This window comes from Pelecanus crispus, chromosome 13, assembly GCF_030463565.1.
Source record: "Pelecanus crispus isolate bPelCri1 chromosome 13, bPelCri1.pri, whole genome shotgun sequence".
In the NCBI taxonomy this organism is placed as follows: Eukaryota; Metazoa; Chordata; class Aves; order Pelecaniformes; family Pelecanidae; genus Pelecanus; species Pelecanus crispus.
Window position 1 is genome coordinate 13,484,802 of NC_134655.1, and position 65,316 is coordinate 13,550,117.

General features: G+C 50.0%; 1 protein-coding gene across 1 annotated transcript; it reads right to left on the reverse strand.

Annotated features, from left to right (window-relative positions):
- Positions 1-22,295: 22,295 nt before the first annotated feature.
- Positions 22,296-60,712, reverse strand: MED12 (mediator complex subunit 12). The gene is made up of 44 exons (XM_075720379.1): positions 60,614-60,712; positions 60,121-60,225; positions 59,080-59,271; positions 56,619-56,778; positions 55,104-55,279; positions 54,711-54,821; positions 54,002-54,256; positions 51,685-51,831; positions 51,293-51,392; positions 50,703-50,839; positions 49,213-49,344; positions 48,683-48,809; positions 47,825-48,054; positions 47,301-47,381; positions 46,215-46,388; positions 45,792-45,936; positions 44,725-44,843; positions 44,432-44,575; positions 43,470-43,633; positions 43,080-43,211; positions 40,594-40,821; positions 40,251-40,395; positions 39,840-39,960; positions 39,042-39,143; positions 38,223-38,336; positions 37,779-37,942; positions 34,649-34,828; positions 34,392-34,463; positions 33,936-34,096; positions 33,683-33,844; positions 33,490-33,601; positions 33,109-33,198; positions 32,560-32,669; positions 31,922-32,057; positions 31,488-31,649; positions 30,558-30,935; positions 30,073-30,223; positions 29,678-29,874; positions 29,129-29,209; positions 28,674-28,891; positions 27,903-28,065; positions 24,975-25,108; positions 24,685-24,770; positions 22,296-22,709 (listed from the first exon to the last, which is right to left on the reverse strand). Exons 1-44 carry the CDS (start codon positions 60,710-60,712, stop codon positions 22,666-22,668), a joined length of 6,441 nt encoding a protein of 2,146 aa, XP_075576494.1. The 3' UTR covers positions 22,296-22,665.
- Positions 60,713-65,316: the final 4,604 nt, after the last annotated feature.

Consider the following 65,316-nt stretch of genomic DNA (forward strand, 5'->3'; position numbering starts at 1 on the left):
TGCCCCCGGTTGACCTGGGCAAGGGGAGCCGCAGAGGCTGTGCTCACCCTCGCCCCAGCCGGGCGAGAGCAGCGTCAGCCGGAGGCCAGCTCTGCACCTCGGCAGGTGGCTTTGCAGCCTGGTGCCTGCTAGAAGGCACTGCTTGGTGGCGGGCCAGAAGACATTCGTCCTGTCTCAGCCACATGTCCTTACCCTGGGAGAGATGCCAGCAGTGTCAGGGCACCTCCATTTTGCCCCAGAGCATCCTTACGTGCCCACCCAGTAAATGTCTCCCAAGCTGAGAGGGGAGCAGAGTTGTCTTGGAATTATTGGAGCACAAAATAAGGGCTGTATGCAGATGGGAGGATGCAGCTCTGGTGGAGGCTCAGCTGGGCAGGGACTCCACGAATGGAGAACATCTTGTCCAATGAGGAAAATCCGCAGGAAAAAAAAAACAAACCCAACAAAAAAACCCCACAGAGGACATCTTAAATTTGCACTGCATATGTGCAGGCAATTCATTGCTGGTCATTAAGGAAATGGGCCCATGCTGTGCCTGCCCTCCTGATATGCCCAGGGAACACAGCAGGCTCAGAAATCACGGTATGACAGGCATAATAAGAAACACTCATCCCAGAATGTTACTGCATCCAGCCTACCCGAGCAGCAAGGCCTCGCAGGGCTGGGCATGCAGGCACCTTTCCAGAGCCCATGGAGGGACCTCAGGTAATGCCAGACAAGAAAGGCGGTACAAATGATGGGAAGAAGCAGCCACACCTACTCCCCATCCACGGCACAGGGACGACCTGAAGGCTGAGCTATCACGACTGGGGCTGATCCTGCTCTACCCCTGACCCCCATCATCTGTGCGCATCATTCCCTTCCACCTCCTCCTGCCCTACCAGGCAGTGACAGAAACACAACTGGCAGGAGCACGACACTGCTGCATTATCCCCCAAACAGCTGCCAAAGCCTAAGAAACAAAAGGTGTATCGAGGGACAGAAATACAGCTGATGCACCCAAAGACTCTAAGCTCTGCTCTGCCCCATCACCTGCCTCTGCAGCACAGTGCCTCGGCTGACCTGCTCTGCCTCCAGCTCCTGAAGAAAACCATCATTCATCTAATATTCCTTAAAGCAATGCTCCTCCTTCAGCAGAGAACTGACCTTTGCCTAGCAGTGACATCCCAGGGGTGCGATGATGGCCCAGGCCCCCCCAAAGCTGCATTCCCAAGTGGGATTGCAAAGGCACTTCAGACCCACTGCTCTGTCTGACATTGCTGGAAAGCAGAACACCCAGTGTAAATCTTCTGCTCAGGTTTCTTCAGGTACCATGGGTTACAATAAAGCCAAATTATTAATGACTGTCATATCTAATTTGTATGACTGGAAGCTACAGGCAGCTTCCAGTCTTTATGATAGTGCCCACAACTCCCCACAGAGCCATTTCAACTGACCCATCATCATTTCCCCTCTGCAGGAATACCACAGCCCTGCCAACGGTGGCTTACCAGCTATTTCCCAACTCGAGAGCTTCCTCGGGGCTGCGGCTGCATGCTGCCGTGGGCTTTGCTGCTCCACCAGCTCCTCCAGCCAAGCAATTTCACAGCACCAGGCAGTGCTGCTCTGTGGCCCGCAGCTACCTGTATTTAGGGCTGAATTCACCACCCACTTTGCATCCTTGGAGCAACTGCACACCCAGCATAACCACCCCGTCCTGGAACAATGAGGAATCTCTTCTTACAAAACACAGCCAAAAATCAGCTTCTTGCCACAGCTCCTCAGAATTATTTTATGATGATATTCCTTTGGGGTTTTGTTTAATCTTCATCCATGGTTCTTTTAACAGCTTTTAAAAACCATGGAAATCTGAAGACAAAATACATAAGCTAAGATAGAATTAAAGTTCCAACTACACATCCTTAACTTCAATAAAATTATGCTACAGGACTTGCAACTGTCTCCAATTACGAGTTTTGTGAAGCTTCAGGCACAGAGATGAGTTACGTTAGCGATAGCCAAATATGTCCAGATACAGAGATGCACAGTTAAGACCCAGCAGCCCTAACGTTACCCTGGAGAGCCACAATGCCTTAACACTCAAATCCAGATCACAGTATTTTAACATTTTAACATTTGTAACTCCACATTTGGTTCTATCATTTTTTAAAGACTTTTTCCCCCCCATCTGCCCCCGCAGCACAGAATAAAGGCACCCAAACAATCTCAGCAACATGTTCCTAACCTTCCTATGTTTGGATTGTTTTTCAATTACAAACCCTAAAACCAATGCAAACCCTAAATCTGGAATTCCCTGGGTTTCAAATGCCTCATTTGGGATGATTACAATACCCCTGTAAACACATCTTATACCCTCATATTGCTGCTCTGTGCTTTCTGCTGTAACTTCATGTTAACATAACATTTAGGATGGGAATTTAGCCTTAATTTACTATTGACGGACTGCCATGAAAACCCGAGCTCAGCCCCCTTCACCAGGGGCTGTTGCATGTGCCTTACATCGCTGCCTGCTGCCTCAACAGCTCTTAAGCTTCCCCTTGGTCTTTCAAAACAGGCAAAATAACTGGGAGATCCGAGAAAGGACATTTTGTTCAGGGAAGTGATTCCCCTCGCATCCCACAGGAGGTGGGAGCAAAACTTCCCCAGTTTTGCCGCCTACAGCGCTCCCATTCTTCCCTCCAGCAGCAAAGCCAAATGCATCCCCCAGCGAAGGTGGCTGCTGCTTCCCCGCAGCCCTGTGCCGGGAGGAGCCGTGCCTGCCAACTGGAAGGGAAACCAGGCCGGGCTGGGCTGATACAGCCAAACTGGGGAAGCTCAGACAAGCGTGCAGCGAGGAGCCAGGAGGATAAAGACACCACAAGCATCCCAGGTCACTCTGCCAGACCGCTGGTGGGGTGAGCGGAGGAAGTGAGGCTGCTAGCTCTTAGGGATGTTATTCATGTGCTTTCAAAAACAAATGCTCTATCGGTATTTCCACGGCCGTACCGTCTGCCAGACGGCTCCCTCCTCAACAAGGAGACACTCTCCATGGAAACCTGGGCAGGCGGGATCCTCTGGAAGCCTCCCTCACAGATGCACAGTCAGGCGTCTCAACACCAGCCAGACGAGCCGGATCCACACCTTCCCTGGCAGGCAGCCGACGAGATGCGAGCAGGCAGCCTGCCCTCATATTGGACCCTTCATTGGGGTCCAGCCTCCTGCCCCTGAGCACTCAGGCTGATCCAACCCCGAGCTCATCACATTGATGCTCTGGTGTTATGTCCTGTGTGGTCCAGAGCCAAGACAGACTGGGACTTCAAGCTGCCCTGCTGGCACGGATGGATGATGTCCTTCCCAACAGCAAGCGGATGGGATGTGCCATTGCACCCTCCAGCCACTCTGCCTTGTGCTGCTCTGCTCACCATCTGACCTCATTGTATCATGGTGAGAGGTAGCTGGTGCCCACACACCCCAGCACAGACATGCACCCAGTAAGCAGCATGCGAAACCTTTGCCTCCTCTTCCCCAGGGCGAGCAAGCTCCAAACTTTTCCACCAGGCTATGCTCCAGGACCTCAGGCTGATGCTCAGCTCTCAGGCAGCAGCACCTGCCAGGCATGCTCCCCACCCTGCTGGCTGCTCTCCTCCACTGGGAAACGACCCTGGCTCTCACCAACTGCCGGTCCTATCCCACCTGGCCTGTGACACTGCAGAAACCCCATAGGAAACCCTGGGGAGCACAGAAGCTGCAGCACAACTGGACTGCCGTGCTTGTGTCCATGTGTTCTGGTGGTTCCTAAAGAGCATCCCTCTGCCAACAGGTTTCGGCTCGCACCCTCTGATGCTTGTGGCCTGGGTTGATGCTTGAGGATAATACTACAGAGCAAAATTGGTGGTTATGTGCTATGGATTGTGCTCAGTGGGTCTTTCTGACCAGGTTACCCACAGGCAGATGTTTCCTGGTCCCACAGCACTGCCGGAGAAATTCCCAGGACTTCAGGTCCATCACAGAGCTGGTCCACAGTAATAGATGGTTACCAGTGGCTCGCAGTTACACTGAAAGGGGACAAGCAGGATTTCAGAAAGGTCTGCCCTACTGCTGCTACTGCTCTGCTTTTCCACAAATGACCTAAATGACAGAACAGAGTGTATTTTAAAATAATCTGCACATGACACCCAGTGCTTTGGAGGCCAGGACAGGAATTTGACACACTCCCAACAAACTGGGGAAATGGCTGAGAGATGATGGGCAGGGCTGTAAGTCATTGGGAGGCAAAAAACTGCACAAACAGACCACGGAAGAAAAGACAGCAACGTTTCTGCCAGAAGGGTCATAAGGGCTACAGGGGAGTACAAACTGAACATGAGCCAGCATGTCATTGCCACAAAAAAAGGCAAATACAGTAGGATGTGCAAAGGGCCAGCTTATAAAGACATGTAAAGTAATTACTCTACTCTCAGCTCATAAAGGCACATCAAGTAATTATACTGTTCTCCTCCAGAGAACCAGTTTATTCCCCAAAAGATTTGGACCAACTGAGAGAGACCACAGGAGAACAGCAAGACCACCAAAAAGCCTTGGACAAAAGCCTAGAAGAGTGGGGCTAGTCTAGACAAGACAAATCAGAGGATGCAGTTTTGTAACATGTAAAGGCCACTGCAAAACAGGTTGGAACAGTCTGCCATTGAACTTTGTGCTAGGTAGGAGACACATTCATATTGAGAGTCGAGTGTACACCAGGAAAAGTTAAAGCGCCACATGCATATCTGCAAAGGGTGCTACATGGCAGATGGATGGACCAAGTGACCACTTGGCATCCCCTCCAGCCCAGTCTCCTACACTTCTCATCACCCTAGCTGGCAGCTCTGTCCCTGCCCTCATTTGTTCAGCATTTGTCACCATCTGGGCAAACTACAGCCATCTTGGCCACGAAGGCTTCAGCATTTAGGACGCTCTGACAGAGCAGAACACCTCCCAGCTTGATGGAGCTGGTCACATCTGTTCTCCACTCTGCAGAGGTCTCCCCCAGAGTCTGGTGCCCCCATCTCACTCTCCTCCTAGAGGCACATCTGCAGCACCTCCAATATCTAGGCACCACAGCCACTCTGATGGGACAGAAGGAAAAACAGTCACAAACCTCACCCTCGTTTGCTTCAAGTGCAAGATATGTCCCTGTGACTTGCCTTTCCTAACTTCTACCCACAGTACCACCAATATTTAAAGCAAGCTGAACATCAGAAGCCTATGAGACACTCCGCTGCACATCCTTTGCCCTGGGGAGAGGATGAGAGACTGCATGAGAAGTGTCAGTTAAGTTCCTTAATGCTGCAAGAACATATGTGGGACAGAAGCTCTTTGACAACTCCCAGACACGTGCCAAGATCCTCAAGAGCTCCCATTCAGAACAGAAGAATGTTACACAAAATCCCTAGAAACAGACAATTTCAAGTGCCACTTCTGCTGTGGTGCCAGTGGCCTCCTGCTGCAACATGGCCTGTCCATATTTGCTCCATGGCCTTTAACCAGTCCTTCATGAAGGAGCCTAGCTTGCCTTAGGAAGGACACCAGGGGCAAAGCAGACCTTTCCCTTGCCCACACTTCAGCATTTCCAGACATTTTTGGTGTTGAATGCCAGCACACTGTTTGATGCCTGGCTCCAGAAGGCACACTACACAGCAGGTGAGATAGCCTGGCTCATTTCCAACTCCTGTTCAGCATGAAAAGCTCCAAAAATGCAGGAGGTTTCTCAGTGTCACTGAGCTGGGTCTGGCAATGCTGCTGAAGGACAGCCAGTGAAGCACTGCAGCAAGGACGGTGTTGGGGGTCAGCACCCAGTACTGCTGGTGCAAGCAGATGGTGGCCTCTATAGAGGACCCAAGGACAACTGTGCTTGAAAACCTGGGCTCTTTTGGAGTGGGCTACATGCTCACCTTGAGCTGGTCTGGCTTTTGACTGACATTTCCACTCAGTGCTTCCCAAGAGCCTGGTGGAAAGCCGAGGCAGGGCCACATGGCACAGCCAGCAGCTGCTGTGTGAGCAAGAGGCTCTGCCGGGACAGATCACTGGCTGTGAAGAGGGCAGCAGCAGCAGCCTCTTGGTGGGCTGCTGGACTTCCACATGGCTCAGGGATAGCTGCTAGAAGTAGGCCATTTAGTGCCACATTCTGGATAGAAATAATCTGGATTATCTCATGTTACAGCTTCCCTGACCCCAGCATGAAGAAATGGCAGCAGCTATTCTCTCCCTCACCTTGCTGCTTGTACAATTTCAGTTTACAAAGGCTTCCCTACAGGGGCAGAGGTTAATGAGAACCACTGCCTAAACAGCAAACACTGCCCCAGCCTTGTCACAGATATACATGCACTTGCTCCCCAGCCAGAACAACTGGCAGCAAAGGAAGAGAGCCTGACCCAGCCTGGAAGATCAAAGAGCCCCGGAGGAGACCCCAGCAGCCCCTGCGATGGGGTCGCTGCATGCACTGCAACAGCTGGATGTGGCATCCCTCTATCCCAGCCTGAACGCGCCTGCTCCGGCCTGGCAGGACCGACCACCGTGGGGCGGTGCTTTGTGCTCTTCCCTGAAGATCGTGTGGGGGGTGCGGGCTGCTCGGTGCCCCCCAGCCCTGCCAGCACGTTGATCCCTGCCTGCTCTGAGCCCCGGGCAGGGGAGGGCGGAGCGGCGCGTCCCCGGGGCCGGGCGGGAGCTGTCCCTTCAGCACCGCGCCGCCCCGCCGGCCTCTCCTGCTCCAGGAGAACGAGTGGTTCTTCTCCGAGCAGACCCACAGCACAGCCCTGCAGCCCAGATCATCTAAAAGGCACGGAGTACTTGCAGGAAAAGCGCTCGGTCTCTCTCGGGCTCCAGCGGGCCGTTTGTCTGGCAGCTAGAGGAAAGGCGGGACATCCAATGATACCTGCTGAGCAAGCTGCATCACCTGCACTAGATGTGAGGTGATATCATCGCTCTCTACAGCTTCCTGAGGAGATGAAGTGGAGAGGGACGTGTTGATCTCTTCGCCCTGGTATCCAGTGATAGGACACCTGGGAATGGTACAAAGCTGCACCAGGGGAGGCTTAAAGTGGACATTTGGAAGCATTTCTTTATCAAGAGTGGTGGTCAAACACTGGAACAGCCTTCCTAGAGCGGTGGTCAATGCCCCAAGCCTGTCAGTGTTTGAGAGGCATTTGGACAATGCCCTCAATAATTTGCTTTAATTTTTGGTCAGCCCTGAATTGGTCAGGCAGTTGGACTAGATGATCACTGTAAGACCCTTCCAACTGAAATATTCTATTCTATTCTGTTCTAGAGGAAACAGCACTTCGTAAATAGATGGCAGAATTACTCCAGCACTCACTTTGTGCAGGCAGGTGAGTGGCAATGCAAAAGTGCATCTGCAGAACCCTGGAATTTCCAGACATCCATTCAGGAGCTAACTGACAATCTGCTTTCAGCAAGCCCTTGGCACCAGCACAAAGTTCATGCCAAGACAACTCACTCACTCTCCAGTACATCACAAACAAGCACCAGGCACCTACTTTAAGGCAATACAAGCTCACTCACAAATCTGAGATCAACACTCTGCAGCTAGCAACTGGAGTGCAAATCTCACCCAGCAGAGAGCGAGCTGTCTGCACAAGCAGCATTCCCCTCACTTCCTTCTCCAGCTTCAGCGAGCTGTGCGTTGACATTATCCCAGCTGCTCATCACCATCCCCCTCACATCTGCCAGAGTAATGGCTCCTATGTCCTCTCCCAAACAACTGTGTCAGAAACTAATGTGGCTAGCAGGGGCCCCGGTTTTTAAGTTAACACGGATCATTATGACTGAACCATGTTAGGGAGCAATTGCACAAGCACAAGGCTCTTTTCAGAGCAACAAGCTTCTGAAAGTCTAAGTCCAAACATGTTCATATTTCTTACATTAGCAAAAGCAGGTTTGAAATTTAATAAAGAAAGGAGACTTCAGTGATCCAAAGAGGCTGGTTTGATGCAATGACAACCCCATTTCTGAAATGCCCCAAACTAAACAGCAAGTTTGGAACCCAGCTACTGATGGAATGTCCTTCCCCAAAAATCTCATACCCCAGTCCCTCAAGCTCCTTTCTGAGCACCCAGCCATGCAAAGGACATGCAGCCCTCCAACCAACTGGGCCATGGGCAATTTGCACAAAGCCCTGTCCTACCCAGACCACCACCTGTGCTAATAACCAGTCAAGACATCTCACGCATGCTCCAAGAAAAGATGAGAAAGCATCGGCGGCTGCAGGCAGGCTGACTGCGTGCACAGCCAATGCTTTCCATGGACTAGCGTGGCCTGGAGGAGGCTCTATAAATGTAAGGAGGTGGGCTGGGCAGAGAGGAACCGACTGCAGCTTAAAATACAAAGACTTCCTGCAAATGTGACTGGAGAGGGTGGGCAACAAAACCCAACCGTGCTTTGAATGGGAACAGCTACACCCAAAATAAATTGTCAATGTTTCATTTTTACTGACTCAAAGCAGGAAGCCAAAGCTACTTAATTACAGGTTGTAATCCAGACTGTGGCTGTAAGAATCTCTGGTTTCAGCTGCAGAGCTGATAAAGGACTGTTTCCTTTACTGACACCTGCCCCAACCACCTATTTCTGCCTGACATCACTGCCCACTGCTCTTCGTCACCTGAGCAAAGTTTTTCAGGGCAGAATTGTAAACCAGGTCATGGAGGTGATTCAGGCTATGAAACCCAGGGCAAAGAACAAAGATGACAAAAATAACTGGAGACAAGCAGGAACTAACTTTTTCACGGAAGCTGAAACACGACAAAATTAGTCAGTTTTCCTGTGAAGAGATAAGGTTACAAGTTATCTGGCAGCGTACAAACACCACCTTCCTGCACCACCCGTTACCACCCTGTCTTGTACCATGGGACACCAACCCAGCCACCAACTCCATGGAGCAGGGTGGCTCTATGGAGACAGCAAATCCCTGTGCAATGGGGGGCATGGGCCATCCTGACAGAGCCACCCCTCCAGGGTCTCAACGCAAGCAGCAGGGCCATGCATGCTCCCTCACGGTGCTAGAAAGCCCAAGCATTGCAGTCCAGCACCAAAACATTTCCTCGCTGCAGAGTCCTTGGTGGCAATGTTCAGGAAAGCTGTCCCAGGAGATGTATGAGCTAGCATTACCTCCCCCACCCACACCACCTCCACCTTGTTACAAGAGTCTCTACTTCCAGGTGAAACACCAGACAGGCTCCACACAGACCCATGCACCCAGAGCCCAGGATGCAGGGCTGTGCCACCCCACACCCCCAGCTTCCCACAGCTAGGAGAGCTGCAGGTCCTGTCCTGTGCTGGAGAGACACCCCGGCTGAACCCCAGCCCATCACCCTGCTCAGAGGCAAATGCCCCAGCACATCCTGCCTGACACAAGGTGCTGAGTTGTGTGTTAGTGCCAGCAGCCCTGACCAGAGACCAGACATGATTTTCTGACCATATTGCAAGACTCAAACCAGGGTCAGGGGAGCAGCACTTTCTCTGGCCAGCAAGGAACACCCAGACAGACTGATCATCCTGGCATCACCGTGCCGGTGCCCCTTCCAGGCCCGATGGCATCAGCAGTGACCTACCTCTCCATGACACTGCGGCTTGCCCTGGCAGCAGCCCCACCGAGGACCAGGACACTGCTCAGTCCCAGCTCTGCCATGTCTGGCCTGGGTGACCATGCTCCCCTCCTCACAGCAACTGGTCTCTTCATCCGCAACAGAGGGCTGCTCTCTGCAAAGCACTCAGAGGTGGGAGAACCAGAAAGCTCTGAACTGGGGCAGGAGGAGGGGAGCTGTGACCACTGGTAGCAACGCACATGGAGGACAGAGCACGGGCCAGTGCAAGCTGCATTTGCTAATGCTGTAATGCCCGTTCCCTTTGTTCCTGCCAGCAAGCAGGACTCACTGGAAATGTCAGGAAGGGAAGAGCCAAACGTGGAGGTGGGAAAACGCCATCACTTCTGGAAGCACCACGGACTCCTTCGTCCACAACACCCGTCCTCCCCGCTGCCCAGCTTGCAAGCTGCTGGTGGCAGAGAGCACCAGCTCTCTCTTGCTTCCAGCTGCACCATGCCCCTCGCCTCCACAGGGCAGGGAAGACCAGCCCCAGGGCAGCACGGCTCCTGCCGGCAGCTGGGGCTGCACACCCAGAGCCAACATGACACAGCGTCAAGCAGCCACGTCCTGCAGCAGCCACTGCTCCTCTGAGGTGACGTCAGCCTCCGCAAGAGCTGGCAGGCAGGACATGCTGTGCATGCTGGCCGCGCTGCTCCCAGACACCGCCTGGCTCCAGCAGACACTGTGGCCTGTGTTCCTTACCAGCTATGGCTTATCTACAAATTGAATTTCACACTTGCACGCTCCAGAATAAGGCACAGGTGCTGGAGAAGCCACCCTCCCCCTCCACATCTGTCTTCCCCCTCGCCCCACCCCACTGCCAAGTGCCGGCACGAAGGATAATGGCTGGCGGCTGTGGAGGAGCTCCTGGGCAAAGCTGCCGACCCCGCACAGCCAGCATCGGCTCATGGTGGAGCTGCCACAGTGCTGGCAGCGCCCTCCACACTTGGGGCAGCACCAGAGCAAGGGGAGCCCCGGGGCCCCTGGCACAACAACCACTCGCACATGCTGGTGGCGTGGCACGGCATCCAAAAATGCCGGTCTGCAGCTGAATAAGATAAAAGCCCATCCCAGAGTTACTGGTTTCCCCAGAAACCTTAAAGCCTTTCCCAGGAACTCTGGAAATGCACAGATTTGCTATGCGCTCCAGTGAGCAACCTAAAGAGTTCATCTAGGTGTCACAGCCAGAGAGCACCATCATCACAGGTCGTACATATAGCTGGCAGCTTGGACAGATGCAGTGTCAGTCACCTTGGAAGGACCTCAAGCAGTTAGATGGTCCAGCCCAAGCCCACAACAGCCTCTACTCAACTAAGACAAGCAGATTCCTCAAGCAGGGAAGCCTGCCCTCAGCAAGAGCCATCAGCTGCTCACATTCCCAAACTGAAACCAAAGCTGGCATGACCGAGCAGAAGACCATGGAAACCCCCTGGGTTGGAGGGTCAGCCTGCAGCCAGGGCAGCTCCGCAAAGTCTGACTCTTACTCAAGCAATCAGGGCTTGCTATGGACTGGAGGCCAAGCAAGCCAGCAGCTAGGAAGGAAGCCTGTTCAAATTTAATCCAAAATGTATTTTCTGTTTTCCCTTGTAGCTTTCTCCTCCCATATTTTCTATCTTCAAGCACAAAAAAGCAGAACCTCTGGCAAAAAAATCCTTTAATGTGTTTTACTGTAAAGGCTGTCTAGTGTTAAGAAATAAGCTGGACCGGAGCAAATCAGGCAGCCTGGGGATGCCCTGTCTCTCCAGAGGGAGCAGACAAGGATGAAGCAGGACATACAGTCAGGCTGCAAGGACCAGCAACGCCAAGGAAAGGCAACCCCCAGTGCCAAGAAGGCTCTCATGCTCCCTGCTGCTTCTCAGAGGTCCCCAAGCACAGCTGTGCCTCAGCAGATGCCCACTTTGAAAGCATCGCTCCCGGCGGACACAGGAGGACGCTTATGTTACAAAGAGCAGGTAACCACTTGGCTCCTCTTAAAGTCGTGAGCATCAAAGTACAGCAGCTCCCTGCCCAAGTCTGCAACCTCAGATCCTCATCAAGAGACCCCAGAGACTAAAATGACAATGAGACAGAAACAGAGATTGTTTCTGTCTTGAGGCACAGGATATGTCACCTTATGGTTGCTAGCCAAGGGCAGATTTCAGTTTTGTGGTTGCAAGGACACCATTGTGCTGGCTGGATACTTCCCTCAGCCTTCATGGATGGGGTCCTCCTGGAAGTCATGAGGATCAGAAACAGCATCCCCTTCGTGAGCTTCAGCCTTACTTGGCTTCATCCTGCTGCCCCCCCCACCCAAAGCCCACTGGGAACCACTAGATCCCCAGCTCATCCCTGCATCCTCCTCTCCAAGTCTACTTCTTCCACAAGAAGCAAACCTCTCCCAAGCTGAGCCTCACATCTCCCTGCTGTCCTTGCATGTCTCTGGACTGCTAGAGGAGCTGGGTGACAGCCTTCTGGCCCCCACATTTGCTGAGGTAAGGCTGAACTGGACCCTCACTGGTAGCAGGACATGAGTCTTTTCTCATCTGGGTATAAAACCAGGAACAAAACTGAGACTGATGTTTCCTGATGTGCTTGAGAATAGGCAGAGCCAGGGAACTGGAAGAGGGGGAGATGAAGATCAGATCCCCAGTGATCTCACAGTACCCACCATGTGCAGTGAGTACCAGGGAACTGGGACAATACCGGGATGAGACTCCAGCTCTGCTGCCAGCATGTCAGGCGGGTGCCCTGTGCCCAGGGAAGCGGAACTGCCAGGGAAAACGGGAGGGAAGGGATATTGCCAGCCATTTTCAAACCAACTGAATTAGCAACTGTTCAGTGGACAGAAGTCTGTCAGAAGTCTCCAGCAAAGGGTCCTGTGATGCCAAGGCAGAGGATTGGTGCTTAGCACAGGTCCCACCTCTCCCACCAGCTGCACCTCCATCATGTGGGGAGAGCATCCCACACTCTCAGTGAGGAAGTGGGACTGAGCAGGCATCTCACCCTGTGCCAAGCAAAGTAACACAGAGCTGGATGGGGATAAACCCATCCTTCTTTACCAAAGCCCAGTGCTCTCTCCTGGCTCCACCCTCTCTGGTAGGCACAACATAATAAAAATAACAGCTTAGACCAAGGGTCCACCTTGCCCTATGTACTTTCTTGCCAGTAGTCAGAAGCACAAGCAATTTACAGCTCAGCAGCTGCCCAAGTCAGAGGTGGATCTCAGTGTATTTACTGGTTCCGGGGGAATGTCTTGTCCTTCTTGAATTCATCACGTTTCTCCTGGAACCAGTGTAAGGTTTTGCTGTTCACGACACCTTGTTCTGAGGACTTCTGCAGTTTGATAGCGCATCTGCGAGAGGCAGTGCCCCTCCTCCTGTTTGGCACCTCCTGCTAGCTTCATTTGATGTGACCTTGTACTTGCATGGAAAGAAACAGTGAACAGTTAACCTCCATCCCTTCTCTCCTTGCCTCCTGTAGACATATCTTACCCATCTTCTGTTGTTTCTTTTCCAGTCTGATGAACCCTGCCTTATCTAGCCATTTTTTGCACAGAGGCCATCAAACCTCTGACCGTTCCTGCTGCAACTTCCAGGCATTTGACCCCACAATGATCTCAACACCCACACATCTCTCCTGAGCTCCCCTGGGCAGCTCTAGGGACAGAGCCACAGAGCAACCTCTGCCCTCTTCTCCTGCGTCACTGTCCCATGAGCCCTCAAGTTGCTCAGCAGTGCCTGGAGTCATGTAAGGGTAGAGGAAAGACATGAACAGAGCCGGACTCACAGACTCGCCTCCACAACTCCTTTAACACTGTGTGCTGGCACCAGGAGAAGGACACAGCCACCTCCATGGTGAGTAGTATACAGACACTTTGGCCACACTGCAGACTTTGGCTTCTTCTCCCACTCCTTTAGAGTAGCAGCTAATGAATGCTTGATGAAGACAAAGTCCCAGCAGCCCCCAATCACCACGCCAAAGGGCATTCCCAGCAGTCCCCTCCCCAAGCCCATCTCAAAAGCCTTCCTGACCAGCCTCTGCCAACTGTCCTCGCCCTCAGAGAGCCCCAGCAGCCCAGGCCCAGACCCAAACAAGGCTTGTGCACAGTACGAGCCCTGTAACACACTCTCTCTGCAAGCTTTCCCAAACTTTGCCACCTGCTCTGCTGGCGTGGCCAGAGCATCTGGCCACCAGGCAAAGCTTCAGCTCTGCTTGCCAGGCACCTTGCAGGATATGCTCACACTGAGATGCAGTTTGAAAATAACAGATGTTACTCCACTGTTCTGCATTTTGCAGTGTCAGGAACCAGGCTTCTTTACGAACAATCCCCGGAGCTCCTTGCCAGGGTGGTCTCAGCCCAAACAGTGCTCCCTGGCACAAAGTCTTGCTCACAGAGAACCCTCCTGCTGCGCCACATGCCTGCCCCACTGCTGGACAGACAACATGGCAAAATGAGTACATTGCAAGGGCAGAGTTTCCCCACACAACTGCAAGACTAAGCAGGAACACAGGTTTCATCATGGACTGCAATACCACATTGCTACTGAGCCCAGACAAGCTTCCAAACAAACAACACGTATCACCTTAACCAGGAAAAACTTCCAGGAGCTGCACACACCAGACAGGACCTGGCAGCTGCAGCCAGAAGCCCCCACGTCCTTCCACTGCTCCCACTTCCTCCCTGTTTCACCTCAGTCAGACTTGCTCCAGGGTCTGAATGGTGTGGGTTCAAACTGCCAGCTCTGGCAACTGCAGGACCTTTTATTCATTCCCCTCACACCCGTTGCAGAATCCTGCTGAGGCCAGCAGCACACAGCATTGGCCACAGCCTACTCCCTGCCCCCAGCTCCAGGGACCATCACATTAGGAGACCACCAGAGCAGGTAGTCCACCATGCAGCACCACTCAGCTCTGCCACAGTCCTCAAACCCAGCTCTCCTCAAGCACTCTGGTACCAGGATCCACCCTGCCTCCTTCTGCTGACATGCCCCCTACCAGCCAGCTGTGACCACCTTCCTTCCGTGTTGACCCAAGACCTGCACACACCCCTGGCTGCAGCTGTGGATACAGGTACAAATGCCAGACCCTGATTTAGAAGCATCTTCTGAAATGGTCTAGCAGCAGCAGCCAATAACCACAGGCCATCAGGGGAGGAATCTTTCTCTGGGAACCCACGGGGAGCAAATAACTGTCCCATCCCAGTGGCACTGAAAGCCCTAAGGACAGAGCCAAGCTGTCCACGCCCCATCCCTCTCCACTTGGTGCACAGCCCCAGGACAGCAGATACTCAGCCCCTCCATGCTCTGCTGTGAGATTTCACAGGTTCCTCTGTGGCTCCTCCACAACTCGTGCCCAGACACGTGCTTGGTGTCCCCATTCCCACCACTTCCCACCATCCTTTCACCCTCCTCCTGCTACTGGATTCCTCCAGCTGCCACCAGCACAGCATGGACACCCCACACCAAGGGCCACAGTTGCTCCTAGACAGCCAAGAGGGCTTCCTTTCTCCCCCGCCTGCTGCGCAGAAGCAGCTCCTAGCAGGAAGGATACGGGAAGACGGCAACATACTGCTTGGGAGGCAGCAGAACCACTGTGGGTGGGCAGGTTTAGGAGCTGGCTGAGCTGATGCTGCTCAGAAATGGTTTAGATGGAGCATAGAGACTTGATGACCTCAAGGTCCCTTCCATACCTGCTGTCCTAAAACTCCTTCTCCCTTGACGCAAAGACAGGGCCAACATGGACCTGCCAGAGGATTTTGGCAGTCGCTATCTCCTTACTGTCGCTCACGGACTCAATGTGATCCTAGTCAAAAGGTACCTGGAGCAGGTCCCTGTCTGTGCTGGACCTCAGCAGCCAGAGTGGACCCCACAGAGAGGCAGGAGACACGCAGACACCACAGCTGGAGCCTCAGCACAGTGCTCTGCCAATTCTCATGCTGCCTTCTGAAGCATTGGCAGGCCCCTGCCTGTGGGCAAGGCACTGATAGCCTGCACAGCAGCTCCACTCGTGACTCCCAGGCTCTGCCCGCACTCACTGCCCTGCTCTCGAGCACCTTCACTCTAGCCCTTTGGTAGAAGAGCATCTACACAGGGTCTGGGAAGGAGACAGACCCAGATGTAAGGTCCAGGCCAACACCCTTGGCATGGGCTCAACCTTCCTCTCCAACAACACTGCCCTAGATGCACATTGCATGTTGAATATGGACAGTTGGAGGCTGTGCAAGGCAGTAGCATGCAGACCCTGCCAAGATGGGCACTGCAACTCCATTTCCTCAGTGCATCGCTGTGCAGGGCCCACATGCCCAGGTCCGAGGGCTGCCCTGCATCTCCACAGCTTTCACTTGTGCCCTGGTGCTCCAGAGGTTGAGCGCTGCATGTTTGCAGGTGTCCAACCAAACTCCACATCCTGACTGCACATGTAACCATGGCAACTGCACATGCGAGTGGGAAAGCCTTGAGCTGGGCTAACTGCAAATGCAAATGAAGCAAACACATGCACAATGCTAAAAGTGTGACCTCTAAATATCAGCCTTTAACCATTTTGCAGACACCTGCTCTGGTGGTGGCCACCTGCAGGGTGCGGAGCAGGAGGTCTGCTCTGACAGGGGTCTTGGCGCGCCCAGCCCTGCACCAGGGATTGGCACGTGTACTCTGGTGCGGAGCAGGGAGAAAAGATGGCACACGCATTTCCCAGAGCTAAGAGTGACCCCTGCCTTGGCAACGCACATCTCCCTCTCTGGGGATACATCCACCCCTTACCCAGCTGGCAGTTGCCCCCAATTCCACAGAGCACACCAGTTTCCAGAGGAAGAAAGGTCCCACCAGGCTGACATGAAGCATGGCCAGTGCCGGGGCTCGTGGGGCGCTGGCTGTCAGCTCTCACGCTGCACCCACATGTGCCCAGCCGTGAGGGCACCCCCAGCTCCTCTGCCATCGCCTGGTGCCAAGCCGGCAGCAGCATTGGATGAGGCACCCTCAAAGGATGGAAGGAAAATCCCAGCATCGCGGGGACTTCATGCCGGAGCCACCTCCCCGAGGGAGGTCCATGGCCTTGGAAAGGGCTGCCAGCGGAGGCACCGGGAGGTGTCACCATTTGGGAGAGCGTGGTCCAGAAAGAGACTGGCTGGCCAAAGGCCTCACACCCCTCATCACTTCTCCTCTCCCTCACTGCTGACAGAGCCGGACACAGATGGGCCCCAGTGCTAACCATCACCCACCACGCCTGTCCTGCTCCGTGGCTTCGAGCATGATGGAGCCAAGCTCAGGTGAACGACACCGACTCCAGCCACAGTGTGCATCAGTGGAGCCACCGGCAACCCCTGCACCGTGTGCCTGACCCACCACCCTGCTCAGGGATGAACACGGCCAGCATGACAGAGCCCCTGTCTGACACCGAGCCTGCCTCCACCCTGGCCAAGAGAGAGACAGGGAATGCCCTTTCGCTCTGGGAGCCCAATGACTAATGTCATTCCCCATGCTATGCCAAAGAAACCGAGCCAAGGGGATCTCCTGCCTGTCCTTGACCCGGGGACGCTCACGCCAGCAGCCTCGTGCCAGGCAGCACCGGTGCATCCTTGCACCCCAAATAACCGACCGTGCCTGCACCGGCACCCCCAGCCCCGGGGAGGATCCCAGTCCCTGGGATGGGAGCGCCCAAGCCGGGACAGCCCCTGCTCCCCGCTCCGTGCTGGGCCCGACGGGCTGAGCCGAGCGGAACCGGGCCAAGCGGGCGGCCCCGGGCCGGGGATGCGGGCGGGGGCCGCGCAGCTGAGGCGGGCGCACAATCCCCCTTTCAGCGCGTCGCCATGGCAACCCGCCGGCTCGCCGCGGCCGCTCATCCGGCCCCGTTAACCCCCGCCGTTACCCGCCGCCGCGCTCGGCCCCACCCGTTAACCCACGCCGCGCCCCGCCCCGATGCCCGGGCCGGCCCCGGACGCCCTACCCCGGGACCGGGACCGGGACCGGGACCGGACCGCGGCCATCCCCGCCCCGGGAGCCCCATCACCGCCGCGGCGGCCGGCCCCAGCCCCGCGCCGTGGGGCCGGTCCCACCCGGCCGCCCTCCCCAGCCGGAGCCATCGCGGGCCGGGCCGGGCCGGGCCGGGCCGGGCGGGGCGGGGCGCACTCACCGTCGGGGGCGGTGGCGCGGCTGGGCCATGCCGGTGGCAGCAGCGGCTGCTCCGCGCCCCGCGCTCCGCTCAGTCCGGCCCGACCCCGCACCGGGAGCGCGCGGCGCGTGCACGGCGGGGGCGGGCGGGGGAGGGGCCGTACCGCAGCACCCCTTCACTGCCGTCGCCGGCACCGCCGCCCAGTACCGGTACCGGTACCGCAATGATTGGGCATCCCACGGCCCCGCCGCTGCGCCGGCCGGGTCCGGTACCGCAGGCCCCGGCATCTGCACCGCCCTGGCCGCTGCACCGAGGGGGAGTCGCACGCGCCGGGCACCGCGCAGTCCGGTGCCGCGCCCACCGGGTACCGGCACTGACCGCACCTGCACCCCCAGTATCCCCCACGGCCCCTGGAACCCTGCCCTGCGCACGGCACCGGCACTGCCCAGCTACCGGCCCTGGGGGGGGGAGGGGGTAACCCCCGCCGTTCCGCCCGGGACACCTGCACACCCTGGGGCACGCCGCACGGCCCCAGCAAACGGCCCCGTCTGTGGGGGCATCCGCGCACCGCCCCGGGCATCCCTGCACTGCCCTGGGCATCCTGCACCATCCTGGGCATCCAGAATCCTCCCCCAGCGATTCTGCATGGGTCCCCTCCATCCCCCCCCCCCCCCCCCCCCCGCATCGCCCTGGGCTGTGCTTGCCCCGGCACACCCCACAGCAGCTGGAGCACTCCACGCCCTCCAGCCCCGGCATCTTTCCCCACGGCCAGGGGAGCAGCCTCTGCCTCTCCCCACTGCCCCACAGCGCCCAGCTGGTCCAGGGAGGATTCGCCAGTTACCAGTATGGGATGCCCTATCCCAGCCTCAGCCCTGGGGCCAGGCACAGCCCTGCCACCCATCCATGCCCTGCCATGCACTGGGCTGCGGGGTCAGCAGCTACGGCCCCAGAAGCACCATGCAGCACCTCCGTTGTTCCCCTATCCTCCTGGTATGCCCCTTCCCAGCGTGGGGACATCTTCCCCTCCCACACACAGCCCCCTGGCAGGAGTTGCCTTTCCTCCAGCCTGCTTCTGCCCATGGCAGGGCTACCTCTCTGTTTCAGTCCTGCCTGATAGGATTACAGAAATCATTTGAAACAGGGCATGGATTTGGGTCCTGCTGGATGTGTCTGGTCTCTGCATCTCTGCCATAGCCAGGGCAGCGTCAGCCATGATGCTTGATCAAAGAGGACGACGTGCAGTTACCAGCGGACACCTCCATACTTGCTGATCCGGGCAAAGGGAGCTGGGCTCTGCCGCCCTCCCGCTGCCAGAGCTGCAACGCAGACCCTACCTGGGATCTGCAGAGCAGCCACCACTTCCCATTTAAGATGCTTGTGCAGCACCATGCGAAGGGCAGGCATTTATTTTGGCTTCCTGCATGCCACTGGCATGTGCACCAAGTTGGTGAACATGCAGCCACAGGGAGATCCATGCACCCTGACACGGGTTTGGCTTCACCTGCCCCAGTGCCTTCCAGCTGCCACTGCAGAGCAGGTCGGAGTTTCCTGGCCCTCCTGCCCCACTCCCTCTCCAAGGAACTGCTCGCTGGTGGTCAGCAGCTTGACTGATTTTGTTGCTGGCCTGTTATATACAGGGTGAGCTGCATACTGCCACCCAGTACTCCCTTGAGCAGACAACATGGTCCAGCACCCCGTGGGATGGATGCACAACCCTGCCCTGTGCCCACCAGGGTTCATCAGCCCTGAGAAGTATCTTGAAGGGGCCCCTGGACTGGTGCCAACCTGCCCCGCAGCAGGCAGGGCTCCAGGCATGGCTGCCTGTGTCCCACTACCCAGCAAAACCAGCCCAGGGCGGGGTCATGGTGCATGGCTGCAGCGGTGCCTTGTGGCCCACTCCCCACCACAGGCACTGCACACGGAGCGTTGGGCACTCATGGACCTGCTCCACTCCCAGCTTCAGCTGCTTGAGTGGGTAGTGATCAGTTTTCTTGCAAAACACCAGCTCTGATGGTGCCTTTGCCTGGGGCACAGTCCGTGGGCAGCACCTGTGCCAGGCTGCCAGGTGGGGTGGATGCATGGGGCACGACCTGCTCCTGCCCACTCATCACACCACCAGGCCAAGCTTTGTGCAATCTCGGACTTCTCCCCATATGCTGGGCCCACACTGTGTGGCATTGCCTGCACATGCCACCCGTGGACCCTGCCCAGGCACCCCTTGGGGCTGGCCCCAGCCTCAAGGAGCCCAGCAGCATCAAACACACACACCGCAGACTGGTGGCCACAGCAGGGCAGCCATGTGAGTTCCTCAGTGGGCAGCGTGTAATAAAATCCATCCAGTCGCCTCTGGCTCTGTCACAAGCAGCATTTAGCCACAACTTGGAGAAGGAGCAGAAGGGCTGGAAGCTGTCAAACCTGCTTAGAACCGCCGTGGCTCAGTGCTAACGTGCAGCACAGCAGCGGCAGCTGCAAGGCACGCAGCCAGGCTAGGCAGAGCGCAAGTCCCCAAGCATGCCCTGTGCCGTGACCAGGTCTTGCCCCAGTCCCCACATCCCCCCAACAGCCTCCTGTGCCCACTGGAAACCTCTGGGCAGCCAGAGGGTCTTGGACACTGGAAGCCCTGGGTGCGTCACCACACTGGAGCTCTGGAGTCCTGCTCATCCCACACAAACCCAGCCTGGCAAGCAGCTGGCACGGCTGGAGGGAGCCTTTTGCAGGAAGAAAGAGCAGGGCCATGCAATAAAGCAGGGTCCCCTGGCAGCAGGCACCTGGACCCAGGGAGGGACAAGATGTCCCCTTTCCCACAGGGAGGCAGGGCACTCCCTGGGGCACTGTCACCAGATCCCTAGGGCCCTGAAGGGGACAAAGCAGCAGGTCAGCACCCGACTCCATGCTCTTCTGCTACAGCACCCCAACCCTGCCACAGCGACTGTGCAAGCAGCTCCCCACTGCACCCCTGCTCAGAGCCGCCCATGGCCATGCTGCCTTCCAGTGCCCTGCTCTGGCGCTGGCTGCTGCCAAGAGCCGCCCTCCTCCCACCTCCGGCACAGCAGCGATGGAGAAGGCTGCATCCAAGATACTACTTGGCGCAGGCTCAGCTGCCTCCCAGGGCCAGCAGAGGAGGGGGCTGACAGCCACAGCCACACATGCCAGGAAGAGAGACTTGTTCTGCCCAGAGACAGTGCCCTGCTCCCCCAGGCTGTGGCTCCGCTGGCCCCAGGGCAGTCCCTGCCCACCCCCCAGGCAGGATAGGGGGGAGCACAGCCCTCCTCCTGCCCCAGCCATGGGTCCCTCAGAGCAGGGGCCAGCTGCCACAGCCATGGCTTCCACTGCTGGGGTCACCCAGCACAGGCTGTGGGCAAGCAGAGCCCCTGGCACTGGCCTCGCCCTGGGGCATGACGGATCAGACAGGCTGCTCTGAAGAGCCAGCTTGAGGCTGCTCCCCAGCCTGATCCTCATGGAAGGGGACAAGCAGGGACACACAGAGGAAGCAGCCCTGTACACACATCTGTCCTCATTAACAAGGGAGTCCATCTCCATGAGCCTTAGCCAGCAACACCTTCCAACCCACCTGCAAGAATATGGCAGGAGCCTGGCGCAGGTGCAAGGGCAGTGCAGTTTGAGGATGAGCAGGGCACAGGGTCTGTGTGGTGCCAGCCAGCCCACACAGCTGTTCCCCTGAGAGCAGCCACATCCCTCCTTCCTCTTGCCTTCTTGCTATGGCCTACCCTATAGAACTGTTTATTTGCCCTTAGATTAAGATCAAGTGCAGCTCTTCCATGAGTCCCTGTGAGCCTCACCATATCCCACACAGATGGGACAGAAGGAAGACATTGGTCAAGAAAAGCTATGAGAGGGACCACAGGTCAAATGGTCCACAAGCAAATTGCTGAGGAAGAACTAGAGAGAAGAATGCTGCTGGTGATGGTAGTTTCCAGGTTCAACAGACAGCAGGAAGGGAGAGCACTAAGCTAAAGCAGCCTGCTACACACGGAGATGGGACTCCATGCCAGCATGCTGCATTAGCCATGTCAAAAGTTGAGAGTGCAGCATGTTACCTGCCCAGAGAAAGCACTGTGGCTGCCGGGAAGGAGCTAGCAGATGAGCCTTGGTGCTTATCAACAAAACCATGCTGTGCTGAGTAGTGTTGTGAGTGCGCTTGGTCTGCAGCTCCTCCTAGACTGCAGAGGTACTAGCTTGAGCACCTCAGTAACTGCTGTGGCTTTGAAGCTGGGCTTGTTAGGGCTCAGAATTACCTGGCAGTATAACTCCCTCTTTGCTTTATACCTCTGTCCTGGTACAAACATGCCACAGACTACTAGTAAAGCTCTTAATCAACATACAAATCCTAGAAAGCTTGCACAAACCCTTGCAAGCATGTGAACACCAGCTTATGAAACAAACAGGGAAGAAGGGCTTTCTTTCCTAAACCAAATTGTTTAGCTGTTTGCAAAAGCTGAAAACGCAGACATTAGTTCTACTGAGAAAAGAGAGAAAGACCATGGGTAGAGCTGCTGCTGGGCTGTACTGGGAGGAGCTCTAAGGAGGAAAGGCAGGCTCTGAATACACACTCCTTTTGCAAAGTAAGCTCTCTGTATTCATCTGAGAACGTCTGCAGTACGGGGTTCATCTGGTATAAATAAAATACAAAATTTTACAAGGTCTTAATCATCATTTTAACAAAAATACTAAAAACTGAGTAAAAACTGAAACCAAAGTGGGAAGGGAGACTATCAGCCACAAGGGATCTCCATAAATGTTTGTAGAAATCAGATAGTAAAAACACTTTCTCTGTACAATAAAAGCATCCTCCTGGCATCTCTCTGTGAGATGGGCAGCAGCAGCACTGGGGGCACAGGCCCAAGGACAGAGGTTAGGGGCAGCCCCCATTTGTGGGTCAGGATGAAGGGGCTGTATCCAGTCCACAGTGACATCTCCCTCCTGGATCAGGCTGAAGTGTCACAGATCAGTAGCGTCCAAATGGGTTGTTGTTCTGCTGTGTCTGTGTATCTGTTGAGGTCAAGACAGAGTTAGGCAGTCACAAGGTCTGGTTCAGAAAAGGGATCCCTCTCCCCAGATCACCAGCACAGTGAGAAGAAAAATATAACCTTTATGGCATTCCCTGCTCTGCTCATTTGTCTGAGCCCTTAGGCAACAGCACAGTCAGGACCCCACATTCTTTGAGGAAGAGATAGACATGTGCCAGTCCTGGTCCTGAAGCTTTTCCAGAGATCCCTCCATCCCTCATGGTGGAACTGGTGCACCATAATAAAGCCCTGAAAGGTGGCAGCTAGCTGGGAGGATGAGTTTATGGATTAATTATTTCTGATTTTGAAAGAAAATCAGCCATATAAGATTGCACAACACCTGCAGCCATGCAGGCTGCTCAGACACCTAGTGTCACTCACTCATCCTGAGGCACACCCAGAAACCAGAGTTAGTGAAGGTTTCAGAGACAACTATTCTGGCTCCCTGTCAGTATCTTGGTACAAATGAAGGGCATGCCCAAAGGCCTTCCAGATGGCATGAAAAGGGGAGGAAACATGGTAAAGTTGTATTCACAAACCTCATGAACTTCCAAACTGCTGGGACTGATGCTTTGTGATGTACAGTGCTCACAGAATACTTGAGTACTGTACGATTAATGAAATTCTGTAGGGTTTTTTTTCCTGAAACATCATGAGCATGTTTGACCCTAAGTCAGACTAAGTAAAGGGAGACCAGTGTAACCTGGCTACCCCGCTCTCCTTCTCAACTATGCTGGACAATAGCACATTCAGGGATACCATGGAACCTCCTAACACAGCCTATCCTGGGCTCAAAGTATTCTTGTCCCCCTCCTACAGGCTGTTCTTGGTTTACGTCCTGCTTTCTACTCCATACCAGACACTACAAATAAGAACTCCAGATGGGTCCTGGTGGAACGGATGCAAACCCAGTGAGGGAGCATGGAAGCTGCATGCTGACACATGGCTGCATTGGACTCATGCATCTGTTCCATATAAAACATATAATACAAAAAGTATGGCTATTCTGCTATATTCAGGTTCTTATATGAGGTCTTCCTATACTTGAACGTCCTGGCTGGGATCCTTGCACAGACTTGCGCTTTGTGAATCAGGCTAGTGGGAAACTTAGCACATTAAAACTTCTGGTTTGGGAAGGTTTTTTTGGTCACAAGGACTAAGAGTTTTCCTTCAGGGAACAAGTATAAGCACAATTTCCAAGCCCACACCCCACACGTTGTTACATCTAGCACAGTCTCACACTTAATGCACTGCAAAAAAACCTATGCAGTCCATTTCTGGGCATTTTCATAGTATGTCTGCCATTTTTATGGCAGAAAAGCCAGTGAAGTGACAGTAAGACAGCAGGTTCCGTTTCTAGGTCCCCCAGCCAGGAGTTCAGTACAGATTACAGGAATACAGTGGCAGACATAACACCATCTATGCCATTACCCTGTCTGTGATAGCAGCCACAGAAGCCCACAGAACACCGCAAACACAGCAAGTGTGCAGCAACACTTCCCAGAGTACCCTCCCTCCCTCCAAGAGGTCTTGTCCTAATCTCAACACGAACACAGTATCTCTGGGTCATCCACCAAGTGACTGCCCCAGGATTACAGCCACCCTGTGCCCCTCAGAGGTCATCTGCAGCAGAGGAAATACCGCTGAATGCTTTAAAGCTGCAAACTAGATCCTTTTGGGAAAGCTGTATGGTAGCCCCTACAAAGGCTCAGCTCCCTCGTCCCTCTGCAGGCAGCAGAAGGAAGGTCTGGAAGGTTGCTCGCAAGCTGGCAAGCACTGCCTGCCCTGCTGCTGTGCGCCCTTGGGCCAGGAGCTCTAAGTCCTGATGCCACCTCCCTGCTAGCATCATTTATGGCCTCAGACAGTCTGGCTTGGCCTTGCTTCTGTACACCAGGGTACCTGCCATAGAAAACAGCAGGGAGGAGACTAGGGACATGATCAAGAACACTAAGGCTTACTGGAAAGCTGCTGTTGAAGCTGTCGAACCAGAGCAGCTGTTTGCTGCTGCTGCTGTGTCTGCTGAAGGCCCTGGCGCTGGAACTGCAAAGAGAGAAACACAGTTATAGCCACACCACCTGGCTGGCAGCCTTGGCATTCACACAAGCCCTGGGAAGCGCAGGGGAGGGAGAAGAGGGGGATGCAGGTAGAGCACTGTTGGATTTGTGCTGGACTATCACGTCCCTCTGCCTCTGAGGGAACACTCACAATGGGCTGCTGGGGGGGAAGAGCCTGCATCCCCAGCCCTGGGGGCTGGCCCTGCGCCTGTGGCTGAGGCACTGTGGAGACCTGGGGTTGCTGCTGTGGCTGTGGCTGCGGTGGCTGCGGCTGCTGCTGCTGTTGTTGCTGCTGCTGCTGTTGTTGCTGTTGCTGCTGCTGCTGCTGCTGCTGCTGCTGTGAAGACAAAAGAGAAGGAACCATCAGGGAACTGTCTGGGCAATGCACACAGCAACAGGGCATAGGAAGGGCTGAAGGAGGAAGGACATTCCATGCAGTAACATACCCTTTTATACCATTTTCCTTACAGGTACTTAAATTACCCAAATTTCACCAGGACCCTGCCCCAGGCTGAAAAATGGCAAGAAATACGGGGGCAGTAACAAGTTCTTCTGCAAGATGAGGTATTGACAGATGGCAGGAAGAGAACTACAAATCTACTGGTCAGCTGGGGAACAACTAGGAGCAAACAAGATACAAGAATAGAAAACAACTGAGAGTTACCTCAAGGTGCTGGCTGGTTCATCTCTTGCCTCCTGGTTAAGATCAGCAATACTGACTTCACTAAGTATTTGCCTAACCTATTCTCAAAATTTTTCCAGAGGTAGGAACAGAGCTCCTATAACCTCCCTATGCAATCCACTCCAGGTCACAGTTACTTACTCCTGTAAGTAAAGGAGTACTTTCCCTTTTTTAGGGAAAACTGGAGTTTTCCCTAATCTGTACCCTGAATCTCATGTTATGATTTAAGGCATTTCTTGTCCTACAGCCAAGGGACAGGAACAGACAAGGTTTTTTTGGCTTTTTTTGAAGACAAAAAATGTGGAGACTTATCTCTCCTCTTGTCTCTGCCTCTCTAACTCAATGCCCTGCTATTTCAGCCTTTCCTTCTCAGTCATGTTCCCCAACTCTCCGATCTATCTTGCTGCCCTTCTCTGCCACTCATGCCAGCTGGTGTTGTACTTCAGTAAAAGGATGCGGATAAAACTGGATGCAGTGCTCCAACCTAGGTGTTGACAGAACTAGTTACAGTGAGAAGAATATTCAGTGTGTTGAACTTGGTCAAAATATACCCACAAATCGCAAGGTTTTGCCATTTCTCCTTATTTTCAGACACTTCTCCCATCTGTCAATGTAGTTTTAAACTCTCTAGATCAACAGAAGAATGTCTAGCAGAAATAGAAAACTACTAATGCTATCATAAAAAGACAACATGGTGATGCTAGGTACAGTTCCAATCACTGGCTCAAGAGGGTAAGGTTCAAACCTTGAACAGACTCAGAAAACAGCCAAATATACAATCAGGAGAAGGGACAGTATCTTATGAGAGGAAGTTAGAAAAACCCAACCTATGGAAGATGCAAATGCTCCCTAGGAATACATTGGGTAAACATCAGAGAGAAAAAAGAGCCAGCAACAACAGGACACAGTGGACAATAATAATTGGATACAAGAACCAGTCACAAGCACATTGAGGCTTGGATCAAGGATTCAACCCAAAGGGAGTAAGTTTCTAGAACAGCCTCCTAACTTCCATCTTAAACCAGTCTGGCCACTTAGGTTCTTGAAACATTTAGTCAGTCATCTGCTTTCTTGTATACCCAGGTTATGACCTAGGTATACAAGAAAGCAGATGACTGACTAAATGAGCCAGGATATCGCTCCCGATTTCATGTCCTACCTTCTTGCAACAGCCGACTACCAACCCATGCAAGAAAAACCAAAAGGCCATCCATCCTTTCTACAAGCCACTGCATCATGACAAGTCAACTCAAGCACCAGGAGTCTGTTCCGCAGTCTGATAACGCAGCAGGAGTCACAGTAACGGGGAGATTTTGGGCACTCCACCTTTTTTTTTTTTTTAGCAACCAAGCAATGTCAGCTAAAAGCTGAAGGTATACATAAAGTTACTGAGCTAGGAGAAGTGCTAGCAATTTGTCTGAGACATGTTTTTTTTCTAAATATGAGTGATGGTGAATGCTAAAAGAAACCAAGTGAATAGTCAGGGGGTGCTACTCATCAAAAGGACTAAAAGCTGCTGACCATGCTACAGGCAGTCTCTCGTCCAATGCAAGGCAGCAATTCTCAAATACCGCTGACTGCGGCTCTCTGCAGGAACCACTGTCTCGCTCAGGCCCCTCTCAGAACACAAAGCCTCAGTACTCCGTACCATGTAAAGTCTTCCCATATTCTACAGGTTTGCTAGGCCTTGTCATAAGGTATGCAATTCACCAATTAACCCAAACTGTTTCTGTGTTTCTCTGTCAATTCAATACATTTCTGTAACTCCAAGAAATGTATTCATATCTGTATATCACATAAATATTTCATATTCATAAGATCATAATGCAAATCCATGGAACACTCATGTCTGTTGACACATGCCTGTGAACTTCTTCAAACCTAGAGAGCTGGGTCTAACGGCTTGCTTTGGATCAGTTTTTCCACCATCCACTGCTAGCTGTGGAGTACATGGTCTGAGTCACACCAGATTTCTTGCCATTGGAAACTGCAACCCATGCTTATTTTTATCTTGTGAAAATGCAGATATGCCCCGCCACTACCTGCTCTTGTGTGGGCAGAGGGATTTTCACTTCATTTCTAGCTCCTGCAACACTTCTAAGACAGCTAGCTTTCTGCACAATCTTACGGGCTCAGCTGGAGAAGGAAGAGGTGGGATGCAGGCCACAGAGGACTAAACAGACCTTTACTGCTCCTAACTTCCCTTTATCTCATGCTGGGTGACTGGCAAAAGGCAGCACAGCAGGTGTCTCCATCAGGAGTGGCCAGCTCTAAGGAAGGGAGAACCACCTAGCAAATTATTACAGATGGCCAACAGAGCTGACATCCTTCCTGGCACAGAGGGGCAGAGCAGAGCACAGCATTGCTGACACAGAGGTAAGCAGTGCTGTGCAAGCCTCCTCCAGCTCCAGCAGCCTTCCTCCTGTCAGCAACCACTCACCCTCAGCATCTGCTGCTGCTGTTGCTGCTGCTGCCTCAGGTACTGCTGCTGCTGCTGGTCAGGCAGTATCTGGCTGGGTCGAATTCCTGAGGGGACTCCTTGTGGACCCAAATGGTTCATCCCACTCATCATGGGGGCCTGCTGTATTGACTGGTGAGGAAACCTGCAAGAGAAAAGGACAAGCTCATGGAGTAAAAGATTCATGGGCAGCCAGCTTCTTTAATCCAAACCCAACTTCTGCCATCAACAAGACAGCCCAAACAGCCCCTTGCAATCCACGCTGCCTCTCTGCAGAAAGGTGAGGGACACCAGGGCCTATCAAGGGTTTAATCCAACCTGTTTTTCTAGAAGCCCTAAGTAACAGTCCTTGGCCCACTGTTCTGCACGGTTTCCCTGCTTGATTTATGCCTGCTCAGGAGCAGCAGAAATCCCAGATCTAGCCCTTTGATGGTGATCTGCCGGTTAAATTTAAAACCAAAACTATGACTTTCCTAGGTCATTTTTCTCATACTCCCAATTCCATCTTTCTCTGGCTGGTAACACTGTCTCCTGCCTGCAACTACCATCTCTGAATTTCATCCTATCTCTCTGTTTCTTCCCAGGACTGAAAGCTAGATAAAGATGTTCCCCTGAGGGTGCGAAGGACTCAGATGCTGTATAACACAGCACAGAGAACAGGCTTTTCACAGATTGCTGTTAGGGTTGTGTGAGCAGAGTGGGGAAGCCCTTGATGAAATACAGCTTATTAATATCCAGTAGGGTGGGAGGTACCTCTGTGTGTTGCCCAAGGTGTGCCCATAGCCAGGGGCCTGCTGGTGTACATAGCCGCTTGGTCTCTGCTGCATCTGTCTAACAGGATCCACCAGGGCAGGATTAGAGCTGGGATGGGAATTCTGATAGGGCTGGCCAGAATAGGTAGGAGGTACCATCGTGCCTGACTGGGAGGGGTGCTGCTGAAGGCCTATGTGGGAGACGTAAGGTGTGTATCCCTGAAATGAAACAAAAGCCTTTATCAGTCATGGGGTAAGGTACAAAAGAGAATTTGGAACACAGGACGTCAGCCTCCTGTAAATGTCACAAGGCTGCTCATCTCTGGAATTCAGATTCATGCTGCCCAGTAAATGACAAGTAAGAGCCAAGAGATTTCAGGATTTAGCAGCAGAAACGAAGATGCTGCCCTGTGCTGGAGCCAGATTCCAGTCTTACCTGTGGTCACTGCCACTTACCTGGGAGGGCTGCAGTGCTCCATAGGATGGTGTTGGAGCCATCTGGCGCACAGGCTGCTGTCCCATTATGCCTTGGCCCTGCTGGGAGGCAACAGAGAAACACTTTTTTCAACATCTCCAAAGGGCAGGACACTGCTGCTCTCCTCTCAGGAGCTCCCACCAAACCACACAAGTAGTTTCACTGCTAAACCTATAAGGCTGCTGCACAGCATCCAGATGCTAATGACTTCTGCCTCACCCCAACTTGGGACAAAGTTAACATCCCTACCACCCCACAGCCAGGATGTGCCCCTCTCACTGCCCAACAGCCACAGATGCCCCAGTGCACCTCACTAACAGCCTCCACCAATTGTCAGCGACATGGGCCCACAAAGCACGTGGCAAACAGTGCTGCACCAGAGGAACAGACGCAAGAGACAACATCTTTACAGGGCAGAAACAGAGACAGGGTTAGAGAGTTCTGGCTAGAAGGGACAGCCCCAGCAAACAGCTTGCGCTTGCTGTACTGTGGGGTCCAGCAACAGCGCAACTCTGACTTACCAACTTTGCTTGAAGCTGCTGCCTCAGTATCTGTCCCTGGGACACTGGAGGCTGCTGTCTGTACACTGCTGGCTTGTAGGAGGGGTCAATGCCCATCATGCTCCCCATCCCTGGAGGCAGCACACCACTATAGGGAGGACGACTCTGAACGAGTTTCCCCAGTGGCATGCGTACAGGTCTGTAGGATGTATCCAGGCGAGGGCCACCTACAACAGGAAGAGAAACAGGCTGACTTAGTCACATGCTGTTGCTGAGCCTTGTAGCTCCAGAATGACTGTTCATCACTGTATCTAGACACATGATAAGGGGAAAGCATAGGGACCTGCGCAGACCATCTCACAGAAGGGGTTCTTACAAGAGGTTCCCAAAGAGGTGCAATATGCTCACCTCTCCTGTGCACCTACCTGCTGGAAGAGGCTGATTCTGGGCATAGAGACCCACTGGTGATTGCCCATATGCCAGCCTCGACATAGTGCTTCCTGACTGGTGATGCAAGAGATCTGTAGGCATACCAACTCCATATGAAACCCCTCGGCTAGGGCCCAACACAAAATCCTGTAAGGACAAAGGAGGAGTAAGAAAGATCAATGTGCACTGGGAATTCATGAATGGATGAAGAGTATGAAAGGGTCGCAAAGTCCACAAGAGGAAGCCTGGGATGCTATCTGAGCTGGGCAGCCTCCTTCCCTCCCACCAGGTGTTAAGAAAATATTTGCCCTGCCCCACGCTAGAGACAGCAGGATAGAGCTCCAGAACTCCCAGCTGAGAGGAAACACATCCCATTTTCACCATTACACCACTCTCAGGCTCCTCAGGAAGACTCAAGGGAGTGCTCTGTGACTAGGAAGGGTGGACACAAGAGATCCATAGCTGTTGGGCAGTCAGTTACCTCAGTTTTGTTGGCAGATTGGTTGCGTTTCTTGGTTTTGCTTTGTTTCTTCTTGCGTTCTTCAGTGGAGGTGGCAGGATTGGAGCTTGTTTTATCAGCCTTGGCTGGTTCTGCAGCTTTCTTCTCCGGCTCTAAAGTCACAGGCGTAGGAGGCTCTTCCTCTTCAGGGGGCAGTGGCAACGGCTCCAGGTAGTAACTGCGGGGCTTGGGTTTCAAGTGCGTGTGGTACAGAAGAAGCCTCTGCTGCTCCTCAAATCTAGACACCTTGCGATCCACTCGGACAGTGCCAAACCATCCCCAGGAGAGAGGGGCTGAGTGCTTTAAGCCCTCAAACAGATCCCAAGGGGAGATCTTCTGCTTTGTAGAGACTTGCAAACCCTTTAAAGCAAAAGAGAGAAGAACCTCCAAGTCCCTGTTGTTTCTCCTACAAGGGTACAGGAAACTCTATGCTTTCTTCAGGCTCTACTCCACATCCCAGTAACCACATCCCAGTAAACAGCCTGAGCCCCTACTAGTGGTCCCTGCTCTTCCACGTGGCAAAGCAGTCATTTCTAAAGGCCTTCATCAACAACCACCAGTCTCCTTCATCCCACCTCTGCCAGTCTTCTGCACACTGGCACTGCCCAGTAACTCACACGACAGGGATTACGGGTTTCTCTTTATGCTTTATATAGCCGTAAGTACAAAATCAAAGTTTAAATAACTTCTCAGGCCATAGCAGCATGTATCACCAAGCATTAACACCCAGCTTTGCCCTTTTTGGACATGGTTATGTGCCAGCTTGTCTGTGTGCAGCCAGCCACTTCAAGCTCAGCAGGCAACAAGGTGCTGCATACAGATGCCTCCCAAGCTGTATAAACTCAAGGCATCAGAGGACAAGGTGACACCTGCACTCAGGAGCTGTGATGCAGACAAAAAGGTGTCACTTACCTCCTTCTTGAAGATGGAGTCAAATCCAGCTATTTTATTGCCTTTGGTGTCAATGAGGGATCCCTGAGGTTCACAGGTGATGACATCTCGGGTTTGCTTGGGAAGTGGCAGTAGCTGTCGCACCTTCTCCAGGCTGTCAGACTGCCGGTCCCCCAGCTCTTTCTGCACAAGCGAAATAAAGATGACTTGAAGAATCGCTCAGGAAAAATCATCCAAAGCCCACCTGTGCCTCTTCTGGCATCAACCTCCATCCCTGCATTACCTCTCACCTTTGCATCCTTCAGCCCTACAGAGCCATTGCAGCCACCCTCACTGCTTCATCTAAACAGCAGCAACAGGACAAGTACCATTCATGAGACACAGATAAATCTGCATAGCCCGACAACCATGACACAGCACACACTGCTCCCTATACAGGGCCTGGTGTCCCTCACCCTGAGTTTCTTGACAAGATTCATGTATGCCCGCTTGTTCTCCTCCATGCTGCCCTGAGAAATGCTGGACATATCAGCAGCCAGGGTGCCATTGATGAGAACACTCAGCATGTCCAGCACGGTGGTGAAGAGCTCACTGTTGGTCAGAGCAGAAAGGTCAAAGTCACCTGAGAAGCAGATATAAAGCCTCTGTCATCATAGTAACACCAAACATTATTAGATTGACGAGAATACTACCTACAGTCAGAAGCGCCAAGCGCTCTTCAGACTAACCTCCCAGACTAATCCTCCTTTTGCTTATACACCACAGGGTGTTCACACTTGAGTCAAGTGCAGTATCACAGATTAATACTGGCCTCCTGTCTATCCATTCAGCTTGTCCAAAAAGCAGGTCCAGACTCAGCTCTCCCCCGCTTATCTCTCTGCATCTGGAAAGCCAGTTTTGCTCTGGATATGTCAGAGTGCGCTTGGATACCAGGACCTAGGTTGTAGCCTGCTATTATTCCGAAGTCTCTTTTGGCTGTCACAGTACTTCTGACAGATCGTCTAGAGACAGCTAGCTCACATGAGAAAAGGGACCATGCTAATGACTGCATCCCTTGGGAAGTGTATGGATCAGAAGTCAGCGAGAAAGTTACTTGTTTGACTGCATGTCCACAGTGCCACTGCTGATGATGTCCAGGAGAAGCACAGCCCATTCAGTCGTCTGCTGTGTACTGCGTTGAACTGTGTCAAACATTCCTCCCACCTGGCAGAGAAAAGTAGTTTAGTCACAAGGACACCATGAAGAAACACGAAGATTTAAAAGTGAGAAAGGAGCCTAAACCAGAGCAACCTCTGTGCTACAGCAACTCCTACTGAGAGCTGAAGGAGACTGCAGTCAGCCAGACAAATCTCAGATGCAAGTAGTAGTGCTGTGGACTGCAAAAGCATTGAAATCGGAAGGTACATCTCCAAAACAGATACCAAGGCTGTGGATTTAATCCTGGTGAAATAGAGCAAGGGAGTTTTTCCATGCCCCCTATCCCACTCAGGGCCCAAGACCTAGAAGCAGCACAAGCCCCTCTCCTACTTCCTTGCCTCAGGACATATATAGCCCTGCCAGTGTGTGTGTGTTCCAAAAAAAGGAAAAAAGGCAGACAACTCTTCACCCCATATGGTTAAGCTCCTTTTCTGCAACTGCTCACCAAATTCAGCCGTAGTTTCAGGGCCTCATGCATCAGCTGCTTGGCTTTGCAGTCATCTTGGTACTGATCTTCCCGCCAATTTGTAACAATCTAAGAAATTTAGAAGAGAGGACAGACCTCACAAGCTGCACACTGAAGCTTATAGAGAGCAGCTTGTACTGCCCACTGTCCAGCGCTGAAGCTTACAGAGAGCAGCTTGTACTGCCCACTGTCCAGTGACTCAGAGATGGTCAGCTCAAGCACCCTATACCAACCAGGGCAAGATCACTGCCTTATTGAGCATATAACCAGACAGACAATATACCCAAGGACATGGCCAACAGCCTGCCTGCTGGAGGAGCGAGCCCTTGAGGAAGGTGAGGGGAGAAGCAAGACACCTACCTGCTGGACCTGACTGTACAGAGAGGTGAGGAGGCCTTCCCGCTGCTCATCCTGTCCTTTCAAGCATGTTAGCACCAGTGACAGAAATGGCTGCTGGCTCAGGAGGGACATGCTGCAGAGAGAACAGAGATGGAACTACACTGCCAGGCTGGGGGATCAGTACAACAAGCCCTGTCCTTTCCCCAGGACTCACCTCTTCTGCTTCTGGCGGTCCCGCTCTTTGCGGGATGAGGACCCCAGATGTTGTCCTTTCTCCAGTTCTTCTCCAGCAGCTTTCAGCACATGGCCCTGCACTGATGTTGGAAGCTTGGCAATCAGGGGGGCCACCAGCCACACTCCTGATCTCTCCAGGGAGCTGTGACAACACAGGAGAGAAAAGCTGTTTGCAATCCAGCCTATGATTCAGGCTCGTCTACAAGGCAGTTGCATGCTGGGAGTACACCTACCTGAGGATGGGTTTGGATTTGTTGTTGGCAGGTGTAGCGCTTGCTGAGCTACTGATATTGTTGACTCCACTGCCAGCAGAGCTAGCAGAGCTGGTCTCTGCTGACTGCTGGAATACCTCAATGGTGGCCTTGGCTATATTTTCTAACAATGAGTTCATCTCCTGGAGATAGGGAAGAAAAGACAGCCAAGTCCTTCTCTGAGAGCACCCACTGACAGGACTTGCACCTTTCAACACAACTCAGTACAAACCCAATTCGCCAACTTCCCCATGGCTGCTGCTCTTTGGGTCTCAGGCTCATTGCATCCTTCTCATGCTTGGCTTTCACAGGCCACACTCCCTCTTTATTTTCTCCCTATTCCCACTTTTGCCAGGCTGCCTCCCCACCACCTCACAAGCAGACACTTCAACACTGGCAACACATGTCCCTGTATGGTCCCTCTAAGCAGAAACTCACATTGTTTGCCGTCTGCTTAATCATGAGCTGCAGCTCCAGCGAGGACTGCCTCATGGTCCACTGGTCCAGATTCTGCAACACACGCATGCACACTTCATATGAGTCCTTATCTCAGTTCAAACTACGTCAACCCACGCCCTCAGTTCCCATGATAATGAGTGTCAGACCCCTCAGAGGGCTGCATTTTGGACAACCCCACTCTAACACTACATTAGGCAATTACTAGGACACTCTTCAATTCCGCCAGGAGCCTGCACCTGTAAGATGCGTTTAATCCTCTGCCGCTGAGGATTTTCTCCTTCCTCATTGTCCAGCAGCCGGTGTGGATAACAAATCAGCTGCATCAGCCTCTGGGCCTGTGTGCTGCTCAGGACAGGATCCTGCAAGTCATTGCTGTCTTCACAGAGGGACTTCAGACATCGCTCACCTACCCACTCCTGCAAGACGAAGGCAGAGTCAGCACAGTCAAACTGACGTCTGATTCCAAACCAGCATCCCTGCTTTCAGTCTCAGAGAGATGCAGGGAACATGTCAAATCCATAAAAACCTTATTAGTATACAGTTATATTTGATAATTATTTCTCTTAATGAGCTGTACTATCCTGATTCAGCAGGCATCAGGCACAGCAATCACAACAGAGGAAACATCAACTTTGACAAGTCAGCAGTGGTGAAACACAGTAGCTGCTGTTTCTTTTGATAAAATATTGGTATGATTTAACAGTACACAGTCACTGCCGTGACCAGGCTCCATCAACACTGTCACCTGGGCTTAAAAGATCAGAAGGGATCACTTAAAATTATTTGGTCTATTTCCTACACAACAGAGCCCTGGAGCTGTCCTAAATTAAATAATTCAGGGCTGCAGCTAAGGCTAAACTAGAACATGTCTTAGGGAAAAGCACACCCCTTAATTCTCAAATAGTGATAGAAAACACACTGCTGTCCTTAGTAAAAACCCATGACTTTACTTCTCAAAGCCTGGAAGGGGAAACAACTGACTGGACACAAGCCATTTATAAAGTCGCAAATCATAAGGAGAAGGTAGACGTAAAACTATTATTGTCAGCCTCTCAATTTCAGTTGGTGGTCCCTAAATGTATGATAAAATAAAGGCAGCAGTTTCCAAAACAGACATGAGGTAGGTACTTCTTCACACAATTTACAGTTAACCTGCAGGATATTTTCATATTGAAAATCAATTAGGCAAATTCATGAAATTGAACTCTACAGAGGACTGATACAAGCACTTCTGCAGCTGCAGAGCAGGCCTGATCAGAGAATTCTTCCACTGAGAAGAAACAACCAAAGGAGAAGATAGGAGGATCCAGTTCATGAAGCACAGGTGCTGGTGCTAAGCCTAGAAAGCTGGGAACAGTCCCTTTCATTAGCAGACAGCACTCAAAGCGCAAAGAGCACAAAGATCGGAAAGGCTAAATCTCTGGTTTGAAATCCTGTGAAACCACAGCCTAGACCTTCAACTTCATCCCAGACGAAGTTTCCACTTTGTCAATACACATGATCTGATTTCTCCAATGCCTATTGCATTTCTCCCTTTCAGGGTCACTACATCATAATCTCTTGAAACTTCCTTGCGTATGTAATATGCATATCCTTGGGAAGACCTTTTTTGTCACTTGCTCAGGTTCCTACAAGAATTCAGACTTCGTCTCTGATCCACTTTATTGGCATAATCTCACAAATAAGTATGAAGTCAAATACTATCTTCAACCTTGAGGACTTCTAGCCACTCTCTCTCTCTGCATCATTTCTTTACAAAACAGCCACCTCCACAGGCTTCATATGACTGAAACAGAGCCCCTCATCTGCCTCTTCACAGGAGAGCACTATGAACAGGTTTTCCAAGCACTCTGGACAATTCCACCATCCCAGTCACCAGATTCAGGTTAGCACCTTTGACTTAAGCCTCCCTCTTGGTTCCCACTGTGGTTTATCACAGGTCTATAAAATTAACCTTTTCAAAAAGGCCAGTCACAATCACATGTATTAATTTAAACATGCTAAAGGGGAGGCCAGCAACTACATCATAATCATTGACACCTAAGAAAGCTTTAACTTAATTCTATAATCTGCTCCTTTTCCTCACCCCCTCATGATGAAATCTATTACAAAATTTACACCTGAATAAGAGATGCAACATTTTCTGAGTTTGAGAAATCACAACCTATAGTTTAAGGCATTCTACAGACATTTCACAATTGATAGTGTGAGTTCTGCAGCATCCACCGCTCACGCCGGACATGCTAATATTAAACACGTAATTTTACCAGCCCTTTACAGCTGCAGGAAGCCTGCAGGAGCTCTGGCACAATTTGGTGGTACTCACTGATGTCTACTGGAATGCTCACTCCTACATAACCAATGCTGCCAACAATTGGTATGAGTCATGATACCTGACACTGCTACTCCCTCCTGTACACACATACACACACACTTTCTACGTACTGCAAGTCCTTCCTATGTAGACTGGGACCAGCAAGGGAATATCTATTTCTGTCAATGCTACAGTCAGGTTTCAGTAACACCAAGTATGTTGAATTTATACTCATAAATAGGTGGCTCTAATTCTTCTTCCGGTAGGCTACTAACATTGCTATATAGCGAGCCAACTAAGAAACAACAGCATCACAAAGCATGAGGACAACACAGCACTAATGTGTTGTGTTTACACATTAGTAATATGGAATACGGGTTTCAAATTGTAACTGCGCATCTTTCCTGTTGACAGAAAAAATTTGCAACCAAGGGCAAGGACATCCTTCAACACCCGTTTTCATACAGTAGTGGTAACAGCCACTCCACTCTGCAACTAAGTACCTTATTAGCCAGGTTTCAGTTCCTCAAATGTCAATTTTCCACAAAGGAACAGAAATACTGGTGCTGTCAGATTAGGCTAAACAAAAGATTTTTGTTGTTGTTCCTTTAATTAACCAAACAGGGCACTGCAAAGCCCAGGGATACATTAAGAGCCTAGCTGCAAGCAATACTTAAGCTGCATTCCGAAAGGCACCATTTATCACTTCAACAAGCTGTCTTTCTCATGCTTATCTTCTTTGCCTCCAGCACACATTTCAGCAAACCGCTCCCAGCACTCCTCTCCTTGGACATAAGCCCTGTGCTGTTGCCAAAGCAAAGGGGATGTGCAGTCCCTGCATACTGCAACACCTAATTCTTGACAACTATTTGCCTCTCTATTTTTTGCCAATGGTGAGCAATCCTTAGCGCCATCACGTGGCAGAACCATCGCAGCTTCTTTACTGATCTTTCAAAGAAATACCTGCCAAAAACCCAATCTGCAGAAAGTCATATGGGATACATCTGTCTGCAGAAGGGATAAAGACAAACCTAGAGATGGGACAGACTCACCTGTTGACATATACTCCTTAGTACATACTTGGCATAAATATCCAAGCTAGCTGTTTCTACAGTTACTACCCGACCACTGGCCTTCCTGGTGCCCAGCTCATCATCCATGAGATCATCGACACCTCCAGGGTGGGAAAAGCCAGAGCCTTTCAGTTCTGCATCTCCTACAAGGAAAGCACAAGTGTCACTTAATCATCAATGCTAAACCCAAAGCCTGACCCACAAAACATCTTGAGCTTTTGTAAACTCTGTGATCAGTGATCTCTCTGCAGCTAAGAGATACAAAGCACGTTTACATCTCAACCAAAGGGCTTCAGACAAGCCACATATCCACCAAAACGGATCTCCTCCAGCCTTCCATACAGCCAATACATGCAATACAGTGCCTTTCTACCACCCCCTAAAAAAACATTCTTACAGGTTCAGGCTAACACAGGTACACACCCAGAACAAAGACAGCTTTCAGCACTGCAAAGACTGCTCCATCCACAATACGATTCTGAGAAGCTGCCAGTAAGTGACGGTCACAGGAAGAGCGGATTCCCACCGTGGGTTTGTCTGCAAAGAGGACAATGGGGAAGGGCAATACCTAGCAAGAGAGAAAGGCACAGGCTCCAGAGCTGCCTGAGTTATGTGCCAGCCATTACTGTAGAATCCAGCTCAGAGAATCCTGAGGCTAGTCCTTCTCCCAGCTGTAACATGGGGTCAATTTAATTAAGTTTCACGAAGCATAGTGCCAATCCCGCTGTGACAACTGAACTATGAAATCCAAATGGGGAGCAGTGCCTGTGTCATGAACTCCAAGCTCCAACAGTACCCTAACCTAGAATACAGGCTAGGTTTAGAGATCTGAGTTACCAGGATACTGATGAGCAGCCAAGAACAGAGCTTCCTGGACTGTTTCCATCATAGACAAAAAGGGAGTGCTGTAAAATAACAGCTTCTGGCACCAAGTTAAGAGGCTAGACATAAAAAAAGAAGTAATCATTACTCTAATGGCTTAGTGACAGCAAGGCCACCTCTACTGGCCAGTTTCCTGCCTCAAAGGGCCTCCTTCCCTACACGCCTGGCTACCATGGAGTCACATAAATGGAAGGATATTGTTCTTTGTCCTCTGCAGAAAGCAGTGTATCAGGCTTCGCCTGCTTTATTCAAAGCAAGCAGGTCATGATCTCTAATCATAGGGTTCAGTATCTCTTTTCTTGGGGTGCAAGAGCCTCAGTACTTTCACAATAAAGAAAGGCTCCACTTTCATTCACTTACTGCCATCTTGCTGGCATGGGTTCAGCTGCGGAGTCTTAAACAGATGGAGCAAAATCCGGCAGGTCAGACGCGCTCCTGGTTCTGAGTCCTGCTCACTGCAGGCTATGTAAAGAAAACAGTCAACTAAGATTTCTTAAGCACTGGGACAGCTGACTCTCAATCCAAAAGCTATTCACAGTGCACTGCCCTGGAGCCACCAGTTGAGAAGCTGCAGCAGCCTTATTGTATTTACAAATATGGAGCATGTGCAGCAATTAACATGCAAGTGGGCAAATCCATCAGTATTATCCCCAATGACATGCACTGCATTCTGCTTGCTCCATCTTCCCAACTTCACCCTGTCAGAGCCTGGATGCTGCAATCCCCAGGGCAAAGCTAAGGTGGCTGCTGGCAGAGTAAAAGCAGAGTGACCCAGGCGCTGTAGGCCCAACTGGCCAGCTGGCTGCTCTAGCCCAAATGCTAAGCTGAACCATATCAGCAGTGGAAGGTGTACTGCTGGAGTTCAGAGCCAAGTACACTGGTCAGACAGTGTGGCTGATAACATCTCTCCGTGCTTATTTCATCTTGCACACAAATTCCAGAGAGCAAGACATTGAAAAACCTTAACACAAGCAGTTTTTGACAGAAACCAAAGGTCAGAAACTCTCTAAAGCAAAATATTCCATTCTTAAGTACCATTCTATAAAATAAGTACTGGAGGCATGTTTCACAACCATGGGATTCACAAAGTATCCATTAAGCACAGGCCTTTGGGCCAGAACTGAGACTAAGACCAGCTTTCTGTAGTGATGCACTTACCAGCATTGAGGAGTGAGGGGATAGCAGCACAGCGAATCAGGTCCTCCAGCAGCAAGCACTGCCGGGCAATGAGAATGGCAACAAAGGTGGCCAAGGAATCATGGAAAGATAAGTCACTGACCTGGAAGAGAGGAGATCAGCCAGTGATCACAACAGCCTCTGCCTCATTCCCTCTGTCAGCAATTCCTCAGCTTGCCTAGGAGCTGGGGGGTAGAAGGGCCCATAACCCCAGGTCAATGTCCACGATCAGCCCAGGCTGCAACAAACACCAAAAGGTAGCCCTGGTATTCAAAGCCTTTCCCCTGTCCTCAGAAGACAAAGCCTCCATCCCTTGTTCATTTCTGCCTTCTCCCAAGGGATCCCTCCACTCCTGCTTCAATTTCTGTTCCCCTTTTGAATGTTTGCACTTGCATCAACATTGCAGAGGAGATCATTGAAGCCACAGGTCCCATTATTGGAGGAACAGCACAAAGCTTTGAGCACACCCAGCCACTCGGCACTTAGAGACTTGCAGTAGCCAGTTAGCTCAGCACACAGGATAGCAATGTCGTTCACCCTGTTAAATAATGAAAAAAAGTAGAGTCAACTTTGCTACTCATACACACCATCAGGTCAGTGATTCACTAAGGGACCCCAGCCTTGCCTCCTTCTTCCTCACTTCTTCCCAAGACAGCCAAGGAATGGCTACTGGTTTTCTTACCCTCATCTAAAGATTTTACCATCTCAGTAGAACCACGAAAGTTCTGCCTCTCACCTGTCTGGATCATGGTGTCCCACACACACATGCATAAGTGCATTACAGACGAAACTGTAGCGGTTGGCTGGGTTTTCATTGAGGCTCTTGCCCAGGTTGGTGTATGTAAAGTTATGTGCAGATGGATTTTCAATAGTGTCAATCATGAACTCTGGTTCCCATAGCATGTTGGAGTCAGATGGCTCAACATTGCAGTAGATTGTGTTCTTCACCTTGGAGCAGAAGTCACTAAACAGGACAGGAAAGAGAGATTAGAAACACAAAGAACTAAGCTTCCACCGAACTCTGATAAGCAAAGCAACCCTGTGCAAGACAAGGCCTCCCTGGGCAAGAACACGTGGAAACTCAAGATCACTGTGTACCAACAAAGACTCTCCCAAAAGAGTGAAGCTGGTTCTTTGCGTGGAAGCACCTGGAAATTACCAGTGGGCTCAGTGTACATAGTATGGGAATGGCTACTCCAGGTCAGATCAGGGAAACACCTAGCTCAGCCCTTGGTCTCAGGACAGTTGATGCCAGAGGAGAGTTTAAGAGCAAGGCAGGCACGTGGCAATACTGCTCCAGCATCCTTCCCTACCCTGCTGCAACTTAGGGCTCACAGAGTTAAATATAATGCTCTCCTCAACAGATTTTCCTTCTGCAGATTTGTCCACCTACTTTTTGAATCCAGTAGATTTCTGACATTCACAACATGGAATGAGTTCCATGTTAACTACAAGAACTACGAAGTTTATTCTTTTGTTCTGAAACTACCATTTGTAATTTTCTATTAATTCCTTTTTGTGCTTGTATTGTAAGACATATTGAGCATTCAGTTTATTTTCCCATATCAACCAGAACTTTACAAACTTCTATCATTGCCCTTCAGCCCTCCTGTGGGGAGGAGATTCAGTTCCTTGTAAGTCATTCCAAACCTCTGGTCATCTGTCCACTCACCCTCCTTTGGGCCTAACCCCACTACATGCTTTTTGGAGTCTGTTGTCCCAAACCACAAGGCACAGTTGTACCACAACTTAAATGGTGGCCTAATGATGCTCTCTGGTCTGTTCTCCATTCCTTTTCAGACAATATATAACATTTAATTTGCTTTTTGACTATTACTGAACACTATGATGATATTTTCAATTATGTATCTGTTACAGCTCAGAGATCCTTTATCCAACCTGTAGTATATATCCATCACTACATAGAGTTTGGAAGGGAACAAGGACAATCCTATGTGCGTTATTCTGTGTTTCACAACACTAAACTTCATCTGCCAGTTTATCACCTGGTCACCATCACTGCGCCCTAATATAACAAGAGAAGTTGGCTGCAGGTTGTTGTACGCTGAATAACAGTTATATGAAAAGTTTTGATATCACCACTCATACAACTTCCAATGCATAGAACAGCACAAGCACTAGCAGAGCCCTATGGGACTCCTCGGGGAGGGATCACCCTCAAAATACAAACTCCTTCCCACTCCTTGTCTCTGTCTCTAACCTATTGTTTGCTGGCTAGACGATATTCCTTTTTATCTGTGGCCATTTACTTTAAAGCCTTGCTGAACAGCTTTTGGGAATTCAGTTAGACTAGTATCAGGTTTCTCATTTCCATATGTGTGATGACTCCTTCAAAGAACTCCAATGCACCTGTGACCACAGCACTCCCTCTTGCTCTCAGTTCAGTCTAGAGAGTGACTTCAAAGGCTCTCAGCAGCCAGGAGTTTAGCCAGCTGGACACCAAGGCACAAGCCACTCTCACAGCCCCTCAATGGGGGGTAACACTGAGGGTTAGATGTCCCTAAGGCACATCTGCACTGGAAGCACTAATAGAGCTGCGAGAGAAGACAAAGTGAAGCACTATACTGGGAAACAGTGCTGTCAGGAGAATTACCCCTTCACAGGATCATGTAAGCAAAAAGGCAGGGAGATCTGTGGACTCCATCTCTGGGCTGCTAAGGGAAGAGCTCCACAGAGAGCTGGTGGGTGGACAGTTCCCAAGAGAAGAACTGCAAAGGGCAGAAGGCCATGGAGTAAAGTAAGCCCACGGGACAGAACCTGAAGAGCCAACAGGGGCAGAATGAGGATAAGAAGCACAAAGTAGCACAGGAACAAACCCAGAACCAAGCAGAGCAGGTTCAGAAGCAGTCCAAGGATTATTAGGGAGCCGAGCACAAGCACAGAATAACGTTTAGGATGTTCTCAGTCATCAGAGTTTGGTAGGAACAGACCTCTCTACTTCTGCCCTCTAGGAGTCGGGTAAGAACAGACCTGTGGAGGTGCAGAGGACTACTGAAGGCAATTTACCAAAAACAACTTGATGATCTAAGAGTCAAGATTATACACTGGGTCATTACTGCCTGTATAACAGGCACTACAAGACTTCAGTTCCCCATTGAGAGGATCTCAGGGACAATCCCATCAAACAAGATCACGAGCAAAGCTTAAGCCAAGGTGCTATATGGGTCAGCACCCACTGCATCCCACCTGCCTCAGACTCACCTAAAGAGTTCCCCGAATTTACTTTTGAGGTGACTGCAGGAGGTATACAGGTCATAGAGATAGGCCAGGATACAGCGCTCTGCTGAGGAGCCATCTGAGCGGTTCATGCCATGTTTCACCACCCCACACAGACTGTAGAGAGACAAAAAAATGCTGCAGCAACATGAAAAGAAAATCTGAAGGAATAACGTCATTACATAGACATCTTCCTTAGCACACAGCAACAGTGTTCACTGGGTAACACATCCTGCCCCCCGCAAATTTTGTGAGCTGAACCCTCAGGCACAAAGTTGCTGCCTTTTAGGAAGGGCACAGATATATCCCTGCCCCTTACAAGCCCCCAGGAGATACGTTGCTTCCTTCCACACAGTGAAGGGAAGATTCCCTTACCCTTCGAAGACCTGAGCCATCTGATCCTGGTTCAAGATAAGGCAAGAGTGGTAGTGCCGCAGCACAGCCACGATGCACAGGCACAAGCTGGTGGTGTAGCTGCCAACAAGGTCGGAGGATTTCAGCAGCAGCTCTGCCTCCACCACGCTCAGTTCATTCAGCAACTGCACCCAATGACAGAAAAACCCTTCAACAGCCACAGGGGTAAGGTATGGTCAGAAATGGACCAGGCATACCACACCCACAGCCTATAGGACCAGCCAGGAAAGGGACTGGCAGGCACCTTCTGCCTAGAGATGTACCCCTGGAAGAGCTGGCAGCCCATACTTAGGCACAATGTCTCACTCAAGAGGCAGTACAAGAGGCTGTCAGTGCTAGGGTATCAGAGGGCGACTGGAATATGGCCACAGATAGTAGCAGGCAGCTTGTTTGATAATTCTGTCCTGCATAAATCTCACTCGGCTTCATTTCTAAGGCTAACAGCCTCAATTCCATCAGCAACCATAGCAAGGCTTCAAGAGACACCTGGCACAGGCTGCAGAAACAGCAACAGGATTTTAGCAGGATCCAGAAGGCAGCCTGCGCTACCATGTGCCAAGGATCCTTCCAGGGGAGCGAGGTAGGAGAGCTGCCAAAGACAAATGATGCCATTCTCACTCGGAACAAGGCCTTGCTGCAAGCCAGGGACAGAGATGCAATGCAAGTCCTTTGGAGACAACCCTGAAACCTCTGGAAGAATAATCCTCTGAAGAGAACGTGTAAGACTACCTACCACAAACAACCTATTCCCAACAGCTGCAGGCCAGGAGTACCGCAATGGCCGCCTAATCTGACCACCTCCATGACACAGGTCAGAGGGTCACCAATGATCCCAGGAGTGGCCCAACTATTGCAGCACAGGTCTGCTGCCTTTCAGGCTGATGAACCCCTCCCCAAGAAGCGTTTGAGCACACTGCACTTACCTGGATGGCAAAGTCGATAAGACCACTGATATTGAGTGAATACTCCATCAAGTCAAATATGAACTGCACATGCTGTACCAGAGGCAGGTGGTATGACATTCCCAAGGCAAAGCTGGTGATCTGTTCCAAGACGTTGCGAGATACCTGCAAGTGCAAGATGACACACAGTACTATCTCCCCTTGCAGAAGTCCCTCAGCAGGCTTTCTCCCTTTCCCTCCAGGAAGCTGCTCTCAGTAACACAAAGGGACACAGTCAGGGCCCAAGAAGGACAGCAGCCTTGAAAGTTTCATACCTGAGATGTGACTTGGTGCTGATCAAAGTGAGAAAGGTGCTGGAACTTTGCAAAGATATCTTCAGCTGTTGGGAATGCTTCTGGCTTGCTCTTTTTCCTCTTCTGGCCTTCCTCTCCACCTACCAAAGTTCAAAGGATCAGAAAACAGTATTAGGCTACCTTCCTCATCAGAGGAGGACTAGGCATCAGCCATCAGCACCTGCCAGTCCCTCAGCAAGACCAGCCCCTGCCATGCAGCATAACCAAAAAGCCTGAGTCCCACACCTTAAGCTGATAAGGACCATCTTGAATTCAAAACAATAAACTGCTGAGGAAGGAATTCCTAACCTGACAATGACAGTAAGGTTAACATCTAGTTTATCCCAAGTGAAAGTATTCCTTGCGGGGGGGGAAATACTTTCTCTCTTGATTTAGAGGTACACTGATTCCCTGATAAGAACAGACGTTCTGGATTGGAGATGTTCCGCCTCAAAACTTCTTTGTCAAAGCACCCCATCTTTTAAAGAATCATCTTTCTACCACATTTCAAGAATCAGACTAAGAAAGAAAAAAAATTGTAGCCAGATTCTCAGCTGGCGGAGGTCAGAGGCTTTCTATTTATTTTGACACAGCTATCCAAACTTCCCATCCTATGCATTTAACATGTGCCCCAAGCATAATGGCATACTAGATTTAATCAAGGTCTTTGCAAATATGCACAGGCTAAGTCCGAATATGCATAGGCAAAGTCCTCTTTGTTTCTTGTGCAAGGATCTAAATGCAAGAAGAAACTAAAATTTGAAAAGCCAAAGTTTTGGCCCGGGTCTCACTCTGAACCTGATATGACTTAATCCTCTTCTGAAGAAAAGTTCAATTAAACAAATATTGTCAAGCAGGAAACCAATCATCTTACTTGCTGGTTAGTATGTTTGGGAACAAAGCACCATTCCAGACTCTCAGAGACTGATACAGCTTACTAGGCACTGTAGATTATATAAAATCCTTTCACTGTGAGACTCCAGGCAAAGGAGTCAGCCAACTGGAAAGACACTCCTACTTCAGAAAGGAATGGCTTGAGCTCTACTAACCCGTCTCTGCAGTGCTCTTTCTGTTTAAGACTTTTAGAATGTCTTTGGTTATTTTCTTGATTGTATGCCGAGCATCGTCCCGTTGTTTTCCAACCCCAAAAAGAACTACCAACCGTTGGTTACACTCATGACTGCATGACTCCTCCTAGGGAACCAAAAGAGATAACTGCATTAGCAACTATGAGGCTTGAATACTTTAATCTTGTTTCGCATCTGGATCTCTTGAAGAAAAACGAAAGCTTCATCTCAGAATTTGTTCTGGGAGTAAGCAAGGAGACACGTTAAGTAGATCACCTCCTGCAGCAGTGCAGGAAAGCATGACTGCTCCTTACCTACCCACAGCAGTACTGCAGGGAAACACAGCGGCCTCATGACCAGAGCACAAGGCAGCAACAGGGGAGTGGTTATGAGCAGGTCTCATACCTGAGGAATAGGAAAGTGTGTTGCATACTGGATGTGCCGAGGCTGGTCATACAAGGATGCTAGCATTCCTTCCACAGACTTATCCTTCAGCAGAGGCTTTGCATCCTTTTCAGGATCTGGTTTCTCAGGGGAAGGGCTGGCTTTAGATTCACAATGCATTGGAGGAGAAAACATCTAGGGAGGCATAAGAACAAGAAAAGGTAGTTAGGGAACGTGGTCATGCAACAGTGAAGATTGCTTAAGGAAGGTACAACTGCTCAGGCCTAAAAAGGAGCAGGAAGAGGGAGGGTTGGAGAAATATAGAGTTCTTAGGGCAATGACCAAGGCAATGTGTTAAGACACTATTCCCATTTCCGCTTCTGGTCTACGTTGTGTATTGAGTTAAAAACAATGGGAAATAAATAACCACAACTTAGGATTTTGGGAACAACCACCTCCACAGAACAAGCGAGGATCCTGGTAAAGCCATGAGAAAGCCACACAGCTCTGCACATCATACCTGCCTAACATGTACCTTGAAAGACCAGAAATGACTGGAGGAATGTAGGTACTCAGGGATTTTTCAACCACCACAAGTTATTTTTATTACTAAGTACTTCAAAGCATTCTGCAACCATGAACTATGCCCACAAATATTATTAAGAACTGTAAAACTGAAGAAGTACTGAAGCCCACACAGTATGATGATAGCAGACTTTTGTCATCTCCCAGGTGATCAAGAAAACCCCTGTCAACAGTAACTGGTCACTCCCAATCTCCTGGTGCTATCATGGTCATCCATTTCCCATCCACTTCCAAGCAGCCCACCTCCTACCCTCCCCAGATGCTGGGCCAGCAGTGGCCAGAGCACAGGAGATGCCAGGAATGACTGGGACTCACTCTACTCTGATGGACCCCGACCTACATACACAGGTTATATGGACCTTTTTACAGTGTCAGCTGCCTTACAACCTAGCCACTTCCAGCATACTGGCTCTACAGTAGAGAGGGACTACTCACACAAAAGCAAGTCAGGTGCTGTCCCTGGTCCCACTACAACATACTGACCTACTTACTGAGTAGCAGGTAGAAAATGCAGCAACATACCGAAAAGTCTGTCTTCTCCATGTCATCAAAGAGCATGCTGGAGTTGTGGTCGATGTCCATGGGCTCAGAAAGACCTGTGTCCTAGGAACAGGCAGAGCAGCTTTACATCTCAGTGATGCACCACGGAACAAGAGAGTATTTGTTTACTACAGCACTCAATGTCCACGTGTGGACAGTGACAACAATATGCCAACACACCCATGGTGCCTGGCAAGTTGGAGCTTAATTCACTCAAACATCATGGACAGGCCTCACACAGCATCTCATGACATGCTGCTCTGCTCTGAGCAGTGCAAGATTTTCCTATCTACCCCTTCACATTCTGCAGGCCCTTTCCAGCCACTCAGAACATAGCCTTCTACTTTTGAAACTGAAATGCTAAGGAAATAGGCTGGGGGAAGGAGAAGCATGAGTCATTGGTACATCCTCCAGCAGGTAATAGCAAGGAGGCTGCAAAGCTGCTAAAAATGAGCAAGCACAACATGGGTACATGTACAGGAGGGCCGTGGTGCTTGTGCTCTCACCTCTAGCTTGATGCCACTGTTTCCCTCTGTCTCCTTCCTGTCATGCTCCTCAGCAGGGTCGTCAAAGGGTGAGGGCGGGCGAGGCCCATGAGAATCCATGGCAAGATCACCCCGGGAGATGAGCGTGCACATGTAGATGTTGTGAGAGAAGACATCATGTCGGATTAGCTCACAGAACAGCAGCACCAGGTTAAAGAACTCCACCTTTTCATTTTCCTTCCCAGGATCAGCTGAAAGGACAGCACAGTCAGGGCTATCAGAGCTCTTCTGCAACACTCTGAACAACACCAACCACCTAACCTAGGGCTAGAGAAAGTGTTTCCAGAGATCTCAACATAGTAAGTGACTGATACACAGTTCTGAGATTACAGCAGGGACTAAAAGCAGAAAGCCCAGTTTCAACGGGTGGCAATTAAGTTCTCTCAAGCCAGAAGCATAGGACTTTAGCCTGGAAGTGCCATTCCTGGGTGTACAAACAATTGCCTGCATCATTCAGGTTGTATCTTTTTCCTCTTAATCTGTTGCAGTACTTCCACTGACAGATTATTCCAGAAGTTTGTCACTTACTAGTTAGAAACCTCCCTCTAATTCTCAGCCTGAATTAATTCCTGATTAGGTTATACTCATTTATTCTTGGCCAACGCTCTGTTAACAGAAGTGCTTCTGCATTATCTTTCCATTATCTGACCCTCCAGGCTGCTTTCCCTCCCTCTCCAAGGTATGCTCTGGATCAGAAGGAAGCTAGAGCAAGAATTTAGGTACATCCAAGACCTACATGCAAGAGAACAGCACACAAATTCAAAGTTTGCAGGAGGGGGAAAGCTAGAAACTGGGAGACCACAAGTTCTTATTACATACTTAGCATAGGAGCTTGAGTGTCAAGGAACTGCATAAGGACATCCTGAAAGACAGGAGCACTGGCTGCTGAAAGAGAGCCCGAGGAGATGGAGCCCTTCTCATCCACAACTTCAGAGTCCCCACATCTCTGTAGAAACAGAAAAAAGTACCAACTGCTGTCACAGAGGAGAAACTCACTATCCATAAACCCCAAAAAAGAAGTCTTCAAGAGAATTTTCCTATCTTGCATTTATAGGAAAGCCATCATGCAGGTTTCTGTAAGCTACTGCACAGTCTCCAAGTATGCCAGTACTTCCACACTGCAATCACCTGTCTTCAAACGTATCCAAGAAATGGGATACACACCATCCCACAGGCTCATTTATGACCTACTTTGGATTAGATGGAGCAAATGCCATAATTAATAGCACCAGTGTTAAGAGGCATTGTGCTGATCAGCCTTTGCCTTTTGGTCTAACAGTTAGATAATCATAGTTAGGTAACCTCTGCTCTCCTTTACCGCTGCTAGCCTTCCAGGAATAAGGACTTACCTCAGCCTCTATCTCTGCTTGACGCTTCTCCAGGAGTTTGGCCACGACCATAGCCCTGTGGCGTCCAGAGCGTTTATAGCTGACAGCCCACTCGCACAGCAAGGCCACCACTGCATCGTCATCTGGTGAGATCTGGTGAGATATAAGCACTACAGTGAGAATCCGAGCCAAACAGAAGACATGAGCAGTCCTAAGGCCTCAGGTTGGATATAACAGTGAGTCTACTTCTAGTAGAGCACAGCCTGAAGACTGCTATATTCCCCTCTTCCTAACATGGAGGACAGGTATCAAGCTAGAGCCCTCCTACTTTGTCTCTGCTTTGACTCCACTTTGCAACATGAGGTATTGACAGCTCCTGACAAGTCTCCAGGCTAGCTTTGCTTCAGAACATCATCTCTCTTGCAGCAGCACATCTATGGAGTGCTAATCTTAGCACAGAGTGAAACACAGCTTCTCAACAGCATTACATAAAGTATGCAAACTACCAGTCCTGCAGCTCACTTCCAGGAACCAATGCAGTATTGGTTCACTATAGAATCATAAAATCATAGAATCGTTTAGGTTGGAAAAGACCTTTAAGATGATCAAGTCCAACCGTTAACCTAACTCTGCCAAGTCCACCCCTAAAGCATATCCCTAAGTGTCACATCTACATGTCTTTTAAATACCTCCAGGGATGATGACTCAACCACTTCCCTGGGCAGCCTATTCCAGTGCTTGACAACCCTTTCCATGACAAAATTTTTCCCAATATCCAATCTAAACTTCTCCTGGCACAACTTGAAGCCATTTCCTCTTGCCCTAACACTTGTTACTTGGGAAAAGAGACTGATACCCACCTCACTGCAACCTCCTTTCAGGTAGTTGTAGAGAGCGATAAGGTCTCCCCTGAGCCTCCTTTTCTCCAGGCTAAACAACCCCAGTTCCCTCAGCTGCTCCTCATAAGACTTGTTCACCAGACCCTTCACCAGCTTTGTTGTCCTTCTTTGGACACATTCCATCACCACCTCATCCCTATGGTCCTACACATCATAAATATGTCACCTCCCAGGCCAAGAGGAACGTGAACTGTGAGCTCTCAGGCTTCCAGACTCCCACAAAGCAGCTGCCAGCCCAGAATTTGACAAGGCTAGCATTTACTTCTCTCAGACAGATAATATGTCTTTATCATCAATCTGCTATCTGGACTGATGTCTTCCATCAGGAGACTCTCCTCAGTCAGCTGTGTGGATTCTCTCAGCTGTGTCATTCTCTCAAGCTTACACTTATTTGTTAGTGTAGACTTTCTAGAGCACAGACCCCCCCCCATTCTCACTTTAGTACCTCCCTAACTTAAGGCTGCATCAAATCCTTTTCAATGGAGACTGCATCTCTTGGCCAAAGGCCACTACCTAGTCAGCCCTCTGCAGACACAGGACAGTAACCGTGGAATATAAAAAAGAACATAGCCACATCCAAGACCAGGGCCCAGCTGCAAAGTCCCAAGGCACCTCATGACTGTCTTTGGTTGGACCCAGCCCAAATATCCTGTTATACAAGGAATCCAAAGAGTTGCTGAAGTCAGATCTTTCAAAGCTGTGACTGTCCAGAACTTCTAAAGTGTGTAAGACGCGGCCAATAGTGAAACCTAGAAGAGAACAGAGAAGAGAAATGCGTGTTTGGGCACTGGTACAACAGACTCTGGAGCAGAAGTTTCTGTGAGCTCATTGCTCAGCAGGCTGCCTAAGGAAAGCTGTACCAGTCAGGCAAGGGTCCACCTAGCTTAGTATTCTGACTCTCACAGCAGCCAACAGCAGATGTCAGGGGAAAGCATCAGAACACGGCACATATACAAGAGTATAGTTCTCTGATATACATTTCCAGCTTCCTGTAACAGAAACTCCCCCTATACCTGGGGAAACGGACCCATGCAAGATTTTGCTCTGGAAAGAGAAAGAGCTATTTGGTTTTCTTCACTGCTGACGGTAAACACCACCAGCAGCAAACACGAAAAAAAAATCAAATAAAATAGCCAGACAGGAAGTTTCTCAGGGTAACACATGGAACAGGGGGAGAGAAACTTTAACCTACAGCAAGTTACCTGCTGTGGTTTCCTGGCACTTGTCAAATGACCAGCGAACCTCCACAGCCTGGCCACGTTCCTTTATCTGCTGCTCAATTTCACGCAGCTTTGCCCGAACCTAAAAGCAATGGACTTGTGTAAACATACAAAAGGATGCCTTAGAAGTCCTGTGTACAAAATTATCAGAAAACAAAGAACATGACAGTAATTCTACTCAAGGTTAGATTTTGCCCATCTTCCAAGGACATCACTCTCTTGCTTATAGCAGAATGGGAGCAGTTAATTCCTTGGGAGTGAGACAGCACCTCCAGCTCAGCTTATCATAGAACATGAAAAGAAAATCCTTAAAGAGCTAAGATACAGTTATTATCCTGGACCACAGGAGCTCCCTTTTTTTGAAGGCTGCTCACCTGCTGTGTAAAGGCTGAATTCCCCCCTGGCATGGGCAAGTTAGATGGGGCTATAGGCAGGTGGTCCAATGGAGAGCCGGTCTTTATCCTGCTATCAGTCAATGAGTAATGCCACACAAGGGCACTTGGGCAACACAAAATTATACTCTGCAACAGATAGAAAATTGAGCAAATCAAGGTCAAAACAATTAAGTTAGACTACTTTCTACAGAAATAATCACTCCTTTATCCTACTGCCCAGGCATTCATCATCCCGTATACATATTTACTATTTGGGTTTTTTTTGTTCTAAGCTCTGAAAGAGTCTTTGGGCTAAAGACCATACTAGAGTAGAAAGGAGTAAACTAGTATTTTTGCTGCACTGAGTTTCTTGCCCTAGGTATGCTTAGGAAGACCAGAGTTTCACGTTATCCAAAAGCAGCAACATGTTGCTGCAGAGCTCCCTGCTGCTTCTAAACAGAACTTATTTTCTACAACTCACACTGTCAATGCATGGTCCAACCCTTGTGGTCCAGGAGCAGCATTTACACTAGTGACTTACAGCCCTCATCAAAAGTAAAGTGTGAAAAGAAATATGAGTTAACAGACCCAAATTAATTATACTATATTATTTAATAATTACAAGTATGATTATAGTAATGATTATAATAACAATACTATTATATATGCATTTTCATTCTTTTATGATCTTGTACAGATACCCACACAAACACAGGCAAAACTTCACTGAACGATTCCTAGGAAACACCCCTGCAGCTTCTGGCTCAAAGGAGCCAGACATTAAGACGGACAACCAAGGCTGTTTTAAACACTCAAACCAAAGAATCCATTGTATCTTGAGAACATTTGAGCAAAGGTTAATTACGTACACTGTTAGAAATGCATCTATTTCCAGCCTGACTTTACCCAGCTCCAACGTCCAACCACTAGATCTTATTCTGCCTTAGCCTTATCCACTATCTGCAGATCAGAAGATCTGTAGATCTTCTATCAGAAGAGCTCTTCTGAGACATACTAAAAAAGATCAGACAATCATTAACCAATTTGAACTTTTTAAGCAGGTTGTATTCAAACCCCAAATCAGCCAAATCTTTGAGGTGCATATGCTTATATATTTTCCCTAAAGTAAGCTCCCCAAAGAAAGGATTTTTATATTTAAAAAGACATGTCTTACCACACAGGAACTAGAAGAAAAACCCTAAACTTTTTTAACTGAAAGTGACCAAGAAAGACTTTATAGGAATACAAAGGGGTTATTTGTAACCCCCACATTGCTCTTTAGGCCTTGCAGACAGATCCTTACTTCTAGCCAACCATACTCTAGGAATTTTCTTTCTACCCTGTTTGAGAGCTGGCTGGCTCTTTCTTGATCCTGTCAGGGCTCCTTGACCTTAGGTTTCTCTGTTGAGCTGCAGGTTCCCAAGCTCCGTGCTCTCCACCTCTCCACCTCCTGCTCCATCCTGCACTCCCTGGAATCTCCTCTGCTTTAGCATGCTCCTTTCCTCCCCTGGAAGGGGCAATCTCCACTCTTTCTGCAGGGACCCACTTGACTTAGTCACTCTCCTCTTGAAGGAGAGGAACACAACCATGAACACACACACTGAACAGAACTCACAAGGACACTAGGGACTGAGTCCCACAGTGACACAACAGCATTTGCCCTTCAAACATCTATCAATAAGGCTTCAGCAACCTTGCCTTTTTACTGCAAGGTAAGGTTTAATCAATTCCAAGTATAACAATTACAAGTTTAGAGTCATTCCTTTTCATAGCCTGCTGCCACTCCTGAGGAGATTGGTCTGCTAAACCATTAAGTTCTTCCATAAAGAAGTGCGGTGGGTTGGTTTTTGTGCGTGCTGGTTGTCTGGTTTGGTTTTTTTTGTTCTGTGGAGATGGGTTTTTCTGATGAGGCGTTGTTTGTTTTTAAGAGCTCACAAAATTACAAAGCACTCATTTCTGGCATAATTTCCTTTCTAGATGACAATCTGTTACTGACATACACAAGACGAAATAACTTTCTTTCTCATCCCCTCTTCTGCAAAGCTTTTCCAGCCATCTGAGGCACCTGTGAAGAGAGCAAAAGGCTCTCTTCCAACCCATTTTTCTTACACAAGTCAGTCAAGGGCACTGCTACAGCACTGATGTCTGGTATGAAAGCTCTGTAATACGTCAGCAAAGACCTACCCTTTGACAATCATAGTTTGATATTTCTGTACTCGGGAAGTTGCTGACTCAGACTGCAATGATTTTCTGTGATGGCATACAATACAAACTGTCCCTGTTGACCCCACCATCATCAACCACTACTCAAACCTACCTGGAGGATGCAGCTGAGCCCATACACCACTGGCCGGTGCTGGGGGCACAGCAGTAAGTCGCTGAAAGGGCTGGGAGGAGGATTCCCTGCAGCTGGCTGAGGGGTAGGAGTTGAAGGAAGAGCGTTCCCTGTCTGGGCAGACAGGATGTGGGGTGGGTGCCCGCCAGCACCATCCAGTTGCATAGCAAGCCTGCGGGTGCAGAAGTAGGCCAAACGTCTGGACAGGTATGCAGACTGCACAAACTCTCCAGAGTACTGTAGGGAAGAGGGAAGAGGGAAAAACACCTTTGTTACAAGCAACACAAGAGAAACCTTGACCCTCCCAAAGTAGTGCAATCTATGGCAATGACTTAATGTATTGAAATGTACCCACACCCAGCCCTCCCAGGGCTTCAAAGGTCTGCCCACAATCTGTTGCAATAGAAAGAAAGAAAAGCAGTTTCCACATAGTGGTGCACAACAAGTTCAACTATCACAGCTAAGACATGGGCAGGGATTACCAAGTCCAGTGCAGGGAAACAGGGTAAAGGAGAAAGAAACAGAAAGGAGCAGGACTAAAAAGGTATCCTTGCATGAGCTAAGAAGGATGCTTGGAGGGACACTCCCCAGCATTCTTGGCACAAAATAGAACCCCTTAGGCGACAGGAAGGGGACTGACAACAGTGCAAGTCAGTGCTCTCCTGAAACAACCTGGGTACATATTTCTCACCCGCAGCAGCAGTGGTAGGAGCATTTTCAGAAATTCATCTTCTCCTGACCGTATCTTCTCAAAGCACTCGAGGACCCATGTCAGGAATTCATGCCGGTCCAGCATGCCATCCTGCACACAGATAAAGGCAGAACAAACGGACAAAAGCTGAAGCAACATCTACTAAGGAAAGGCAGAGCAGCAGCAGCTGCTTGCTTTCTAACAGTGGACATAACTCTAGAAGTTTGCACAGTTCTGTACCACCCCTGTTCTACTACTGAGCTCAAAACTGCATCCAGCCCTAACGGTCTATTCACAGAAGGAGAATATTCTGCAAAAATAAGTCACTTCACATTCACTTCCCCTAGGCTCCTCTGCTATGCACCTACCCAGCAGCCCCTTCCCGTCCCTCACCTGGAACATGAACATAGCTAGTTTCTCATTGTAGTCCCACTGCTTCAAAGCTTGTTCCACCTCTTGGGGCATTGGCCCAGATGGTGAACCACAGCCTTGCCCTGGGAGCTGTCTATAGAACTCCGCAATTTTCTGCAGCTGCTCTGACAGGTACTTCGTGATGATCTGTGTCCATTCTGGAGAAGAGGAAACAGGTTAGCAATGAGTGCCATGGTAAACAGAAGCAGGAAATAACCAGGCTGGTGCGCAAGTGGAAACCCAAGAAAGTTCCTGTCATTTGAAAAGTACAGAAAGACACAGAAAGAAAGCAAGTGCCAAAATATTAGCTTTGCTTGCAGCCTGAGGGTGGTAGGGAGGTAGAGGCATCCACAAAAATAGGGAACAAGGGATAAAACTTCTGTGTTTGGGGGGCAGGGTTACTTTGTACAAGAAAAGTTGGGAAGAAAGATTCCTCAACTGCAGTCATTGAGAATCAGCAGGCAGAGAGAAGAGGCTTTCCAGTGGGCAGCAGTATTAGGCCAGCCTGGTTTAGCATCCTCAATCATCTGACAGACAGCAGAAACACTGGAAACACTTCAACTCTGAACTTGTTCTTAATCTCTTTCAGGTACCAGTGTAAAGCCAAGATCAATGATTTTTTAAAATAATTGTTTTTACTAAAACCTAAGTGTATAAGAGACAAACTCAATACACAAAGTGACAGCATGATTACGCTCCTCTGGGACAATGCAGATAGCAAAACCCAAGAAAAAAATATGCAAGAACCTGAAACAAACACCACTTACAGGGTCAGCAGTAGGACAAACACCCGAAGGAACAGGAAAGTAAATGGAATAAATACATGTAACAAACCAATCAACCTCCAGAAATAGAGCTAAGAAGCCTGTGTAATTTTTATACCAAAATAAACAAGAAGGAAAAAAAAAAAAATATCCATGGACTTCAGCTGCTAATATTGCTTTTCAAAGGAGTGCGGTCAGGTCCTGTAGTCACAGCCATACAAATTAGAAAACAGCCAGGGGAGCTCTCCTAGACCGCAGTAATCTGGAGCAGGCCAGGATGCAAAGGATGTTAGATATGGGATCCAGTAAGGCTTAATAAAACTGGAAACACAAACAGTAAATAACATACCAGAATTCTCTAGGAAACTTACTTACTCACTTGAGAAGAAGCTAATTAGTCATCACTAAATTATAACATTTACAGTCTTTGCAGGGTAAGAAAAAAAAAACAAACAAACAGGTTATACAGCAGAGGAGCACGGTAGAACTTAACAGGGAGAAAGAAGAGGTAGGCTCTCAGGAAGTACTTGCGGCTGCTGAGACTTATTTTTCAACAGTGTACTCTCACAGGTGGGCCCTGTTGTTTTAGACAGTAATGCACATCAGAGCACTAGGACTTATCAGCAGGAAACAAGTTTATATGGATTTCCAGGCTACCTCTTACTATTTAAGAACAGATTGGGAAGGAAACATCTGGGACGGACAAAACCATTGCTCCACACAAAGTGCTTACCAATGAAGGGATCAATGACATGACGCTTTTTCACCTTGGTTTCCGTGATGGCAGCATAATAGGCACAAGTCATTTTGATGAGCCAGGCTGCTCTCATTACTGGAACAGTGTATTTTGCCAAATAACCAAAGACCTCTTCCTTCTTGCTAAAGATGGGCACCTGTAACAGAAGGGAGAATTGCAACCAAGTACTTAGATGGGAACTATTCCAAAGCAATTACACACACTGTAGGCACTGCAAGCTGTGAAAAAGGTAAAAAGGCAAAAAGTACTCTGTTGCTCTGTATCTCAAAAAACCTACTGCAAGAATTCACCTCTGGTCAGAAAGCAACAGTACCAGAGCTACATTTCAGTATAAACAGAAACAAAACAAATTGAAGAAGACAGAAAACAGAAATCACTGTAAATCCATGCCCTGAATCCTGAAGCTTTGAGAATATCCTCCAGAAAGGATATAAACAACAACAAAAGGTACAGACTAAGGACTGAGTCAGAAACACAGAGTATCTACTATACAGATTGAAGATAAAACTAAACAAAACAGAATGGTTACAGAAGTCTTGTAAGATCATAAGTAGCCAACAGAAGACTGTGAGAAACAGGGAATTGAGTACCATAGTAAGGATTTCATTAATCCAAGATTCAAAATCCAAGATACAACATGGAAGGATACCAGTGAAATCATCAAACTGCAGATCTATAAACTAGGAAGTAATAACACATCACAGGAAAAAGTACGACTGTGGGGCTCATTTCCACAGGATACTATGGGGAGCAAAAGTATGCATGTGTTCACAGAGGAATGAGACAAATTCACAGAAAACATGCCTATTTGGTAGGTATCTCAAGGTACCTGAACTACCGGCAGTTCAATCGTTTACTTGCTATGTTTCTTACATTCTTCCCAATTATTCTCTGATGTCTCAAAGACACAGACTACTTGGCTACCGACGGTCGCTGCTTTCACATCTAAGTCCATGAAAACTGACAGAGCCTAATGCAGGAAACTGGGGAAGGCCTTGAAAGGTTCAAGCTTTCACAGTGACCTCAGGAAACTGACAGCCAACATACAAAAAAGGATGCAACGCCTAAGGTTTTATAAAGAGACAGATTCTGGGAAAATCTCATTATTTTCCCCTAAGAGTGATTCAGAATGCCAAGGACCAGGCAAACTCCAGCTTCTAAACTACATGCTCTGCTACCATTTCACAACTGGGAGTTATGTTTTTCCACAATGCATACCTTGCTTATAGGCCCACCCTGATAGAGAGTTAGTTCCCCTTGCTATTAAGCCCGATAAAGTGGCAGACTAAGACCCTTCTTTCTTCTTTCATACTCTACAGAATTCAATGCTACCAGGGAAATATCTAGCCCTGGATGTCAGGGCACAGAAATGCTCTAGCCTGGCTTAAACCAAGCTATAGTACACATACTCTTCTCAGCTTAAAACCAGAAATATTTGTCACTGCAACAGAAGTCTGCAAAGTCACTGTCCTGGTTTCGGCTGGGATAGAGTTAATTTTCTTCCTAGTAGCAGGCATAGTGCTGCGTTTTGGATTTAGAATGAGAAGAATGTTGATAACATGCTGATGTTTTTAGTTGTTGCTGAGTACTGCTTATGCTAGTCAAGTACTTTTCAGCTTCCCATGCTCTGCCAGGGGCACAAGAAACTGGGAGGGGGCACAGCCAGAATAGCTGATCCAAACTGACCAAAGGGCTATTCCATACCATGTGATGTCATGCTCAGTATAGAAACTGGGGGGGTTGGCCGGGGAGCAGCGATCGCTGCTCGGGAACTGTCTGGGTATCGGTCAGCAGGTGGTGAGCAATTGCATTGTGCATCACTTGCTTTGTATATTATTATTACTATTATTATTATATTGTTATTATTATCATTACTATTTTACTTTATTTCAATTATTAAACTGTTCTTATCTCAACCCAGGAGTGTTTCTCACTCTTACTCCTCCGATTCTCTCCCCCATCCCATCGGGGTAGGGGGAGTGAGTGAGCGGCTGCGTGGTGCTTAGTTACTGGCTGGGGCTAAACCACGACAGTCACTCAGCTGATTATTTCCAGTAATTCTCACTATGACTTTTGAGAACTTAAAAAACCCTCCACAAATAGGAATGGTCCTAATCTAAACAACAGACCAAAGGCAACAGAGGCAGCTCTTCTGAAAAACATCCAAATCTTTAAATAAATCAGTTGTATCATACAAGCCAAAAGGCAAAGTTGAACACAACTTCCAAACAACAGATGAGGGGACCAGTTCTTTGAGAGGGGACGACTACAGCCAGTGCAGCAGAAATCCTGGATACGCTCTTCAAGCTGAAATCTTCAACAGATGTAGGGAGCAGAAACTTCTCCAAATAGTAAAAACCTTCTACTACACAAACACTCCATAAACAAGTGTAGATTAAATGCTCTGCCTGGCCAGGCAGCCTCTCCTGTAACGTACCTTCTTAGCAAGATGAGTGAGGGGCTTAGTTCCAGCCAGATCTGTGAACCAGTTGTTTATGGCACTCTGGGAACGTGCTGTCACCAGCCAAAAGTTATCCTTCTGATTCACCTGGGGTTTCCGTCTTCCCGTGTCAGGCAGCGTATTGCACCGTAGCTTTTCTGCAATAATACTGCTAAAATTTGAACTGATCTAGAAAAAAAGAAAAAAAAGGATGAAATACATTTCACAAGTCAAAGATCCAATCTATGTGCTCAAAATATCATTTATCATTCCTACCAGAAATCTCACCAGTATCAACTTTCAAAACACAAAAAACCTGCCAATAATTTCCTTTGTTATACTTGCAAAGAGGAATGCTTCTAGACAACTCATACAATAACTAAGCACGGACTCCAGTTGAGACAGACACAACTCTTTATAAATACTTGTCAAACCAGACAGAAGGCCTCTCAGATGGACAGATGTCAGCAAAGCAAAACAAATATACTGTGCTTATTGATTGCCTTCCATCCTGGGTCATTACTAGTCCTCATGTTGGGGAGGCCAGGAAGTTAACATCTTGATTTCAGAGACTGGAAAAATGGAGTTGAGGCCTGTTATATAACTCCCATGTTTAAACTGCCAGATGTTTCAACAACTCTTACTTCTCTTCTACCACGGCCTTAATGTAACCAAACCAATAAGAAAAAGTTTCCTGCTTCTGGTATCCTAGTCTTCAGCTTTAATTGCAGAATATAAGAATATAAGGAGTTCTAGATGCTGGTTTAATAGAGACTGCAAATACAGACCTGCCCCCAAGATGTACAGAGCAAGACAAGAACATGCACTGTCAGAGGTGGGACACAGTTCCAAAAGAATGCAGAACCTTAATTCTACAGGGACAGAGGGTTAGGTATTGAAACACCCACGCTAAAGGGAAGGGTCTCCAGGTTCTGGACATGAGGAAGGAATGAGACCCAGAAATGTCCAGGACCCAGCAGCCTGCTCGCACAGGTACCAGGCCCTGCCAAACCCCCACACTGTCTGGATGGCTCTCACCTTCGCTGGGTTGAAATTGACATTTTTGGCACTGCCATGCTCATCCCCAGAGACCGCCGGCTGGTTATTGAAGCCTTGCTTGACGTTCAGAGCAGTCAGCTCATCCTGCGGGGGAAGGAGGATCAGCAGGGCCCGGCGCGGCCCCTCCACGCAAAATGCCCGCAGCGTCTGTCCCGGCCACGGCACCTCTGCCAGCGTGGGGATGGGGCAAAGCAAGGGCCCGGCGGCTCCCAGCCGGCTTCACCCAGGGCCTCGCTGCAGGCAGCGCCCAGGCGAGTGCAGGCACACAGGAAGCGCGTGTCCCTCGGCCAGGCCCCCCACCCACAATCCGGGCACCCTGGGGGAACGGCCGCCCACGGCCAGCCACCACAGGGACGCAGGGCTCCCTACCCCCACCCCGGGGGCTCCCAACGCACCCCCGGGGCCTCCTCACGGCCAGCCCCAGCACGGCGGCCCCGCAACCCGGCTCCCCCCACATGCCCGGCCTCCGGACCTCCTTCTGCTTGGGGTCCTGCGGGTAGACGTCGGGCGGGCCGAGGCGCGGGCGCTTGAGCGGGCGGTGCTCGTAGCTGAGGACGCCGAAGGCCGCCATCCCGGGCCGGCCGGCGGGCACAGGCGGCCGGGCCACAACAAGGACCGCCGGGGCCGCACGCGCCTGCGCCCTGCGCCCTGCGCCCTGCGCCCTGCGCCGGGGCCGCCCGAGCGCCGCCGGAGAGGCCCGAGCGAGGCGCCGCTCTCACGGGCGCCGCCGAGGGGAGCCGGAGCGTCCCGAAGCCGGGCCGAGGAAGGACGGCGAGTCCCGAGCGCCGCCAGGGAGGGCCCGAGCCTGCGCCGAGCGGAGGCGGAAAGTGTCGAAGACGGACGGGGTGGCGCGAGGGGCGCGCGGCGCCCCCTGGCGGAGGCGCTGCGCCGGCGGCGCGCCGGGCTGACGTCACGTGACCGCCCGCCTCCCTTCCCACCCCCCGGCCACCTCCACCGTTACCCCCGGGGCCGCCCCGCAGCCCCCCGCCCCCAGCCGCCCCCGCTGCCCGCCACGCCTCCCCCTGCGGCCGCCCTCGGCGGCCCCACGGCCACCGTCCCCCCGACCGTCGCCCCGTCGCCGCCCCATCGCCGGCGCCAGCCCCAGCCCCCGCCACCACCTCCTGCAGCTGCCCCCCGCTCCCTGCCACTGCCCCCACCGGCCCCTTTGGGAGCGCCTCCCCGCAGCTGCCCCCCGGGGCTGCCCCGGCGACTCCCGGTTCGGCCCAGTTCTCAGGGACCCAGCCCAGGACACCCGCGGTCGGGCCGTGGGTCGGGATCCCCACGCTGGCCCTGCTGCTGGGGGGCAGCCCCGTGGGGGTGAGCCCTGCGCCCGGAGGGGCGAGCCGTGGGAACGTGGCAGGATGGACCTGGGGCGCCTGGGGGGGCAGGCGGGGGGGCCCCGAGGGGTGAGCCGTGGGGCCTGGGCAGGAAGGGCGGCAGGGCCCCGCTGGGATGAACCGTGGGGCCCCGGTGTTGCCTTGAAGCAGTGGATCTCGTTATGCTAATGAGATATAGTCCTCGAGTAGGAAAGTAATGCATATTTTGCTACGCTGAAGGAGGGAGGGAGGATGGCTACGCGGCTGGTTGCTGACCTTCAAAGATAAGGGGACGGTAAAACAAACGGGCACGCACAAAATGGGAGAAACTGGGCAAGAGGTAATTCGGGCAGGGGGAGATCGCGACTACCGACCCGATTAAGGACTGAAGCAAGTACCCCCCGACTCCTCCTGCGCAAGCGCGGCGAATTAAGAAGACGCTATAGCTTTAAAGACTTATGTGCGTAAACTGTTAACCAAGGAAGATGAGCGCACGAAGACAGCGCGCGAGAAGACGCACTACTACGTAATCACTAGATTGCGTATTAGAAAGGTGTGGAGACTGTATGGTCAGCGTATAAATAAGGGAATGGAATCCGAACTTGGTGCGCTTGATTTGTGGAATTCTTCCACCTTGCACCCTGCGCAGAATAAAGCAGTATCTCCTTTCAAAACCGTTTTTGGTCTCGGGAGCTTTATTTCCAGGTGACAGTTTTGGCGACCCAGGTGAGACCCTGACTTTTTGACTTTTGCAGTTTGCACCCACGACCAGGGATTGCAACGGGAACTCCGGCGCGCACTGGAACTATTTATCCAGGGACTTCCCTGAGCGATTCCCCGGCGTGGTGAGTAATATGCCGTAGCCAAAATTAAGAGGTACTGCTTAATATTGAAAAATTCCCCAAGTAAATCGTGACGATTGGAGCACGTGTTAGTGGAATATTGGTATTGGTTTTATTGGTATTGCAGCTGCATAAGGCTATTTGCGTTAATACGGTGACGACCGGAGCAAGTGGCATTGGTATCGGTTGTATTATTGTATATAATTGTTTGAATAAGTAAGAGCTCTTTTGTGTAACTTTGTGTAATTTTGGTTAAAGCTGTATTATACTATTTATAAGAATGGGAAATGTGCTATCCTCCCAGGAAGTGGGAATAGCTAAGCCTTCCCCATTAGGTTGTATTTGAAAGAATTGGAACAAGTTTGGAGGGGATCCGCTGACACGAAAGAAATTGATAGAATATTGTAATCAGTGGTGGCCTGTCTGTGTGTTAGAAGATCAGGAAAAGTGGCCAAAGAACGGAACTTTGCAATATAATACTATATTACAGTTGATGTTGTTTTGTAGATGAGAAGGAAAATGGGATGAAGTGCCGTATGTGGATTTGTTCTTTACACTAAGAAACGACTGGAAAATTCGGAAGGACTGTGGGTTAGTTGTTAAGGACTCTGATATTCTCGCTTTAGAGCACGTGAAAAATAAGGGACCAAAACAACGGTGCTCAACATGTAGCATCGGAAAGCAGTGTAATAAGTATAAGGAATCGGAAGGTGAGGAGGGTGAGACATGGTTATTGATGGCACCAGGGCAAGGGAATTTGAGTAGAAATCTAAGTGAGAATGAAAACAGAGGAGAGAATTTCAGGCCGGTAGCAGGGCGAACTAGAAGGAGGGGAGCGGCGTTGCAAGCACCCTTAAGACAGGCAGTGGGTCAAGTATGTGAAGTGGCTAGAAAATGGACTCATCTAGGTCCAGAAAAGGAAACTGATGCTTTGATGTTTGTTACTTTGTTTGTGGGTCACTCAAACCCGGATATTAGAAGGAAGTTGCAGAAGGTAGAAGGAGCAGCTGCTAGATCTATAGACAGGTTATTGGAAGTGGCCTGGCAGGTGTACAATAATAGGGATGAGGAGGAAAGGAAAAGACAGGAGAAAGATCAAGTGAGAAAGGAGAGTCACAAGGCTCAATTGCTAGCTGCTGCAATATCACAAGGCAATCAGAATGGTAACTGGAGAAATAATGGGCAGGGATCAAGAGGCCCCCCCCCCCCCCCCGAGGAAATACAAAAATTCCCTGGGGGCTGAGGGAACACCAATTTTTAGGTAGAGATCAGTGTGCTTTCTGCAGGCAGAGAGGGCACTGGAAAAGGGAGTGCCCTCAAAATCAAAATCGAAACCCCTTCCAGAAAGAGACTCCTCGGGTAGAGGAACTGCTTACTTTAGGTCAAGATTCCGACTCAAGGGGACCAGGGGATGAGTCGAAAGTACCCCCAACAGAACCCCTGGTTACCCTGAAGTTGGGGAATGATAAAATAAATTTCTTAGTTGACACGGGGGCAACATACTCAGTGTTAAACACCTGTAAAGGTAAAATAAGTAAGCAAAGTATGCCTATTATTGGGGCAACAGGAAAAAGGGAAGTAAGGCCTTTCTTTCAACCAATCAACTGTGGAATTGATAATCGAATTTTTACTCACAAATTCTTGTATATTCCCGATTGCCTGATGCCTTTATTGAGAAGAGACATACTTAGTAAATTGAATGCCCATACTTAGTAAATTGAATGCCCGGATTGTGTTTGAAGGGGATAATATACAAGTACAAATACCTGAAGAAAAAGCCTTGGAGGCGCAAGTGTTTCTGTTACAGGAAGAGATACAAGAGAACTCAGAACCTGAAACTATTCCGGAAGAAGTACTGAATGCAGTAACCCCCTTGGTATGGGCCTCCAGGATACCAGGCCAATCCCATGCTGCGGAACCGGTAAACATCGTATTAAAGCCAGGAGCACGACTGGTAAGGCGAAAACAGTATCCTATAAAATTGGAAAGTAGAAAAGGTTTGGAGCCTCTAACAGAGACATTTGTAACCCATGGGTTATTACGGGAATGTCAGTCAGAATATAATACCCCAATTTTACCAGTGAAAAAGCCACACTCAGATGAGTACCGGTTCGTACAGGATTTGAGGGCAATTAATCAAATAGCGCAAGACGTCCACCCGGTGGTAGCAAATCCATATACCTTACTGACTGCCATTAAAGAGACAGATCAGTGGTTCACAGTATTGGATCTAAAAGATGCCTTCTTTTGTATACCTTTGGAATTTGAAAGTCAAAAATTATTTGCCTTTGAGTGGGAAAACCCTAAAATGGGTCGAAAAACTCAGTTATGCTGGACTGTCCTCCCTCAAGGGTTCAAGAATAGCCTAACGATCTTTGGGCATCGGTTGGCTAAGGAATTGGAAACCTGGCAGAAGGACAATAAGGGAGTGACTTTACTGGAATACATAGATGACATCCTCCTGGGAACTCAAACACAGGAGGAATCTGTACGATACACTGTTGATCTTTTGAGCTTCTTGGGAACAACGGGATATAGAGCGTCAAAACGGAAGGCACAAATTGCCCAACAAACAGTCACCTATCTGGGTTTCACCATTACCAAAGGACAGCGGAGTTTGGGGACTGAGAGGAAAGAAGCGATTTGTCAGATGCCAGAACCCAGATCAAAACGAGATCTGAGGGCATTTCTTGGAATGGCGGGGTGGTGTCGATTATGGATTATTAATTTTGGACTGACCGCTAAACCTTTCTATGAAGCAGTGAAAGGAACGGGAGAAATCCTGGAATGGACACCTGAGTGCCGCAAAGCCTTCTATCAACTAAGCCAAGATTTGATGTCAGCACCTGCCTTGGGACTTCCAAATTTGGAGAAACCATTCGAGCTGTTTGTAGGTGAGAGGCAGCATGTCGCATTGGGTGTTTTGGTTCAAAAAGCTGGATCCTGGAAACGCCCCATGGGATATTTTTCTAAACAACTGGATCAAGTGAGTAAGGGGTGGCCCTCATGTCTATGAG

Bases quoted from the DNA above. Each gene is read 5' to 3' on its own strand.
- MED12 (XM_075720379.1), bottom strand. From the start codon at position 60,712: ATGGCGGCCTTCGGCGTCCTCAGCTACGAGCACCGCCCGCTCAAGCGC. The intron at 50,840-51,292 runs GTAACTTGCTGT...GTTCTCTTCTAG, and splicing joins GTGCCAGGAAACCACAGCAG to GTTTCACTATTGGCCGCGTC. The intron at 28,892-29,128 runs GTAAGTGGCAGT...GTTTCATTTCAG, and splicing joins GAGCACTGCAGCCCTCCCAG to GGATACACACCTTACGTCTC.